Below are 72,089 nucleotides of genomic sequence, written 5' to 3' on the forward strand. Positions count from 1 at the left end.
TTATCTATAAATCAACGTTAAGGGGAATATTTCTCACTACGGTGTGTCAACTCTTCAATAAATATGACAGTGTAGAAAGAAAACGAGATAAAAAGTTCATGCTAAGTTTTATCTCCACCCTTAAATCATCTGATGAAAAAACACAAAGTGAGCAACAAACGGAGAGTTAATCAACCGCTGATCAGCCAGGTGCAGAAACGTCAGATAAAGAAATGTACTTCTCTGCTTTGGAAGAAAAACTCCAGACAAACTGACACTAAGGCCCCGTCCACACGGAGACGATATCAGTTGAATCCGCTAACGTTCTCTATCGTATAGACGGTTCGTCAACACGAGGCCGACACGGAAACGCGGATTTGGAGCCCGAATCCGATACACGTTGATAACGGCTCCCAAAGTGGGTAGGTCTGAGGACGAAACGCTTGCGGCTCCATGTGTACGCCCTATACGATCATTCCCTGAAAGCGATGACGCCATAGCCCTGCCTCTCCCCACCTCTCCTGCTCAACCACCAGTCATTGCTGATGCGTTTCGCCAACAACAATGGCAGATCACAGGGTTGCGTTCGTGCTCCAGACGCTACTGACCATGATACAGATTTTAGTGCAATAATAATATAATATAATAATAATAATCGTCATCGGTCTTATTCGCTGCTTTTGGTGTATTTTGGCGCCACTTACAGGCCCGGCATATGTACTACAACGTATCGAGCGGGTCGAGCGGTCTCGTGTGGACGGAATACTTTTTTGTTATCGAATTCGGTTCGTTTTCGTCTCCGTGTGGACGGGGCCTAAATCTCACCCTCAACACATTCCCAGAAATCTGCACTGTCAGCGGAACATTAATAACAGCAGGAACCATCCTCCGACAAAGGTTTGTATATTTTTGTATATTCATTACCTGCAGGTAATGAATCATCCAGCAGAAGTCACACAGTCTTTAACATTTCACCTGCCTTTTATCCCTAGAGAACATCCTGGATCATGAGTGCATGTTCCCGGGTTGAACGAGTCCTTGCGCTGCTTCATTAGAGCAGTGCAGGGATGACGTGTGTTTGTAGGGAGACCCGAATGTTAGCCTCTTTCTGGTTACCCCAAAACAAGATCCTTTGGGGTTTTTCCATTGGATTATTGCAGGAAATTGGCTCTGCAAACACATGTGTATGACACTAAAACATTTTGTACAGCTAGATAATCTCCACATATTAAACTCAATCACTCAAAAAAACTAATGTTAGACTATTAAGAAACTACATCATGCTCACTGCTAAGCTAAAAGGGGACTAATGTTCAGCAGGATGACATCTAGAGGTATCAATTTGTTTCTTGTTAGCAACCGTTTTTAAAACACATATAAGCTTCAGATGTTATGCAGTGGGGTATTTATTGATTTTATGTCGTAAAACAAAACTTTAAAATCTTGTGTTAACCACAGACCTTATTTCAGATCATTCCTGCACCACTTTTTTAGCTTCTATTTCAATAGCAAACCCACTCTGACAGGCACCAATCTCCTGCAGTATTGAATGGTTCCTCTCCTGTGTGCTGCAGAGGAGTCAAACACAGATTGTTAGTTTGCTGCAGCGACAGGGAACTGCAATCTTTGCATTTTAATATCCTTTTATTCCCCGAGCCAGGGTGATGATATCCTCTGCTAGGACTCTCCAGAGACCCTCCTCACTTTCCCTCTCACCTCCTCCTCCTCCCTGTATTCCTCTTTTGCCTCCCCAGCCTTCCTTTCTCTATCATTTCTTCTTCTGTTTCCTCCCTTTTCATTCCCTTCCCTCATCATGTCTCTTCCCCCCCCCCCCCCCAAAGGATGCAGAGAATTAGAGCACAACTTCCTCCCCGTGAGACAGCTTGTAAACTATATGATCATTAAAGCCAGGAGCCGGATCATCCATCATAACTCCCTCCTCTCCAGGACACTGTTTCTACACCGTGGTTTCAGTAAATGACTCTTCTTCTGTCCCTCCTGTCAGCAGAAAGTGTTGATGTTCATGTTGAGTAAACACAGCTTAGTCTCAAGGGTTTGCGATTACGCCGGATCGTTATTTTTACTACTAGAATCAGTGTTTCTTGAGCAAAGTGTTATTTCATTACAAATATGTTTTAATTGAGAGAAAACAGTTTCAACAATATACATCTCAGATTTACTCATTTTTAAGCTGTTCTGTGGGGTAGGTAATTTTGGAGAAACCAGCTCGAGTGCGCTAGAATTTGAAAATACACAGCCGGAAAAAATCTGCCACTTCCTTCCAGAGCCCCTCCTCCAACACACACCAACGCGCATATGACCAATGAGGGCACGAGATAAGTTTGTGCACAGATGGAAGGCTGACAGGCAGGTAGGCCATCCAATCATTTTAGCCGGCTCAAATGATTGGTCGTGCTTTTTACAGTACTACGGCTTCCACAGATGAATTTTAATGGATTTTTTGTCAAAGCACTTAAGATATTCATTGCTATCGGGATGTTAAGAGCATTCCATGGAATATAACAAAAAGTGTATCTCGAGCCGGTTTCTCAAACTTACCTACCCCACCTTTAATGTAATCATGTTAACATTTGTGGCTTTAAGTGGCCACTCTTTCAGAAATGCTGCAGAAAAGGATCAACTTTATTTATAATTAATTATAAAATATATATTTCCGGGTTTGTATCTCCTTCCAACAGCTGTATCGCTTTTACATAATAGAGGCGAAGTCCCGCCCATCTACTTCCGACCCATGGGACCTTATTTCGGAAAAAGTATGTATTGAAGTCAAAGATTATCTTTCGATCCCGTTTGAATTGTGCCACGAATTACACATATGATGTTTGTCAATCTTAAAAAATCATTTCCATGTAAAAAAGTCACAGTTTGTCGTAAAACTGTTGAAATATAAGACTATGAAAAATACGCAACTAGAAAGACTACAAATCCCAGAATCCCGGTCCCGCATGATGGCTCTTATGAACCGACTAACTCCCCTTGTGTGTGTGTACAGCTCTCAACATGCCCAGACTTGGAGTGATTTTCACCTCTTTTAATACTTTCCGCCTCATTCTGAAAGAAAGAAGTGAAATGTGCCAACGTGACGGCCGTCTTGGTGTGTGGTGCGAGACGGGAGATGTAGTTCATTGAGCGGTTTCACACAAAAAAAAGTGTTACTTCACAGTTTTACGACACATTTTTATTTTTTTGACTTGTAAAATTATCTTTTAAATTGACAAACATATGTGTAATTCGTGGCTCAATTCAAACGGGATCGAAAGATAATCTTTCTCTCCCCATTGACTTCAATACATCATTTTTCCGAAATAAGGTCCCATGGAGCTCCCCCGGAAAGGGAGGGACTTCGCCTCTCTATAGTAAATCGGACAATAACGCATACTTTTTGCAGCAATTAGCCAGGTGTCTTTCGTCATCACAAGTGCAACAGAATTTCCAATCCAAATGATCACAGTTTTGGTAAAAAATATATTTTTTCAACTATTTTCTCAACTTAGCCCAAAGCATTCACTCTTACTTATGAAATATATTTGAACTTTTTAACCCATTTTACACATGAACAGTGAATTAACAGTGATACAACGCACACCAGCATAGATTTAACAAGGCCTAGCTTAAATGCCTAGCTTAAATGCTAAACAAAATAAGTTAACCAAGCAGTCTATATTACTTTAAAAAAGATAATTACCTTAAACAGAGGGGCATGAATACCAACACACATCAGCACGAGACACCTGCAGGAGTGCCAAGGCATTACTAGCAGATCATCGCACAATTAACCCCACACAGAGGAGCAAAACCCCTTTTGTTTCAGGTTAATTAGCAGTTTTCAGCCAGCTATTTCATGCATTAACGCCACCTACTGGCCTGGAGTGAGGAGCTGTTGAAAATGTTCACTATTATTTCTGTTGATTTTAAGGCATTAATTAGAATATTGCATGCTTTTTCTGATGTCTTTTCTGGCAAATGTCCCCATGTAATACTCTGTTTCTCGATCTGTGTCACATGTACTCTGTTTAAATCAATGCATTAGCTGCATTGTCTCTAAATTGACCAAACTGAGCATATAAAACAACTTAAAATCAAATAACATGTTACTGAGAAGTGACAGAAATGAACCTTTCTGAAGAAAAATACATCTTAAAATTGGATTAGGCTTGTTGGTCACACAAAGCCTATGTGTGCAGTTTGTAAAAACAAAACAGCATTACATTTGGATTCCTTGTCACTTCTGTTTACACGGTTTAGTTTGCTACTAACCAGACAGATTGTTTATATAACCAGACATAATATTGGAAGTCAACTTTTCCAGTATGAACAAAATGTATATTTGTTCGGTCAAAAGCTTCTAACAGTGAGGCCTTTGGATAATCCAGAAGAACAAGGAAACACAAGTTATGGAAACACGTTACGCTATTTTTCATTTCCATTGACACTTATATTGGTCAGAAGAACATCTCAGAAACAATCTCAAACACTGTATTTCTTGGCTGAAAAACCACTACCTGTCATATTGTAGCATTTCAACATGAACAGACATTTCCTGCATTTGGGTGAATAAGCTGGAAAGTGGATATTTGGATCCGAGTGACTCACTCTCTCCACCTCACATCCTCCAGCAGGCAGACGTCCACCTCACTGAGAACCACTGTTTCCTCCACCTCACTGAGAACCACTGTTTCCTCCTCGCTGTTCCAGTTCGGAAAAAGAAGGAAAAACTTTCCAGCGTTTTTGTTTGCAGGAATGAGACGCTGTTTGTCATTAGGGGAACGTTTCTTCAACCCAAAATGTCAAACGTTGGCTTAAAAGCATTTTGACTTTTGAGTAAACGTGACAAACAGTACAAGATAAATCAGATAAGATAATCCTTTATAAATCCCACTACAGGAAATTTTACTTCTATCTAATTTACTTATTTCTACATTTTACTTTTTTCACTTGCACCATTCTCTTTCACCATTTTTGGAATGTATTGTATTTCTTGAGTATATTGTACTGTTAAAACTACTCTTTAATCTATAAAGCATCTGACAACAAAGCTTTTGAATCTTGAGTCTATAGTTCAGTTACTTTGAGTATGAAATTGTGCACTGGTAATATCATTTCACACTTATTTTGGTTTCACAAAGCCATACCAAATGTCCCTTTTTGTTCTCCTTTTATTTCTGTTTGGTGACACAGGATTTATTTAGGACATTTACTAATTCTTTCCTTTCAGCCTGAATAACTGCTTTTCTTCATTTGATCTGCAGTTGATGCCAGAGGCTTTCCAACAGCCTCGAAAAGCTTTAAACAATGAATACGCTGTGTTTGAACGTGTGTTTTAGATGTGTGTGAGGTCGGCAATAAGATGCTGCTTCTATAGTCAGATAGAGATTGCATCCATTCAGATGACAGACGAGGAAGTGAAACCTCCTGAGACCCTGACATACAGGTGTGTGTGTGTGTGTGTGTGTGTGTGTGTGTGTGTGTGTGTGTAGGTGTATGTATGTGTGCGTGCGTGTCTGCGTGCATGTCTGCGTGCGTGTGTGTGTGTGTGTCTTGTCAATTTCCGAGAACTGAAGCTCGGTTTATCATCCTGTCTTCCTGGCAGCGGTGAGTCAGGAGTGATGATCACCTGCAGCACTCAAATTATAGGAGATAGGCCTACTTTCCGAAATGAAATAGAAAATAAAGATACACTGGTTCAGAAAGGGCTATTTTGATTTCTAATTTCCACTTACACTACTAAACACAATATACTGTATTTGCAATATATACATAATCAGTACATGTGGAGTCTCTGTAGTCTGTTCTAAAGCACACTGCTGCCCTCTGCTGTTTAAATGTGTTCACTGCATGAGAGAAAACAACATTTAGAGATTTGAATGCAGTTCTTTTTATGAGAAACTACTTATCTTCTTTCTTTATAACATATGTAACTCTTTATATGGGTCAGTAACAATACAATTCCTCCAAAACAAGTAATCACTAGTTTTATACATTGCCAGAAAAAATCGCGTTAGCATCTTTTTGTTTTCATGTAAAACAGAGCATGTTCACCTATCTCAAAATCTTCAAAATAAATCAATCAGAGAAGAAAAAAATCCTCCTATGCTTAAACTATTTACATGTAGGGTGTGATAGTCTTTCAAAAGTAGAAATTGCTTTGTTGTAAGGCATCACATGCCAAAATAAAGATATTTTTAGTTGGTTTCAAAATTAGTATATGAAAACCAGGGTTCATACACTTTTTCACCAATGATTTTCAATGACTTCTCCATGACCTTTACCTAATTTTCCATGACCAAAAAAAGTACTCTCTCAGCGGTACCACTGAAAATGGTTTATTTTAACATGGAACAGGAAAATAAGGTCTGCATATGAAACATGTTGGTCCTATCTAAAACAAATCAAATAGTAGGCTTACTAGCTTCTACAGGCTAAAGCCACTAAAATCTCTCACCAGCAAAATACCTCGACAGTTAAATGCCATTTTAAGTTTCATTACTATACGGTACAGTATTTATTATCATTATAGTATTACTATTTTGGCGATTAGCTAAAATATAAATTATATTTGATGCAACTTTAGTTACATTTCCATGACTTTTCCAAAACTTTGGGAAAAATATTGTTTTCCATAACTTTTCCAGGGCCTGGAATTAGCATTTTGAATTTCCATGACTTTTCCAGGTTTTTAATGACCGTAAGAACCCTGGAAAGTAAAATAATACTGACGGTTTACAGAAAAATATGACTATTATAAAATATACATACAACAAAATGGATGAACAAACTGTCTTAACGCTTACTTCACATAATTTATTTGGTTCACAATAAAAATGCATAGAACAGTATATACAGAAACAGCAAATATAACTTTATTGAAATAATCAAGTCATTCTAGGTATAAAAAAAAAAAAAGCGATCACACTGAACGTGGATGAATCTTACACTTACAGTACAAACAAACATCAGGCACAGATTTGGTATTCACCTCGGACTAGTGCAGGTGTAACACGGAAACGCTTTATTCAATTACAAGTCCTCTGAACACTTGTAAATATGCGTTAATGGTTTTTAAAGAAAGGATTTAGCCAAAGTTCTTCAAAAGGATGGACTTGAGATAAATCCTGACTAATTAAAAACACTTTATAGCATGATAATAACTTCTTCTTTTGATGGATATTTCCCCTAATTTGCAATTTTGTCGATTTACAATTCCCTGTCGTGTCGAGTAACACATCACCCTCCACAATCCTGGAGCTTCAGTTACATTTGTATGCACATAGATGGTAATATGTCGTTTTATTATACACTTCGCTTACTGAAACAACAGCTACAGAAGCTCAACAAAATGACATCCTGGTTGCTGAGCCCAGAGAAACACTGAGTGTGTATAAACAGGAAGAAGGTCCTTCAAATGAAACTGTGGGAAGCTAAATTCCAAACGAAAAGCGCAGTGACTGATAAATGTTGAATATCAACATTCAAAAAAAAAAAAAAAGTGTCAGACTGTGAAACATACACAACACGTTTCTAGGAATGACCTCTACAGCCAATCATCAGACAGAAGCAACATTTATGAAGTGATGATGACTTTTAAAAGCATGTAAACATTTCAAGTAGCCACAAACTGTGTGCAGCAGAATGTCATCTATTACTGTGTGTGTGTGTGAAGAGTCATTTAAGCCTTCAGTCTGTTCTTAGCCCCCGTTTGCACTCGTTACCTTTTTGTGTTTCTTTAATCCTACATTGTGTAAGGACTGGAGTACCAGTTATGAAACACAACCCAAATTACAAAAATAACCTTTAATAACCTCACCTGTGATTGTCTTAACTTCTTGTAAAGCCAAACCCAAATGTCTGACAACGACATAGGAAAAAAATAACACAGAAATGGAGACATACGTTGCTCTAAATGATCATTTGGAGATACAGAAGAGTCGAAAATAGACATAATGAATGTGTTTCTTGAACATGATATGCATGAAATAGGTCTAGCACTCCAGTTTTGGGTCATGGAGTTGATCAGTGTGTGTAAAGCTAATAGTCTTACATGTTCACCCTCCTGACCAGCAGGGGGCGCTCTAACAGAGGCCGAGGATCTAAAGTGTTTCCACCAGATTCACACTGAAGGTCATAGGTCAGGTCTAGGGACGTTTGGAGAAGAAATACTGAAGAAAATCCACTTTTTTTAACTGAAATAAATCAGAGGATTGGCTTTAAATATGTGTACAGACATACATTCATGTGACAGATCTCTCTGACGTGTTTGAGAACGGAAAGAAGCATCTCCTTCACTGAGATATCTAAAAATGTGCATCTGAAACCTCTCACTGACTCTGTTTCACATACAGCTGAAAATACGTAACAGATGCCGCTAAATATGTGCAGCACTTCTCTTATTAAAGACTGTACAGTAGTGAGCCTTAATATAATATCCACCATTTTGAACATTCACCAACAACACGAAGACAACAAGACATCATGACAGATGACATGACAGATATGTAACATTTTAAAATGAAGCCTTTAAATGATCAGTGAACATTGCAGAGACTTGGACATGATGTTAAGCCTCTGATTCTCTGACATTAAAGCAACATTTACCAGCACTCAACACTTCCCTCGCAGACACTCAGGAGTTAAAGCGAGTATTTCAGACAGACGCTCAGCCGTGTGAAGAAAAAAGCACTTAGGGGTGCATATGAGCGCTTTGTCCTTTTGTGTAAAATGAGAACCTGAAGCAGAATTAATCAGCATTTGGATTTCAAAACCAAGCCCAGACCTGCTGAGCTGCACAGAGCCGGACTCACATTCCTGTTTCCTGAAAGCAAAGCGTGTATCCACTCCTCAAAACACACCGTTTTTTAAGCTCTATGGACTCATTGTTGCAACAGAAATGAGACACGGCTCAACATAATGGTTACAGGTATATCAAATACAGACTGAATCGTTTGGAGTTTACCGAAACGGAGAGTGGAGTTAAGGTAAATCAAACTAGTTTATGTAAATGAACAGTTTAGTTTGAGTTGAAGCGATCCACATGTAAATACTTTAGGGAGTGTGGATGGGAATAGCAGCACAAACTAATCCTCCAGCAACAGTTACTAGGACGTGTTCACCTCACACTCTTCTCCAGCAATAAACATGACAAAAGTAACTTAAGCTTCAGTCTTATTTACCTTTTGAAATGTTTATACAGTCGAGAGTGCTGAAAACAGGCCAGTGTGTTTTCCACTCGGGTGGACACATCCTAGCTCTTCGTCTCCTTATTCATATAATACAGCATCGAGACGGCCCGTCACGGAGCAGACGCACAGTGTTAAAGCTTTACAAAGGCCATATAAATAGTTGCGATATAAATATGTGCACGCAGAGAAAGACGCGGTCACTTTTGGTGAAGCTCGTTTCGACAGTGAAGCAGGGTTAGGGTCTACGTAAGCCTGACATCGAGTCAAAATACTTTGGTGGCATCACATCCTTCCTCTTCACTAGAGGCATCGACTTTTAACCATGTGACCATTTTAATAACATCTGAACTTAAAGCTGCCAACTCTTAAGTCGTGACCCTGTTCAAAATTAAATAATTGTCTTTGAACCATCCTCAAAATGTCTTTTTAATATCATCACTGGCAGTTGAGGTCGGGGCTGCTGAGCCAGGCCCAGATCTGGATCATCTCCTGCGGGGTCCGGGGGTGAACCAGCATTAAGCTCTTGTAGGCGCAAGGGTTCGAGCGGTACTTCTCCTCTATGTTAAAGGTCCTGAAGCCTTTGTGCTTCTCGGGGGCCAGCCCTAGTTTCCTCAGACACATCCCCGTGTAGACGTCGTCTATCGGGTACAGCGCCACGTGCTGCGAGGCGTTGTGTAAGCGAGCAGCGATGTCCCCGGAGTACAGGTACCCCCCCCCTCCTGCGTACGGAGGATACATCCCCACATACATGCTCTCCGGGATAAAGTATTTCACCTTCTTGTCCCGGTGCGGCCCAGCGTTTGTGATCACGTCGCCCACAAACAGGTCCCTGGCTTTGGGCTCCGAGAGGCCCTTGAGGAAGTCCAGGATGCGGAAAGTGTTGACGAAGACGTCGTCGTCTCCTTTGAAGATGAACTTGGCCCCGGGGCAGCGCGCCTGGATCCACTCCAGGAACAGCACCTCTTTGACGGTCAGGTTGAAGAAGGAGTCCCTGTAATCCCACTGGATGATGTCTTTGTGGTGGGTGCTCTCGTAGCGCAGCATCTCGGAGAGGTCCGGGTGGTGGTCCCCCGCCGTGGCGTTGCCCAGGAGGAAGATGGTCACCACCGTCTGATTGGCTATCAGCCCGGCCCGGCCCCAGGACTGACGGATGGCCTGTCGGCGGTCGAAGTGCGGCGCTAAGGACTTGACGGCCAGCAGCAGGAAGGGCGGCTGCTTACAGACGGCGGGCTGGTCCACCATCAGAGGGTAGGAGCGGCAGTGCATGTAGAGCAGGAAGTCCTTGAAGCGCCCCGGCAGGGAGTTGTAGTCCTTCACCTGCGTGGTCACCCTGATGTTAGGCTGGCAGGGGTCCGAGGTCAACCCGGTCTCATTTAACCACTCAGGTGTGTCGGCGAAGCTGTAGTTGGCCACCAGGACCGGGTTGTTCTGGAGGTCCAAGACCTGCTGCTGCCGGTTCCAGTACGCAGCGCTGGGAGCCAGTTTGCTCCAGAAGGGTTTGGAGGGGATTTTGACTTTGTTGCGGTCGTTTTTGTCCTGGTTGCTCTGTCGGGAGATGATGATGAAGATGAAGAGGTTGACCATCATCACCGTCACCAGAAGCTTCAACCTCCTCCACAGCAGCGCCATGACAGAGTCCTGCACCCGTCACCACCTGAGACACAGAAAGATAAAGAAGATACTTTGGGTTAGGGCTGTGCAATTAATCGTATTTGAATCGCAATTACGATTTTGGCCTGCCACAATTACGAAAACAACATAATCGAACAAAAACAATTCTTTTGCTTTGCTAGGTTGCGACAGTGCACGGCAACATATTTGATCTAATTCATTTTGGTCTCATTTATTTGTATTTATCATATTTATATATGTTTAGTAGCTTGTTGAAGTGCGCTCCAAAATATTTGTTGATCTTGTTTATTGGTATTTATTATTTTGATATTATTTATTTAAATGTATGATTTATTTTTGTATTGGTTTTTCAGTTGAATTATACGTTCAGGGTAATCAACAGTTAAAAAGATACTGTTCAAATTATTATTTGTATTTGTTTTAAAGTTCAATAAATGGATTTTTTCAAAGTCAATGAATAATCGTATTTAATAATCGTGATATCAATTATTGACCCAAATAATCGTGATTATGATTTTTGCCATAATCGCACAGCCCTACTTTGGGTCACTAGCTCGCTGCATTAAACCATATCAAGGTGGCTTCATAACCTGGGAGGACTTTTGTCTGGTCTCTCGTGGACAAAATGGACTCTTTACTGCGTAGAAGTAGTATTTAAAGTTTGTGTGGTTATACATACAAGTTTCAAATGCTTTTTTATTACATGCCATACGGGGAGCTGCTTTCTGTCTGTCTGTGTTGGTCCTTAAATTAAACAGTTTGGTTACTGGTTGTATTGCGCTTCTTAGAAATAACATATGCACCAGATTAGATTTTTGAAAAATAAGATCAATAAAAAAAGACTAACACTTCAGAATACACAAGGTATTAACGTAACACAAACACAACAGCAGGTTGACGGTGCAAATGCATGGAAAGCAGCTGCTGACCTGAACAAGCAAACAAATCAAATCAAATCATTTGAATAATATAAGTCATGGCAAGGAGAGGACGACTGTTTTACAAGAGGTAACAATGACCTGTCTCTCCTAAGATTTACAATGCAAAGAGTTTGCATGAATAACTTTCTTTACAGCATCAACAATAAGTCCATTTGATGACTTCCTTTTAACCAACGGGAGTACAGTCACAGCGCTGTGTCACATTAACTATCAGTGAAGACCTGTTTGTAGAAGATATTTCATGCATCCACGCCTTTTAGGAGCTTGGTCAGTCTTGACAGGAATCTCTGATGGGAAAATCGATGTTCAGGGTAATGATCATGTGCTTTCCATTTCAGGGAAAGTCTCCTCTGTTTGTATGGCCACTCAGTCATGGCTGGAGCGATGTGGAAGTGTGCAGTTTCACCACTTATCTCTTGGAGAACGGAAGTAGGGAAAATGTGTTTTAACCACAAGACCACTGTGACACAGAGTCATGAGGATGCACTGACACATCGATTAAAAATGCTGGGGGGAAACTAAGGAAGAGACTAAATATCTGGAAATCAACTTCATATTTTCTCTAACAGGAGCGAGTTCGTCTCAAATACACGTCAGACAGGTGATGGTTGGGGTTAAACCTGCTAACCACGAGTTAGATCACAAATATTCTGTCCAGTATTTCTGCAATACAATCCCACTAACTTGTTGTTTTTGGTCAAGTTAACCAATTAAAACACACTGTGTAACAATTTGTGCTCCCAAGTGAAATTTAGATTTCCATTTTGTGGAAGTTTTCCCCTAACCCTAACCCTTTGCCAAACACGCACCATACAAATATATACAAATAACAATAAATCCGTTAAATCGTCTGGTAGAAAAGGGGACTTTTCCTCATTATACTATATCTAGTTGTTGGACACGCATGACTTCCGTTTGCAATATATTTAATAGCATTTCAGAAAGAACACCCATGCTCCCAAAGACTAAATATAGCGTGATAAGAAAATGGCTGCATCTCAGAAACTACAAGAAGCCCCATGAAGTGTTGCAAAAATATGTAATATGGAAGACATTCAATAAACACAATATAAGCTTTTATTTATCACTTTCAAAAGTACGTCTGTTCAAGATTTCAAGACTTTAGACCAATCGGAATAAACGTCTTTATTTATTGTAAATATAGTATTGAGGCACAAATGGGTTATTCCTTAAACTCCCATCTAAACCAACAATAGTCCAGTTATCCAGTAGGACATGTGCACCGACAGACAGTTATCACAACCATTACAGATGAACTGGGAGGTCAAGCTACAGTCTAAACTAACTACACTAAAACAATTAGTATAATTATCTACCATAATAAAAGTTATACTGTAACCTATACTGATGTCAAGTCATTTGCATTACAACTGCAGCATACTGCCATGTATCTTTTGTTTTAGGCATGCACCATGTTTACTTAATAAAATGGTTGATAGACAGTTTCAATATCATTTGAGGATGTATTGTCACCTTTGTTTCCCCTTTTTGGCAGATTCAAGTGGTCAAAAAAAAGGAAATGAGGACAGCATGCGAGCAGAGAGTCCGGACAAACAATACAGCCTTTCAGGAGGTGGGGGTCTGCCTCAGGTTTCTGTTTGGCAGGCGCACACATCCACCGACTACATTCTTTTCTCCTCTTACTAAAAATGTCTGTATTCTGCCTCATTTCCTTTATTTTCTGAGCCTCCCATTCCACGTTTCTTTCCTCTTGTTCATGCTTCCACCGAGACTACATTTGCAGAAGCCACTCGTAGGGATATCATTCAGTCATTGATAGACAACATCATTGAAATTATTTCGGTAATAACCTTTCTAGGCCAGCAATCAGACGTTAAACGAGACACGATTATTAAAACAAACTGATAGCCGTCAGAAGGCAGGAAACAAATCGGAGTGTGAGAAAACAGAAAACAATGGCTGTGGCAGGTAAAAAAGGTGTGTGTGTGTGTGTGTGTGCATCTGAGTTTCAGCAGAGGTTTCAGGGTTCTGACACATTTCAAAGATGAAGTGAAATTTGTGATGTTTTCTTGAACACAAAAACAACCATCTTCACACATATTTAATCTAGTTATATACTTTCTTGTCTTTTAATTGTTATTGTACAATGCCATGTCTTTTTATGCTGCTGCAACACAAAAATGTCCCAGATTGGGATCAATAAAGTTCTATCTTATGATCACTATGACCACAACGCCCTACTTTCACTTTCACATTTTAATTGTGAGGATATCATGTATAAACAACATCTTGAAACCAGAGAAAACTAAAAAACGACATCCGACTGGTGATAGAAATATATGATGGATGGTGGTAAGGTGCAGCTTTTGCTCTGACTGTCAGCCAACATGCCAGAGGGCGAGTTATGAAAGACAAAAATGTCTCAGCATCTGGGAGATATTATAGTCATACATATCGCATTTTCTGTTATTTATTTTGTTACTTCTTGACCCTTCCCAAGTCAAATCCTTGTTAGCAAAAAAGAAAAAGATTGCAGTCATGATAGCAACCCTGTGATACGTGCAGAATGATGCTAAATGCTAACATGCTCACAATGACAATGCTAACATACTGATGTTGCCATGTTACTAAAGCATGTTATCTTGCTGATATTTGCAAATTGGTACAAAGTACAGCTGATGCTCGGAAATTAATGTGTCAAGCTAATTGCTATCAATCCATCCGAAACTTGTTCAAACTATTCACTTAAAATCACAAACCATATGGTGGCGCTACAGGAAAAGTCAGGATCATTAAAAACCTCATTGTTCTGCAATCCATCCAATACTGGGATATTTCAGTCTGATGTAAGGTTACAACATGACGATTAGTAGTTAGACGAGTATGTATTAAAAAGTATTGAATAAAGAACAGTATTTAAAACTTCCAGGAGCCTTAAAGTTAGGGTAGGTACATTTGAGAAACCGACTCGAGATCGCTAGAATTTGAAAATACACAACCGGAAAAAATCTGCCACTTCCTTATAGAGCCCCTCCTCCAACACACACGAACGTGCACATGACCAATGAGGGCACGAGATAGGTTTGTGCCCCGATGGAAGGCTGACAGGCAGGTAGGCCATCCAGTTATTTTAGCCGGGCCGGCTCAGATGATTGGTCGTGCTTTTTACAGTACTACGGCTTCCACAGATGACATTTTTTTATGGATTTTTTGTCAAAGCACTTAAGATATTCATTGCTATCGGGATGTTAAGAGCATTCCATGGAATATAACACAAAGTGTATCTCGAGCCGGTTTCTCAAACTTACCTACCTTACCTTTAAGGGAGCCATATAGAAATATATACTATCATGAATATATAAAAACAACAAGCAGGGAATCATATTGCAGAGAAAATTGGTAGTTTTTGCTTGAAAATGACTGAAATGATTAATCCATGAAACAAAAAGATGTTGATTCATTATTGTTCCTTCTACAAATGGATAAATTGGCAAAACACTTTTGGCGGACCAACTCATTGACATTGGAAATCTCTGATTGTGACTACTATTAAAAGTCTAAAAAAGGAAAACAAGTTACATGAAACACAACAGCTTACAGAGCTTCATATGCTGTGCCTATATGCTAACATTTCTACTGAAAATGTTGCTTAGATTTTGGTATACACATGTATAATTGACTCATGCTTCAGAGTGTTTATCTTCCTCTGCACCGCTGCACGTTCACATCCTGCCTCTGTATCATGTATCTCTCTCTCTCTCCTAGCAACAGGTCTGCACTGCTGAGCCTGTTTGCTCTCTTTCCTCCCTATCATCCCCCTCTCCTCCTCTTCTCTTAAATGTTGCTCACATTTACATGCAAACAGAGAGGTCCCCACAGCACCCAGAAGGTATATCATATACGGTTATATGTATGACAAAAAGGAAAAAGGAACAGCACAGACAGCCTCCTTTCTTTTCCTAATGGATGGTTACTCTTCCCTCTCCTCTGCATCCCCGTACAAACAAGGAGACTTCTGGGAAATGAGTGGGTAGGGGGGGTAATTGTGAAGAAGGAACAACATGTTGACAAGACCACAGCTTCCCGACGTCTAATTAAGCATCAGTCGAGCAGCGCTAAACATACACCTACCTGCATCAGCCAGGACATCTGCTGTCTCAGTGCTGACAATACATCTAACACTGATTCAGGTACGTTTACTTTGTTTGAGAAGACGGTAAACATCTGTGTTTGGATCAAGATGTTGGAAACTATTGCAGACTCGTTTTAGTTTTAATTCCATAAAACAGAGCAGATATAAAACTGTTAAACCCCTGAAGTGTCATCATTCAAATATGATACACTGTTCATGTGTTTATCTGTTTATAGTCCCTATTTCCTTATATGTATACTACACTTACAGTATACTGAGTGTTAAAGTACTGCGATAACATATTAGATTAGATATTCTTTATTGATCCCATATTAGGTTTTTATTTGAGCAGCACGAAACAGAGCTTGCACATACATAAATAAATAAATACGTTTATTGTATTTTGCATTGTTGGAGGATCCTGACTAGCCATTGTGCGCATACGACAAATAAAGCCTTTTAATCTTTGACTGAATCAACCCCCCTCACACAAAGTCAACGTGTTTTCCCGCCATTATTCAAATGCAAACTGTTTCGATGCTGCTGTAGTTTCTGTGGTTTTCTAGTTGCAACTTTTGCCAAAAACAAAAACTATGCATCAGTAGTAACCACATTAACCTTAGTACTGTAGTTACGTGAAGTACCTCATGATTCTACTCAAGCACTCCCATTTCCTGCCAGGATTCAATTTGTCTAATATATAAATGACTAGTAAACAATTTAATCAAGAATGATCATCCAGTATCATTAGTTGAATTATGAATATAGCAGTCTAATGCGTCATGCAGGCCTTGTGTGATGCTTAACAATATATTCCTGGCTTATACCAACCTTCACAATGGACTGAACTTAATGTAAAATACTTAATACAAAAGGAAATATGCCACTTCATTCTACCAGACAAAGTTCATGTTTTCAATTCATTTTCTAGCATGTTGTTCTCCTGACTATTCCACGACAATTGATCACAATAGATTAACGCGTGGAACTGAAAAGCTGTTATGGTGTAAAGTACGTTTCTCTAGTGTTTCAAAGTGAATATTCTTCTTGTTTTGGTTGAGGCAGGGGAAAATACGCTTAAACTCAGAGAGCAACAAACACAATTTGCACTGTGATGGTGTTTTTTCTTACAAATGCTAAACTAATCTTTAAAGAAAATCTGCTTGTATATATTATCAAGATCAGACAATTTGTAGAATTCATTGACAGTGCAGGTTAGACCCTGGCAGCAGCAAGAGAGCCAGGTGGACTTTGATGCAGATTTTCTGTTTCATTAATCATCAGAGACTGCAGCTCTGTGATTATATCTGGCAGTCATTGACCAGACAATGCCAGCCAGTGTTTGAACATTACTGTGTTCACCTGATAAAAGGTCCACTGAAGGGAGGCGTCTCACCCCATGGGGGATGGGTGTGAGAAAACAGAAAACAATGGCTGTGGCAGGTAAAAAAGGTATGTGTGTGTGCGTGTGCGTCGGAGTTTCAGCAGAGGTTTCATGGTTCTGACACATTTCAAAGATGGTAGAAGTGAAATGTGTGATGTTTTCTTGAACACAAAATCAACCATCTTCACACATATTGAATCTAATTATATGTACTTTATTTTACATTTAAATGTTTTGTCCCTAACCCTTTGTAAATGTTATTATAGTTTTTATACTGCTTCTACTGTTAAACAACATCACCATTACACACCAAAGCGAATTCCTTGCATGTGTAAACCTACTTGCCAAACATTGTTGAAATGTAATGTGACGTCTATGCATGTGTGAGAGTGTCACATTGTGTTTCTGAAGGTGTGAGTGAGGGTCTTACCTGTGCAGGTTCGGGGGTTTCCTCCGCTTGTGTCGTCTTGGCTCCTCTCAGCTCTTACCCCATTCTTTGTCCCGCCCTCTTGAGAACAGCAGCCAATGGGGAGGGAGGATCAGGGAGGGAGGCAGGTGAGAAGGGAGGGAGGGGGAGGTTCAAACCTGAAACCAGATATAAAAAAAAAAAACTGTGTGTCAACAGCTGAGAGGAGCATGGCTAAAGGAGAATACTAACAGCTAGCCTATGCAACATATTCACTTTTGGCTGGCAGAGAAGTCAAAGCTTCATATGTTTTGTTAACAGGTCTCCAGTCTGTTTTTCTCTTTCAGTAACAGAGCGGATGGTTAAGTAACCGATCACAATCTAGTTCCACTCTCCATTACAACTTAACTAGCCTAACCCAGGAGATGTCTCATGCTGATTAACTGTTTTGCAGTCCTGGTTAGACATCCACCTCCCAAATACTGACCTGGTTTCACAGGTTTGTTGTTCTGAGTTAAAGCAGTTTCACATCATATTATCTGGCCCTGAAAAGCAGGTTTTTCTAAACCCCCAGAGCGACTGCATGACACTGGGTTTCTCATTTACATAACGGTAAAGAAATCAGGTTAATACAGAAACTTCAATGGAGTTGGGCTGATAATAACATTTAAAACAAAAATGAATTTCCAGAGGTGGAATCAAGACAACAATACCTCAAGTTTTGCACAAAGGTATCATTCATCACACAAAGCCGTTTTTAGTGCACAGACATTTGAGCTCTCCCATGTCAGTTTCCCGCCCCAGGCTCAGGCGCCGTTTACACGAGGGCAAAACTGCTTGTATCTGCATAGTTTCTCTTGCGTATAGCCCTATTATTTACACGAGGCCGATAGAAACGGACCCCACAAACGATAACGGGTCCCGTTAAGCGGCAAAAAGAGAAATGTTTGTAGGCAGAGGACCGGCGTGTCCCAGAGGAGTGTTTGTAGAGAATATCTCTCTTTCTGAGCGCGTCCTCTCCACGGAGATGTGCTTCTTGGTCGGTCGATGCAATATCCATAGATTCGGTTTCTTTCAGTTAACTTCCCCGTTGCATTTATCCATATATTTACATGCTGAGGAAATTACTATATCCCGCTGAATACCAGCAATCGCCACACACACTGCTCCGGAGTCTTCTTCGCGGCTTTTGGTGTATTTTGTGGCGGAAGTTACAGCGCCACTTACAGTCCTGGCATATGTACTACAGCGTTTCCAGCGGTCTCGTTTGAACAGACACGTTAAATGAAACGAATGCATGTGATCGGAAGACTTTTTTGAATATGCATACTGTGCATAAACGCAAACGTTCCCGTGTGCACAACGCCTCAGACTCATGCAGACAAGCCGCTGCATGCTGCTCCGTCCTGCTGTCTGTCCAAAACAACGCCCATATCCCTGGAGAGCGTGACGATGACAAATGATAACTCCGATATTCCCGTTTGAAGACAAGAAAGTTATGAATGTCCTGTTCAGATTGTGTGTACTTGGCATGCATTTAAATGTTTTGTACATTTCCAATTTCTTGTAAATGTTTTTTTATAATTTATCTATATTCGTCTTTTTCTACACATCTTTTCTCTTTCTTTGTTTATGCACCATTACACACCGAAGCAAATTCCTCCTATGTATAAACCTACTTGGTAATAAACCTGATTGTAATATGCAGGTAGGAGTTGATTACAATTCAATAATGCGTCTTAAAAGTTCAAGTGCACCTATCGTGCTATTTTTAGCATAGGTCTCAGATATATAAAAATATATAAAAAACATGTCTATGAAGTGTTTTGCTCAAAATACCAGACAGATCACCCATTCTAGCCATGCCTCATATCCCTCTATTTCACTTCCTGTTTCAAAAGTGCTCATGCGGGACCCGGCAGCTACTGTCTAAACTAAATACTGCCGTGATGAAACGCCATATCATGGATTATCAAGGATTATTTCTAAAACAGTATGGAGCTCAAAGGCTTTCTCTCTTGCCGGTTATACCACAAGGTGAGTTCCTTTTTATTTCCTGCTTCTTCACACACATGCTCTCCAGTACAGGTTAGCTCTGAGTGTTAGCGATGCTAATGTAAACACCGACCATATTACGTCCAAAACAGTCGGGCATTGTTTCTGATAGCAACGTTTCTGATAGTGCCGTGGGTCCACATTTCAGATATTGCTAGTTACATCACTGAGTGGCCAAACACTGGGAACACATCGGTACATAGATAGGTAAAGAAATATATTCTATGATTTGTAGCGTTTGGTAAAGTCACTGAGGTGTAACGCTCCCTTTAAAACACACCGCTGGGGTAGTAAAACATTAAACCATTGTTTCCCCTGGTTAGATATGAGAGGTCAGCAGATAATGAGAACATATCACCTTTCACTCTGTGGCATTATTAACAAACAGTCGGAAATATTCACTTATGATTATCCAACAAAGTTAGAGCAAATATGAGCAGAGGAGTTCATAAACAATGGAATGTCTCTATAGTTTCTAAAGGGATTCACTGATACTCATCTTAATACGCTTTACTCTTCACTAGAGTTCATGCTTCTTTCCTTTATATAAGAAAAGTGCTTCCAACAGTCTGTTTGACCTGTTCAGAAACGTGGCTTTTACTTCTTAATTTCAAAGCACTATCTTTCTCATCTAATTGTTGTAGCATTTATTTTAAAGGATTGTATTTGTTTAAAAAGACCAAACATTTCTGCACACTGTCAATCAATTCATTCACAACAATTACATTACTCATATATCTGTCTCTATTCAGACTAAAGACTGGTCAATCCGGCAGAATGCCTTATTAGTTTATACTATGTCAAATAGTAGGATTGCTAGGATTGATGTGATTTAGAAACAGCATCACAATTACAGAGTTTCCATATCAATATCATTGTTTAGGTTTCAAAAAGTGACTAACCATATATCTATCAGAAATGTGAAATATACCAATTCAAAAAAATGCACTCAATAATTCACCAGCTCCTTTACATGCAACTGCCACAAAGAATGACAAATAAACCCTAAAAGGTGTGTGAGCTTTCCTGACTTTCTGAATTTATTTCTGGGTTGCCACAAGGCCCTTATAACCTATGGGAGAAAAACATATTAGGTAAACACAGCGGCTCCCAACTGGTAATAACGTTCAGGTTCAACATCATGTTAACTGCCATTTTATGTTTGCAGCTAAAAAAACAATGAATGAAGCAGATCTTAAAAGCTAAACCTGCTTAGTGTTAATTATTAGCCAAACTTCAATGGCAGCAGGACTCAGTCTTTTCCAAGGCTCCAGGTATAAAGGCATTTATATTATTATCAGTTAATATCATTATAATAGACTATTCCCTTTACTAATAAGTACACACACCCACTTCAGCTATACATCTGCCAACAGTAAGCAAAGAAGAAGAGGTCAACAGGGCATATGGAGCTAAAACAGGAACAGTGCTGTGTGTGTGTGTGCATGCGTGTGTGTGTGTGTGCGTGCGTGTGTGAGAGAGAGATATCAGATAGAAAGCCAGTCAACAAGCAAGTGTCCACCATAGAGGCCCCATTTAGGTTAAAGTTCAACCCTTAACCTCTTAAGCCCTGAGCCTGTTTTTCAGGTCTCAGGCTCGAAAATGACATTCCCAGAACAAATGACCATATCTTCCCTTCTAAAAGGGTTAAATTAATAATCTTTATTCTCAAAGTAATGATAAACCTGTGAGTTGGATGTAGAAAAGTCAGAATCAATATAGATGTTTTTTATTTTAAAGAAAATTCAGATTTTACATAGTAAAAAACTGTAAATTATAGTGTTTGTCCAAAAATTATTTTTTACTTATAGTGAAAACTACCCTTGGATGATGGGTTAGTAGACTAAAAGCTTTAGGAATCCAAAGTACAACATATAATAAGTACCCTGTATCAAGATTGATGCAAAACAAGTGAAATTTGACCTTTTAAGAGAGATTTAGCAAAAACCCCCACTTCTGGGGTCATTTGGGTGGATTTGACCTATCTCTGGCCCCCCTTGCTCGATTTTGATGAATGAAATCTCTTTATAACCGCTAGAGCCAATGGAATCGAGGGAAAGTTATATACACACCAAAACGTTAACAAATAAGGAGTGAGAGTGACGCGTTACCAAAACCGGAAGCTGCATACACTCTGGTGGCTACCATTAGCAGCTAACTTTTCCGCTCCGATTTTTACATAAAAAAATGGAATTATGGATTATAAATAATTTTTTTAAAAAGGCACAGGTACATTATCAACCTATGGATCAACAGTTGTAGATTTTTTTTTTTTCGTTTTAATGCCATTGAACACGTCTTTTGACCTAATTGACAGCTACGGTGAGACGATCTGCCGTAAAAGCTCCGTAAAGGTACGTGTTGTGATGTCTGTGTTTGCTTCCCCTGTCGCAAGTTCGGATCGCTCAGTGATGATACTATACCTAAATAATCAGTGGAGTCTCAGCTTTAATCGGCTATATTGTATGTGCAGCTACGATAAGTAATAAGGGTATCTTTATCTTGAATTGTGTGCCGCAGTGCGTTAGAATTTTTTCGCTCAGGGGTCATTTAGACGCTTCTTTTGAGACTTGTGTTTTGGTAAAAATGGTTCATATCTTCAGTTAGCTGAGATTCTTCCCGTTAATCTGGTGCTACACATTAATAGTTTCATAAATGTTAAGAAGCCCTGAGACATTATCTCGAAAACAAAACGGTGGGAGGGGTCCAATGGGGGGACCGCCGTGCTTAAGAGGTTAACTGGCAGAGGGGAATCAATCAATCAATCAATCATTGAGGAAAAGCATTGGTGGCGTTTGGATCTTGGTCTTAACTCGTGTTGGATAACAAGTCTTGGCTCTGAATTGTAACATATCTTGCCATGTTTTGATCCACTTCTCACATGTTCTACTTCTTGAATTCCACAGAGGAGTTGGATGTGACGTCCTCGGGGAGAAACAGAAATAAAAGGCACAAGCAGACGGTCACCCCATGCTAAAAATGCAACAGCTTGAAACACTGCCAGCTTTAATGTGTCCTAAAAATGGACCATGAATATCTACTGAGGAATCTTTGTTTACACACCCAGAGACATTAGAGTTTGAAGCTATGGCCAAAACGTTAAATGGATATTTGAATGCACTTCTTGACCCGTGCAGGTCTGAGGAATATAAGAGGATGTGCCCACATGAGAGAAAGTGGGCCTAACAGCAACATGTTGTGAATAGAGAGCGCCATTAATAGCCTGAGTGCTGAAACCCAGAGAGGTGGAGTCTGCCCACCACATATCGACAGTCTGCACCAGGATGCAGAGGCCAAAGGTCCCACTGCAGCTTTCACAGTGACACGGACATCTTGACTGATGATGACTGGACTTTCTTTTAAAGGTCACCTATTATGCAAAATCCGCTTCTACATCAACATGTGTCCCCTCTGTGGAAAGAGATTCTGAAAGTTTCAGGAAAAAAGATTCTCTCTCTTTCTGTCCTGATCCATTAAATAAAAACCTGTCTGAAAATGAGCTGATCAGATTTTGGCCACTTTATGATGTCATAACGATTTTGTGGCTTGTGTAACCATTAGCCGATCACCAACCAAGGTAACCCCCCCCCCCACCTTATCACCTGAATCTCCTCCTATACCCCTTTCACACCAAGGCTTTTCCCCTTCTAGCTCCGTGCTAGAGCTTTTCTGGTTCAGAACCGGTTCTTCGGTTTAGCGCCGGCTCTTTTCACACCGCTCAGAGCCCGACTGGTGCTGCCGCTGCTGCGTCATGACGTCACAGTTTACGTCGCTGAGTTTCTCCCCAACGGAGCTCACCTCACAACAACAACGGGCCGGGGACTGTGTTGCTTTTAATCATACGAAGCCAGATTAAATTAAATAACGACTTCTCCAACCTTATACTTTTCTCCAGAGTGCCGTGGTTCATTGTTTATTAATGTGTTTCAGCAGCATGTACCGACCGCTGCAGTGCTGACTGCTCTTCAACGGGAGTATATTCTCCCGTTAGCTCCGGGTTAGCTCACACGGCTCTAAAGTATTCACTGTCTGACTGTCACACAAGCAGCTGTTACATATCCCCAGTTCCCCTTAAGTGAATGTGTGTCAGTCTGAATTGACGCTGTTTGGCATCACAACGCTGTTATGAAAGTTTCTCTGGTATAACATGGGTGATGTTAGCATAGCAACCGAAGCTAAACTGACTACTTGCTAAGCCGTTTTATACAGGCACTTTTTACCGGCGTATTTTTCATTATGATTCTACTTGTGATAGTCGGACATGACAACCTGTGCAGCCCATGTATTGATTCCATCCGATAGCTGCTATAATAACAAACGTCTGCCTGCTCTCCACAATGATCAATAACAGCGAACGGATGGTCAAAGTAAGGTACAAATAAACAGAATCACACGAAGCCTGGTTAGTGTTGCCTGACTTTATAAAGCGTGTTTTTTTTTTACAAGTGTGTGGTTGCGTTCTAGTCACTTTGCTCAGCACTACTGCTGGTTACAACTTTTATTTGCCGTACTCGCCTTAACTGTTAGCTCAGGTTAATCTCGCCCCCCTCCGACGTAAGCGGTTCTTGCTTCTACACGGACAACTTTTTGGTGCTCGAAACGAACCGGATTCCGGAGCTTAGAGGCTGCTCCGCTGCGGTGTGAACAGGAAAACCCGGTGCTTTTCAAGCACCAGCACCGAACCGGCCCCGAAACACCGTTGGTGTGAATGGGGTACTAGAGCACCATTGTGTTCTTTTTAACCAAATCTCTCTCAGAGGGGCGTCGGGAGGGGCTCCTTATTTTCATCTAAAGTAAGAGACAGAGAATCAGCAATTTTGAAACAGGGCTGAAACAGAGGGGATTATGGGTAATGCTGCAATGATCTGTTTGGTGTTTCAGACAAACACTTCAGAGACATGTTTTGTATATATCTGAGACCTATAATATATTGATGAAAAACAGTATAATAGGAGACCTTTAAGTCAGGTACAACAGCGTATAGTCTTTCCTTTAACGTTTCATTTGATTTGGATTATCAACAGATTGTTCTCCTCGATTTATAGTTTGGTCAACTCGATATCAGAACATGTTCATCCCAATTTCTCAAAGTCTGATGTGAATTCTTAAAATGTTTTAGCAGTCAAAATGTCAAAAATATTCTGCTACAAAACTTTAAAGAATCGGAATATTTTATTTATCCCGGGAGAAAATGTAGTTCAGGGACAGTTGCTTCATTTTAGAATGAAAAAAATAAATACATTTAAAACAAAAAAACAAGTAAAGGTCTGTGCAATAAAACATAACAAATAAAGATATAAATATAGGAAGTTAAAGTAAAGTGTAAAGATTAAATAGTATTAAATAGTGCCAATTTTACTCAAATAAATCAAATAAGCAGGAAATCCACATATTTAAAGAAACTTTACTAGCCATTTTTGCCCGACAAATTATTAAAATGTTGACTTATCTATAAAAATAATTGCCAAGCTGATAAGTTGCAGCTGTATATTTAACGTGTGAAAAAAGGTGTGTCCCCTCAAGATGATATATACTGCCGATGCATTGAAAGCATTCGGTTGCTTGATAGTGGAGGTCAGGTTTTAGCGATGACTCACTGTGTCTACAGCTCATGGCGTCTTGTTCAGTGACACCTGAGCAACACTGAGAGATATGTTACAGACTGATGCTTTGATTCTGGGTCCTCTGTAGCCAAAACAAACAGAGCCAACAAGTCTGCTGGATTCTTCTGTCTTTCTATATCTTGTTAGACTGAGCGCAAAACACTATGTTATACAGAATTGTGGCGGTATGAAGAGAAACTTACATCAGTGGGCAATAATCGTACAACACACACACACTTCAAATAGAACGGCATATCTAATTATCAACAAATACTTGCGACTGTGACTGTGCATGCTAAAGGTCATCTCTCTGTGGCTCGACATGTTCGCTCACACTCAACATAATCTAAACTTAAAGACGTGTCAGTGTGTCTGAGAGTGTGTGTGTGATTGTGTAACTAGAGTGTGACGAACACAGTTGCAGTCCATGTCAAGGCATTATATAAAATATGCCAAGTGTAATACCGACAGTGATGATTCACAGTGTGACGGGAAAGACATGGTGTATATTTCTCAGGCTGCAGTCATGTACGGATGTCACAAGGACGGATACAAAGTGGACGCTGAAATTCCTAAAAAGTGACGTATCACTATCTTAAAAACAAGAACTGTAACGGTATGTCCACACAGCAGCGTTAAATTTTTTTTCCAACGCTTCTGCCCATTCACTTTGAATGGGGTGACGTCACTTTGCCTCACTTTTCGCCGAACTGCATTGTGGGAAGCAGAGCGGAGCTTTCCAGGCATCTCAGGCTTCAAAAGTTGAGCAATGTTCAACTTTTGAAGCTTCTGAAGCTTTCGGTGGAAGCGTCAGCCAATCAAATCATATGCCAGTACAAGCTCTAGCCAATCAAACCGCTGCTTGTGTCTCAGGGGCGGGAGATTCATGTGATTTGTTGTTGGTCGAGCTTCAGACATGCCCGCCGGCAAGCTTTTTCCAAAGCCGCTGTGTGGACGGGCCGTAAGAGTAGTGATATACAAAGAAATGTATATATGAAGCAGCGCTACCACCATGAATACAATGTTGTTAGATTCAAAACCTACACATTTTGATAGTCTAAAGCAGGGGTGTCCAAACTAAAAAGTATAATGTGTATGGCCCACAAATGAAACTTGTGCTTTTCTTGTATTGTACTTCTTAAATATAGATGAAAACAGATATTACACAGTAGTATTCATGTGTTAAGAAGCCCACTTTTCAAATAAATTCAGTAAATTCAAATTGAAAACATTTTCTATCAAATCTAAATTGATAAGAAAAAAGCCCAATTACTTATTTTCATAACACGCTTGAAATAAACCCTTCCTATTTCCTCTCATGATAAGCTATCTGAGGCTCCTGTTTTAAGGAATGAGCTGCTAACACAATAAATGAAACCCTACGGAGAGCTTCGATGTAGGCCGTGTTGTTTTTCTTAAAGCATATTCAAGTGTTAAAGGTAGGGTAGGTAAGAATGGAGAAACCAGCTCGAGTGCGCTAGAATTTGAAAGTACACAGCCAAAAAAAATCTGCCCCTTCCTTCAGACTTCCTTACGGAGCCCCTCCTCCAACACACATGAACGCGCACATGACCAATGAGGGCACGAGATAAGTTTGTGCACGAGATGGAAGGCTGACGGGCAGGTAGGCCATCCAGTTATTTTAGCCGGGCCGGCTCAGATGATTGGTCGTGCTTTTTACAGCGCCACGGTTTCCACAGATGACATTTTTTTAATGTATTTATTGTCAAAGCATTTAATATATTCATTGCTATCGGGATGTTAAGAGCATTCCATGGAATATAACAAAAAGTGTTTCTGAAGAGAATTACCTACCCCACCTTTAAGCATAATTTACCTACATTTGATTAATTTAGCTTCTGGTCTAAAGTAACCTCAATGCAATCCCATCAGTTTATCATCAACCACCAATTTCTACGGGTCATGGTATAGGATTTCACTGGAAGTCCAAATGCAGCTGCTTGGAATAATCTACAGCCCTCACTCTCATCAGGGACCGCATTATTATTAGAAACCATTTTCTAAACTTGTTAGCAAACACTTTCCCACATACACATTTATCAAATATGGAGTAATATTAACATCCATTTGGTGTGGTGTTTCTGTGAGCAGCCAAATGGAGGTCAGACATTCAGGCTTCTTCTCACTTATTCAGCTAACTTGCTGCTATCATTTTCACCAGTTAGTCACTAAATGTGTCTTTATATCCAAGCTTTTCTACCCCCGAGAACAGACGATTAATGCAGCTCGAGATGAGGCTAAGGAAAGCCGTGAAGAAAAGGGAACAAAACAATGAAGTTGCAGGTCTTAAACACCTTTTTTGGCCACTTTATGATGTATTAACGACCAAGGTTTGGCTTTATGAAGCAGGCACGCAAACGGTTACGTCATGACGCAAACGATGACGCAGCACCAGTCGGACTCTGGGCGGTGTGAAAAGAGCCGGAGCTAAACCGAAGAACCGGTTCTGAACCTGAAAAGCTCTAGCACGGAGCTTGAACCGGAGTTGCGTTGGTGTGAATGAGGTAAGAGGGGCGTGGGGAGTGGCTCCTTATTTTCATCTAAAGTAACAGACAGAGAATCAGCAATTTTGAAACAGGGCTGAAACAGAGGGGATTATGGGTAATGATGCAATGATCTGTTTGGTGTTTGGAGCCAAACACTTCAGAGACATGTTTTGTATATATCTGAGACCTATAATATATTGATGAAAAACAGTATGATAGGGGACCTTTAAGTCAGGTACAACAGCGTATAGTCCTTCCTTTAACGTTTCATTTGATTTGGATTATCAACAGATTGTTCTCCTCGATTTATAGTTTGGTCAACTCGATATCAGAACATGTTCATCCCAATTTCTCAAAGTCTGATGTGAATTCTTAAAATGTTTTAGCAGTCAAAATGTCAAAGATATTCACTTTTATCTGCTACAAAACTTTAAAGAATCGGAATACTTTATTTATCACAGGGACAGTTGCTTCATTTTAGAATGAACAAAATAAATACATTTAAAACAACCCCCGAGAACAGACGATTAATGCAGCTCGAGATGAGGCTAAGGAAAGCCGTGAAAAAAAGGGAACAAAACAATGAAGTTGCAGGTCTTAAACACCCCAACAAATATCAAAAATGCTATAATAAAAGTCCAAAGAGCTAAGTGGAAGTGCAAATGCAGGTGTTAGTGTTTCCACTGTAAACCACCAGTTGTGATATACACTGTCATTGATTTGACCTACTGATATTACAACAAAAACAATTAATGCTGGTTAAAGAAATGTACAGGTGAACCTTAGGAGGTTATTTACTACAAAATATAGCAAAGAAAAAGCTTAAAAAAAATAACCCTTCCTTTTTTTGGGATGAGAAAGCAACTACCAATAATAAAAATAAATACTTCTGGCTCTACTGTTGTTCTACAGCGCTTCATTTCTGCAATTTCATACATTTAATTGGACTGACCAGAAACCTCTGTGCAGCTGTGGGTGATTCAGCCTTCCAGCGGAAAACAGCAGATTGCAACTAATGACAGCCGTTATTACAGGAAGGCATATCAATTACCAGAGAAACTCAAAGGGTATTACTGAGTGCATCTTAAAAGAAAAAAAGGCAGACCACAGGAAAACATAAACAGATTTGTTTTGAGATAAGGCCAGGCCATTTAGGAAGTGTGAGTCAATAAGTGAGAGACAGAGAGGCTGTGTTTACGGTAATAATGCAAATAATGCTGATACAGTGAGGAAGTCTCATTGAGTGATGATTTTAAAGTTCCCTCGAAGAATGGGGGACCTACTTACTAACATAGAGCAAGAACATCAAAGACTCCTAAAACTTTGTCAGCTATTGTTCAAAACCCACCGTTCCTTGGCTGATAACAATCTAATAATGTCTACCTTACATCATAACATTGAAGAACTGCTGACTCAGCCACACCCGCCTCACTCACTAAAACCAGGGCTAGACATTATAAATGGCCCGCTGGCCCAGAAGCACTATTTAGACACCCCGGGCCAGCATAACGTACTTTCCACTTGCCCACTCGGGCCATTACAAATATTGCTTTAAAAAAAAAAAAAAAAAAAAAAAAACAGTAAGACATAAAATCACATTGTCCTGTGGTACTGGTATTTTGACAAGCAATTTTGTTAAATAGTTTCGTTCATTAACGCTACAACATAGCGTTTCGTGAGGCGGTTGTCGTTGTTGGGTGAAAAGCAAACGGCTGTTTTTGCTGCGGACTCGGAGTGCAGCGCGAACAGGCTCCCGTGAGCGAGAGCGTGTTCCTTCAGTACAGACTTTCTCGCCACCTAACCATTCGCCAAAATGTTTTTAAAAACACCGGTAACCAGCCAAGCGCTGCACTGGGCAAAAAACAATCTTCAAATAAAAGAATGTCACCGGAGGAGTTAAAGGAGAGTGACAGGGAGTAGGAGAAGAAGAGGGAGAGAAAGTTTCAGCCACACTGGCTTGATCGATGGAGCTGGCTTCAATATGATGATATAAACAAGGTCTTTTGTCGGCTCTGTACATCAATGCCGACCTATGCTGACAAGTACGTGAAGAGTAGAAAATATAAAAGGTATTCGCTATAGGGAAATGTCCCAGCAGTTTAGGAAAATGAAGGTGCTAATCTAATCTATTACATAGCCATTACATGTCTAACTCCTAATGACAGGAAGGCAGAAAGCGCATTATACTAATAATAATACTCATAGCAGAAATGTCACCTCCTTTTTTTCTTTAACAATGACCACAATATAATAATTTTAATAAAACAAATATGAACAATTGAGGAAAATGAGGAAGAACTGATGATTCAAATGTTGTAGTAATGTAGTTTGTGCATAAATTACTATTGCAACAAATGTGTTAATTTTCTTCATTATGAGTCGATTTTTGGGCGAATGCTCTTGGGCCCGTGGTTACAATGGTGGGGCCGGGCCAGTAGATTAATGTCTACCCCTGATAAAGCTGACACTTCCTTTATTCTAACGTGACTCAATGAGTTGCACAAAGAACCACATTTCAAAACAGGATATCCCTGTCTCTTTTTTTTGTGAAGCATCCATTATTGTCTTTCTGCAACTGCACTCGATCTCAACTAAATCACATTAAAATAATCAGATTATAATTTTCCATGTGCATTACATTTGAACGTTTTAATGAGATTAAATAGAGTTTGATCATAACTTACATTTGATTAAGCTGGAGCCTTGGATACTCGTGACCTTAAACAACCGGCAAAGACTACAAAGGAAAAAGCCTTTGGGAACAAGTGAAAGACGACGGATTGGCTCCCGTGCAACACCAGACTGCACCAGGTCTGGATTATGGACTATAAACGGCGAAATAAGTATGTTACCGATCCTCTGGGACTGAGGGCAGGAAGAGAGGAAGAATCAAACAATGGTGCAAACAAGGTTAAAGAAAACTGACTACATTTCCGGGGTTAGCTTAGCAACTTATTTCTGTTTGTGTCTAACAGTTTGACCTTGATTTTGTAAGAAATAAAATCAATATACGTGCCGGAATGAAAAATGAATACACTGTTTTATTTTGAAACTGTTTTATTCTGAAACCGGATGTTCACACACTCGACTTCCGGTTTCTCGAGTATTGTCTCCAACTTCCGGCTCCACAGAGTTTCTTTGTTTATAGCCGTTAGCATGTATCAAACAGTATGTTATGAATGAGAATATGAGGACAGTGACTTGTGGCGTTACATAATCAAACACACAAAGTCTAATGCTCCTTATTGACGTTATTAATCTCTCGCGGGAGACGATCTATGCCACATCACCATAGAGAGGCGAAGTCCCTCCCCTTCCGGTGGACCTCCATGGGACCTTATTTCGGAAAAAGTATGTATTGAAGTCAATGGAGAGAGAAAGATTATCTTTCGATCCCGTTTGAATTGTGCCACGAATTACACATATGATGTTTGTCAATTTAAAAGATAATTTTGCAAGTAAAAAAAAAAAAAAATGTGTCGTAAAACTGTGAAGTAACACTTTTTTTGTGTGAAACCGCTCAATGAACTACATCTCTGGTCTCGCACACGTCACCAACACCAAGATGGCCGTCACGTTGGCACATTTCACCTCTTTCTTTCAGAATAAGGCGAAAAGTATTAAAAGAGGTGAAAATCACTACAAGTCTGGGCATGTTGAGAGCTGTACATACTCCCCATTGACTTCAATACTTACTTTTTCCCAAAATAAGGTCCTATGGGGCGGAAGTAGAAGGGCGGGACTTCGCCTCTCTATTAAGACCCACCCCCGTCAACGCTAAGCCAATGGGAGAAGACTATAGATGATAATATGGGAAGCCAACAGGAAGTCTGTCTTTTTTCCAGCCGCCCATCACGGAGACGGAGAGAGAGCACACTCGGGCGCGAGTCACTTACTGCAAATTCATTGTATCATTGTACTATTGTTTTATTAAACACTGTTAACTTGTAAATAAGCTTCCTGGACTCTTACACAATTGTTTCTTAGTTGCGTGATTTCCTTGAGGGATTGTGCTTGTGAAACTTTACATGGTTCCTCTTGAATGTGTAGTAAGCCCTTTTGTGTTATGAGTCAGCTCATCACATGTCGCCAAACTGCAGGTCCTATCCTGTTTCACAAGCACCTTGTCTTATAAACAAATATCATTGTCATCTCTGCCAGACGGTTATCAGGAACAAAATCACCGGCCTTCTCTGCCAAACAAAAGAGTCTAAATGTGCTTCTAATAGTTTGAAGCTTCAGTTTGCTTAGGCGTTGTGCACACGGGAACGTTTGCGTTTATGCACAGTATGCGTATTCAAAAAAAGTCTTCCGTTCACATGCATTCGTTTCATTTAACGTGTCTGTTCAAACGAGACCGCTGAAAACGCTGTAGTACATATGCCGGGACTGTAAGTGGCGCTGTAACTTCCGCCACAAAATACACCAAAAGCAGCGAAGAAGACTCCGGAGCAGCCCCGCAGCAATGTTGCCATGGCTACCCTTCTGTTTATGCCCCGCGGTGGATTTAGCAACATGTAGTTCATGTAATTCTCCATGTCCACTTGTTGCTGATGGTTGTGGTAGAGGAGCTGTAGATTTTGCACTAATATCTGTAGCATGGTCAGTAGCAGTAGCACTAGCAGTAGCTACTGACAGGAGGAAGTGTGTGTGGCAATTGCTGGTATTCAGCGGGATATAGTAATTTCCTCAGCATGTAAATATATGGATAAATGCAACGGGGAAGTTAACTGAAAGAAACCGAATCTGTGGATATTGCATCGACCGACCAAGAAGCACGTCTCCGTGGAGAGGACGCGCTCAGAAAGAGAGATATTCTCTACAAACACCGGGTGAGATCGCTCCTCTGGGACACGCCGGTCCTCTGCCTACAAACATTTATCTTTTTGCCGCCGACGGGCGCAGGAGCAATGAACAATAATGGCCTGGATTAGGCAGTAAAGACAAGTTTGGTGTATCGCAGAGCGGACTGTTTAATTTTGTTTGTGTTGTTTGGCTGGAAAATTGTCAATATAATGGATCAATGCATGAAATCTGACTGTTTATTTTGTTTAAGGAGTATATTGGGCGTTAACAATTCTGGTTTGCCTTTTATAATATTATTTCATTCAAGAACCCCTTGTGCGTTTAATTAACACAGCTATTTTTGATAGTTGATCGTTACAGATGGCTACTGGCCATGCTACAGCAGTGAGCAGGGGAGAGGTGGGGAGAGGCGGGGCTATCGTTATTTTTTCAGGAAATATTCGTATAGAGGTGATTACACGGACTCGGTTGACCCCCCAGAGCGTTTCGTTTGCAAATCTATCCACCTTGGGACCCGTTATCGTTTGTGGGGTCCGTTTCTATCGGCCTCGTGTAAATAATAGGGCTATACACACGCGAAACTATGCAGATACAAGCAGTTTTCTCCTCGTGTAAACGGCGCCTCAGTGTGTCGAGTACATGAAAGGTACCATTTACATAAAGGCTCTCTGTGTGCTTTGGCCATTATAGGCAATACTGGTGTCAGTTTATATCTTCCCCTTAATGCCTGTAAAGAGTTTAAACTCACTGCCATAGTCCGAAGCTATACTGCTGTTGGAAAAATGACTAACATTATGGATTAGCTGTGTCCATGCAGCATTATATCCGGGTAAGCTGCCGTTAATGGATGTTGGAAAACAGCAGCAGCAAAGCACTTTAATGGCAGCAGCTGCATCTGTCTTTGGAAAACACCAATTTTGCATTACTTAGGCATAACTGGTGTCAGAGAAAGGAAATAAAGCCGGCCGTTTGAACCCTTCGGCTCTCTTTCAAAGGCTTTGATGAAATCTGGTTGAACAAGCCGTTAATATATTTGTTTTGTGTGGTCTGACTTTAAGAACACGAAGCAGGTAAACAGTGCTTTCTGAAGTATTGCTACAGGCCTTTGTCAACTACATCTGCTGCCATGGATACTTAATACTGTATCATGTATTAACCTCTGCAAACAAAGGTTTTTTTTAATGGTATTTTAGGTCAATTTCGTCATGCATTGACGCTTGAAAAGTGATTATTAGGGACATGTGATATATAACCTCAAACCTTTGTATTTTGCGGGTATATTTCTGCATTGTATTATTCACGATGTAAGCTATAATCTTTCCTTTTTTCTAATTAAAAAACATCAACTCCTGTGGATGTTTTAACTTCTAAAATGCTCTGATGTCCATATAAGGGAAAACGGTATCACAGAAATGCTGATATTTTGGGACTGTTAGCTTGTTTATCTCGTACACATTTTCAGAAGACAATAGATGAATGTAAGTTTCATTTCTGTTTACCAGGTCTGCGTAGGATGTATTTAGCCTGGCTCAGCACAAAGCATGCTTGGTTGCAAGTAGCTAACACATGTGGAAACAGAAAATGAGTCATTGTGGCTTACCTCACTACTTTTTGACCAGATGCATTCAGTTACTACATCTCAGTAATGCTGTCCTTAAGTAGCACTCTTCAAGCTGAGGAAGGTGTTATTTTGGGCAGGCGGGTATCATTGTAAAAGGTAGAGCACATGGCGACTTAAATAGTGAATTCTTCATTATTTTCAACTAATCTTATATGTATATATATAAAGTCAAGGTAGTAGAAAAACAAAGTTAGTTGAAGTGGGATGGCACATGTATATCAAGATGGCAATTTAACAATGTGATTCATATTAAAGTCAACGGTTTTCATAAAGGGAATGTTATATATATCTCACTGTACTGTTGTTTTAAACATGTATACTTGGGTATGATTTGTTGTATTTTGAGTATTTAGTGAGGAGAATCCATATCCTGTATCAGACATTTTCAATCATTTCAAAACAAATTGAAACTGTTAGAGATAGTGTGACGGTCCCTCTAAGGACAGAACAGATATCTGTGTCGACATGAATGGCGACAGAGTGGTTATATTACAGATCTGATGAGATGCCCCCATTATTAGCAGAATCCATTTGTAGCTCTAGATTTCCCATCTGGGATGTACTGAATTGACTGACCTTGAAATGTGAGGAAGGCTGAGAGATCTTTAAAATCACCTGCAGCCTTCAAGACAAAACGCAGGACTTAATTCATCACATTTCTTCAGCTACTCTGCAACTAAAGCAGCTGCTTTTAAACATAGTTGTAGGGTTGCACAATAATCTGAAATGTTACCGAAATCACGAAAATGGACTAATGCAATATCTTAAATCACTGTAAGCGCAGTATTCAGTAAAGGCAAAACAGGTGAACATATCTGAATGAAGTAAAAAATCTTGTTTGGTAGGACCCTCAATAAAATCACACCAAGGTCATATTATTATATTTCCCAATGATAATGTGAATGATGTCTTAAACATTATCATTCCCTTTAATATCGCTATTTGCATCATCAGTCAAAATTACTGCAACTGGGTGCTTTTTCCAAATTGTGTATCCCTTCACACACTTCAGTTGTGTACATCCATCAAATAAAAAAATAAACCTGACTTAACTATTTGTTTCTTGATCACATGGGGATAACACTCTGGGTATGGATGGATGTTATTACTCATCCCTCTTCCTCTCCAGTGCTCTAGAAACAGTTAGTCAGCCACTGTCTGGAACAGTATTGACTAGAGGGTTCAGTAGAGGATAAGGTTGGATAAATACATGAGAATGGGCGGAGAAAACGTCCTGTATGCAGAAAGCTCACAGGTTTGATTTAATCAACAGGTGAGTGCACATCATGTGACCATCAAACTGAGCCAGAAACGTACTCACTAAGCTGGAGGAGATGTCTAAATACAAGCAATCTGCATGAAGCTGGGAGAAATGATTGTCTGTGTCCTAATGGCAAAATGACTCCGAGAGGACCGAATAGATGATAATTTTGTCAATAAATACTTTGAATTGCTGTATTCAAATTGGACCGTATTTGTAAATGCAACAGATAAGATGTGTTTACAATCAAACAGGCTTTACCTTTAATCAAATGCAGAGAACTGAGTCATTGTAACGTCCCTTATCTTTATCTGAGACAATCAGAAGAGATGCTCTGTACGTACACACTGTTCTGTATAAGGATATTAGTATCACAAGCTACTAACCGTGCAGGGCAGGGACTAGATCCAGTAACACATAGATAAGCAGCCTTGGTGAGTCAATAGGAAAATAACGCAGTCGTTATCATGACTACAACCTTGTAGGCTGGACTGAAAGATATAAATGCCAAAAAACATATTAATCCAAGATCATTTATTGGATTCAGGTGGTTTGTGAAGGAAAAACTGAGTCAAACTACCAAAACAAGCCAATCATTTCCATATTTTCCATATCAAATCTTATTAAAGTTAGGCTGTAATCAAAAAGGCCACTCATCCAAAGTGTGGTCTGGACTTTTTTCCTTATAAATATAGCAGTGCTGACACATCTGTGCAGCTGGAAAATGTTGCTCATGTGAGTAAAAACTTGTATCTTGGATAGCACATTAGGCATCAGAAATAGAAAGAGAGGACAGGCTGAGAAAGAGCTGCATTAGATGAGTTATCAGAAATAAAAAGGCAGTAAACATGAACACTAAAACACCATTCAGAAGATATTCTCTCAGTTATCTCCTACAAATATTGGATTAACATCTTCCGGTGTTTGTGTTGGTTTCTAAGGTTTCATTGACACTTTGTGTAGTAAACTCTGTGTGTTTACACTCACCAGGGCAACCTAACTAATGATTAGTTTCATCGCTGATTCATTTGTTGGTACCATAAATGGATCTATTGTTTAGTCTGAAAACAAAAACATCTAATTTTAAGTAATGCAAACCACAACTTACACCAACTCAATATGACTTCAATTTAACTTTAAAAACAGATTAAAAGGACACAAAAATGTAGTAAAAAGATCATTTGAGAAGCCGAAACTATTGGGTATTTTGGCTTGATGAAAGGCTTTAAACAAATAATGTAATGTAATTGTACTTTACTTAAGTATTTACATTTGTTGCTACGTTGTACTTCTCCTCCACTACAATTCATTTATTTAATACCTTTAGTTACTTTACAGATTTGGATTAATAATGTAAAATAAACACTTAATATCATACTTTAGTTACACCTAGAGTAATTTATCATCAAACTATAAACATATCATATATTTTATTCTGAAATGGACCAATCTGCATATGTACTTTTACTTGAAAAAAAGTAATAGCATCAATATATAGTCAAAGTACCAAATGTAAAAGTAGTCATTGTGCAGATTGGTCCATTTCAGAATAATATATATGATATGTTTTATAATGATTGATCATTAAAGTGTTCTCAAAGCTGGTAAAGGTGCAGCTAGTTTGAATGACTTTGTATACTGCAGGGTAGCTTGTGAATTTACTCCAGGTGGAACTAAAGTCTGATTTAACACTTGATTATATTTCACATCATTAATCCACATCTGTAAAGTAACTAAAGGTACTAAGACAATGTAGTGGAGTAAAATTAAACGATTCACCTCTGAATTGTAGTGAGGTAGAAGCACAAAGTAGTAGCATAACAAGGAAATACTCAAGTTAAAGTATCAACATTGTACTCAAGCACAGTACTTTGAGTAAATGTACTTAGTTAAATCACACTTTGATGTACAAAGTTACTCACTCGGTTTGCTTTGATGGTCGCCAGTTTCTCCTTAAAAGTCCTGCCAGAAACTCTGCTGCTTTCAGCCGTCCTTCGTCACCCAAACAATGGCGGAAAAGTTGAATACATCCATACGACGTCTCATGTTTTTCCTGCGGCTGGAAATAAAGAACCGTCGTGGTGTTTTTGTATGTTTTATTGTTTTGTTGCTGCTCCGTTTTTCACTCCGCCGCCGACTGGAGAAACTCCTTAAAGAGAACCGTGCTCTTCGCTTAACGGTTTCAACGGTTATGAGTATGACGTTGCGTGGGAGGGGCGAGACACACACACACACACACACACACACACACACACACACACACACACACACACACACACACACACACACACACACACACACACACACACACACACACACACCACACACACACACACACACACCCTCCATCATGAAGTTGAGTGAGTTTGAACACCTATGTGAACTACAGGTGTAGAGGGTAATAAAAACCTACATTAAACTCATAGATGTTTGCGAATTGTAATGTATGTTTATATATGTATATACTTTATATACAGTATATTCACCGGATCAGAATTTAATTGTTGTCGTTTCTATTCATACTGTTGATACATGTCAATTCTTATTTTATTGTATTTTATTTGTATTCTTTACTATCACTGTGTATATTCTTATGTGTACTATCTGTGTTTCTTTCTTCTGTTGCTGCCATTAAACCTGCATTTCCTGTAGGGATCAAGGTCAATCTTATCTTGTCTTATCTTATATTATGAATGTTTATATTAACCAATGTCTTTATATATCTGTTGCGTCTGAAATGGTTCAATTGGTCAAATGTATTCTTCAGTATTTTCTCTATATTGTGTTTGATTTAGATACTCCAGTGTTAAATGTCTTTTCTACTGTGAATATTTTACATTTGTATCTTATTTGATGTTTAATGCTTGACTACAGTGCTGCTGTGACTATGAAACTCCTCAAGTTGTTTACTTAAGATAAGATAAGATGGAACTTTATTTATCCCCTTGGGGAAATTCAGGCATTTATTTAGATAAAGATACTTGTTTTAAAAAAAAAAAAGTCTATAGGGACCAGTTATACCTGTTGCTGCTCAGTGAGAGTGTAAGAAAGATGGCAAATTATTGAGACAGAGTGGTGCAACTGGACAGGGAAGGAGGTCTTGTTTAACTGGTTTTAATGCAAACGGCAAAAATCGCTTTACATGTCGCTGCAGATCATACTTGTGCTCCACTCCCATTGTGTGTGTGTTGTGTGTGAGTGTATGGTGATGGATGTGGGGTCTCCGAACAGCAGGGGGCCAGTCCCCAGGCTGGGCTCTTTTAATGACCAAGGCCAAGACAAAAGGGGGTCCTCAGTGTGCAGGACTGGCGGCCCCACATCCCCCTGAGGAACAGACACACAGCTGGTCTACCCGCCGAAACAATGGACACCAGCCTGTGCTCATAAATAATAATCCCTAGTATCACTCACGATGAACTGTGCATGCACACACTCTGAAGTCTCACTGGAAGTTGGGTTTACACTGTTGGACAAAGCAGAAAGATCACACTGGTGTTCAGTTGATTGTACAAATATGACGTGGTATGAGTGCAACAATCTCTATGAAAGAAAGAAAACACTAGTTGCATAACAAAATATTAAAGCAGTGAAAACGTCTCCTATAGTAACCAAACAGCGGCAAAAAATGCATTATTTCCTTCAGTTTTTCAAAATCTACAGTGCCCAACACCATCAAGACAATATTGAACCTTTAGACATATAAATTATATATTTGTGAATTTATTTTATTTAGTCATTACAACCGCTGGTCTTCGGCTGCGTGCCACAAGATACGAAAGTCAGAAAATGAAATGAAACAAGCATTACTTTTTGGTTTAATGACATGCATGCCAAATGCTAATTCTGTACTGAAAGTGGTAAAAGAAAACCACACACAGAAGCAGGCTGATGCATTTGTCCCTCTTAGGTTGCCATACATTTACAACATTTCCGTGATCATCTGCTGGCAGAATTAATCAATACATACTGTTTAATATTTCAAAGATTATTAATGATATGATGAATCACCATCACAACCTAATGACCATCTCCTCAATAAAACATGATTCCAGTTACCCTCATTAGCTCATAGTACTCCTGAATGTATGGAGTGGTGAAGTGGTGACATGGTTTTGAATATTGCGGAATATAAGATCTGTGGCAAACACATGTTAATGATCCTTACATGCTATGTTCAGCAGGATAACCTTAACACATTAACTCCACTTTATGATTTTTGAAGTAAAAAGCTAACGTTAAACTATGGCACGGTCACATGACTTCAAGTCACCAGTGCTAAGCTAAAGGGGGGCTAATGTTTGGCATGATGACGTTCAGTATTGGCGTTTTTACGACTAAGCTTCAGACAGTTACCAGTCGGAAATGTACTGATGTAACATCTTGTATAAACCACATGTCAGGCATCTAATGATAAACACGTTGAAAAAGGCGTGGACTTTAAGACAAGGGAAGTGAAGGCTAAATAATTTTGAGGTATTAGGACTCCTGCAACACCCTATTACCTCCAGGCGCTAACTGCCTAATTCATCTCACAGATTAATGTCAAACACATGAACACACACATGCATATGGTCCACACCCTGCTGTGTGTTACAGGGTTAATGGCTCCTTGTACATGAGAGCCCTCCACCAATCACTATGTCATCAGATCAGAGAGCAGGGTGCTAATCTTGGCGGTAAAACAGGACGGGATAGGATGACCGGCGGGTGTGAGGGAGTCCGCAGACAGCCAGGACTCAGGTGTCTCCCCCCCTCCACCTCATAGTCTCAGGTGCTCAGTGAGGCGTTGTTTGCTGTGCGTGTGTATGTATGTGTGTGTGTGTGTGTGTGTGTGTGTGTGTGTGTGTGTGTGTGTGTGTGTGTGTGTGTGTGTGTGTGTGTGTGTGTGTGTGTGTGTGTGTGTGTGATCACCCAAGGGTGTCTGCAGAGCACAGGCTGCCACCCAGCTGCTCCTGTATCAGGTGTAATCCAAGTGGGACTAACACACACTGCTGTTAATGAGGGGCAGGATGAGAGGGGAATAAAAGAGGCGCTGCACACCAGAAGCTTCGATCAAGAACTGATGAGACAAGTAATGGCGGGGATTTTAAAGAGTATCGAGATTACTCACTTTAAGATGGCTCCCATTGACTTTGCTTAAAACTACAGTGTTGTACTGAGAACTAAATATTGGATTCAACATGGAACAAATGATGTGAGCAGGGCTGATGATTAGCATAATAAAGACTGGACTGCAGGAGACATAATAAGGATGTTTTTAGCTACTCAGACTTCCCAAATTAAAACTTTATTTACTGCCACAGCTCGATAAAAATGCATTCAGAAAAGTGCCTTTTCATATATGCATTTTGGCTGAAACGCTACAAACAATCAATAAAGAATATTTGAAAACAGCAGGCAGAAATGTTTAAAATATTTAACTCTAGACATGTTTAACTTCCAGGGTCAATCTGGGAAAGGATGCTTCATTTTTTTTCATTTTAGGTATAAGCATATTATTTGTATTTCACGTTATGGACAACTGTTCTTTAAATGTTGTCATTTCTACAAGACCTTTGCAGCTTTGGTTCTTGTTCATCTGCTCGGAAGCCTCCTCGATGGTGTGTGTGATTACAGCCTGCAGGGTAACTGAGCCAAGACCCAAAACACAATGCATGTTTCCACTGCCAGGAACACACACACACACACACACACACACACACCACACACACACACACACACACACACACACACACACACCACACCACACACACACACACACACACACACACACACACACACACACACACACACACACACACACACACACACACACACACACACACACACACACACAACACACACACACACACATTTATCCTATATCCTATCATAGAGTAAACTGACTCATTTTCAAATATTTAAACCATGAAGTATGAACACTATGTATGAAATATGATGAGTTAAACTTTATTAACTGACAGTTACATTACCACAATGTTGAACTGTCTTTAAATAATAATAACTACATGAATACAATACATTACAATTGAGAAAACATTTGCTCACTATTTGCAGTTTGAGATCCTTAAAAAAAACGTGTTGACCGGTGTGTAAAGCAGAGGTGTGTCCAGCTACAGATGCTGTGTAGAACACTCTTTGTTTACAAAATAAAAGCTTATTGTGACAACATGAGATAAGAAAAGTTAAACCTCAGCACGGCGACATATCCCAGAGCTGACGTGCAGGTACAGTACAGATGACAGACGGGTGGTTTCCTGTCTTTATAAAACAATGTTGAGAATGACAGCTGTCAGCATGAAGGATTGTGTGCCGCCCCCCCCCCCTCTCAGGAGGAAACTAAGATGTAACAGCTTAGAAATGACTCTCGCTATTTATACGCTGCATGTACACATTCTGAACATACTAATCTTTGTGAAGCGTGTCCTGACCTAAAGTAGCACACAGTGACACAACGCCATGGCATTACATTTCCTATGTTGGTTAAATACATGTTTTGGTACCACTTTACAATAAGACTGCCCTTATAAAGGGTTTACGAATAGTTTGTAATTCACTTATTAATTAGGTTGTGAACACTTTATAAATCCTTAATAAGCTTTTATAAGACATGAGATAAACAGGGCAACTGTGACCGGTTGCTTGCCAAATAGTGAGCCCACATTTATCTGAACTGCTAAGTCTTATTAGAAACGGTAGTAACTCATTAATAAATGGGAATGTGTTTTACACTTTACAATAAGGCTCCCTTTTGGCTGTTACAAATGTTAGTAACTCATAAATAAATGGTCATAAAGAGATGCCAAGAAACATCAAGATGGATGGGGGGGGGAATCAACTCAGTGAACAACAGATACCAAGGATGCTGACTGATGAAGAAGATGAAGTAAGCTAGGTAGCCAATATAAAGCTTCGTCATCTTGCCAAATAGTGAGCCTGTGTTGATGTATGTTATAACTGGTTTATAAATGGTTCTTAATGATTGATAAAGTGTTTACAACCTAATTAATAACCTAATTATAAAACCTTTATGAATCCTTTATGAGTCTTATTGTGAAGTGGTACCCATTTTTTAAACGTTTAGATGAGGTATATGAAGCACAAGGTGTTTAATATGAAAGAAACAAGTGATTACTCAGCTCTACGATACTGTCCTCTGTCTTTCTTTACTGCTTTGTGTCCAGATGCATGAACCTGTCGTAGTGTTTCGTTTCATAGTGTCGTCCTAGTTGTATTCTTTCCTTACAGCCACACATTCTCCGCACACAGGACAAACAGGTTTGCCCTTTATATCCCCGAACATATATTCTGCTTCCCTCCTGCCTTGGAAATCGCTGTTTTCAAAGTCCACCTTTCGTTTAGCCATTTTTCGGAGAGAGGGATAGATGCATTTTTTACCATAGGTGACTAGCTCACTAAGGCTGCTAATGAGCGAGTGGATCAAAAGCTTGCGCTCGCGGGCCCTCAATTGACATGCCAACGCACTGGCATTGCATTGTGGGATTTGTAGTATTAGTAGTGCGTGCAATATACCGGCAGGCCAGATCTAATAGTAATTAGAAATGATCCTGCGGGCCAAAGATAGTTCCACCGCGGGCCGGATTTGGCCCCCGGGCCTTGAGTTTGACATGTATGTTCTAAAGGAAGTTTTAATAATGTGAATTGTAAACACAGGAAACAAAGCGTCACAACGAGCGATTCAGGTCACATTAAACCCCAACAAACCGCTGTTGTGAGGACATCCAAGTTTATGATGGGACATTCCTGAGTGTTCTAAGCAGCAGGAACAATGTTATTCTAGGTCAGCCTGCAGAGAGTCCTCTATATCAACCAGGACATCTTTATGGTCAAAGAAACACACACACACCCCCCTCCCCCCCCCCCCCCCCCCCCACACACACACACACACACACACACACACACACACACACACACACACACACACACACACACACACACACACACACACACACACACACACCTTTACACACATTTGATCATGCATGCAGCCGTGCAATAGGAGCTTGTGCTGATGCAAGTTATACGTATTTTTAAGTAAAAAAAAGGCAATAACTTCGAAATATTTTCACTTTAGTTAAATCAGAGGAACATATCTTGATGACAAAGCTCAGTCAGAATTGTGTTTTGAAACCATTTCACATTTTTAATAGCAGCACATAATGACACCAGATGCTATACATTTAAATAAAACACACATAATTCAAATTAAATAGTGTTCATTCACTTTTCTTGTGAAGAACATATGTGTGAAACCACCCATGTTATTTTTGTGCAATGAAAAAAAAACCTTTACTCCAACGTTAATGCTGTACATCTTGATTATTGGAAACAATACACTATAATGGAGGATTTAACTATAAAATAAAGAAGACAAATGTTCCTGGTTATAATCTTCTGGGTGTGGGGATTTGGAAACCTCAGTATTTCTAAATAATTAACTCATGGCTTCAATGAAATACAGGTTCAATGTCAAACAGATAAACACACAAACACATTGTGAAGTGTAACCAAGCCAACTTATATATTAAAAAAGATATTCAGATCTCAAGTGCTTATTGCAGGGTTGTTGTTTTGGATTACATTAAAATAAATGCACATTCGTCCTCTGCATCGAAACCCTACGAATAGTGCATGTGGGAGAAAAAGAGACACATGCAAAATTCAATGAACCCTGTGAGGAAAGTTATGGTTTCAAGACAAACCCCAAAAGTCCTTGTTTGCTTTTCTTCTGCAGAAACTCCAGTTGGATGTAAGAGGAGAGGGGGGGGGCTTGAAATTCTTTGTCATTTGTCCCTCTCTGGGCAACAATAAAAGCTTTGTAGCTCTTTGCCCAGATCCTGGCAGCGATGTCCTGTGTCCTGTGACTTTGGGTCCCGTCTGTTCGCTCCTCAAACACAATCCCAGCCCTCTTGCGCTGCGAGCGGCGCGGGAACATCAGAGGAATGTGTGACCAAAGCGGCTGATAAAACATATCACTGATCAGAGCGGACGGTTGGAAAGTAAACACAAACTTGACCTGCATCTACTGGCCCATGAACCATACACTCTCTGTTATTCATTAAGTGCAGGTACCTGTAAACGCTCTGCACAAACACACAGGTGTCTTTCAATTATTAAGAGACCTCTAATCAGGTTATAAAGTGGTGACATATTTGTGTAGATATCGCAAGGGCTCCCTTTACAAGAAGCAGTGGGATTTTCACAAAGGTTGCCAAAAATAAGATTTTTTTTTATGTCAATTTATTGAACATGTCAGAAACAAAACATACATCAATACTAATAATAATATATATTGCTTCTTCCTTTTCTTCCTTCTCACTCATAATAATAATAATTATACCAAAGTACAATAAAATAAATAATAATGATAATGCAAAAAAAAATAAAAAATAAAAAGAAACAACAACAATAAATCTTAAATTAGTCTCTGTCGTGTTCAACAGGGGCAAGAAGAAGCTTAAAAAACTTTTCTGGTCCTACCCCTTCTAGCGTACATTTTCCTTGCAGTATAAATGAAGTAATTAGGTCATCGTCATCATTTTTATTTATTTTTTTTTTACAAAAACAATCAGGAAGTAATTACTTTTATAATTACAGGAAATGACAAAAGGAATTTTTACAGGTACTGTTCATAACCACTAATGGTTTGGCTCTTGAATAATACTTTCATTTTATATAAAGTTGTACAATTTTTCAGTGCATCACTACATTTATTCCACAGACTAACACCTTTTGATGAGATGCAATGAAGTTTGGCATTTGTACATACGGGTGGTTTTTTGAAAATGCAGTTTCCTCTCAACATGTGCATGCCTTCTCTCCGTGTAAAAAGTCCCTGGACACCATGAGGCAAATGATGATTTGCGGCCTTGTACATAATTTGAATGGTTTTATAGTCAACCAGGTCTTGTAGTTTTAGTGTTTTTAGTTTGATAAATAATTTATTTGTTGGTTCTCTGTACGAAGTTTTGTGTATAACTCGTATTGCTCTTTTTTGCAGGATGAAGATAGGATGTGTATTTGTTTTGTATGTGTTCCCCCAAACCTCCACACAATACATCATGTATGGAAGTATGAAGGAGCAGTACAGCATAAACAAGGAAGCTTGATTAACTAGGTATTTGGCTTTATTTAGAATTGCTATTGATTTGGATATTTTGGCTTTGATATAGCTTATATGTGGTTTCCAACTTAATTTATTGTCTATGATTATTCCAAGGAATTTTATTTCCGTTACTCTTTCTAGTTGGACGCCATTTATAGTGAGTTTCTTCTCTGTATTGGTCGACCGATTCCCAAATATTATGAGTTTGGTTTTGCTTGCGTTCAATGTTAATTTATTTTGGTCAAACCAGATCTTCATCCTGCTCAGTTCCTTTTCCATTGTGACCAATAGCTGTTCTAGATTGTCCCCACAGCAGAGTAGACTTGTGTCATCTGCAAAAAGAATGGTTTTAACAGTTTTTGATACTTCACATATGTTGTTAATATACAGAATAAATAATAATGGCCCCAAGACAGAGCCTTGAGGCACCCCGCATGTAACCTGTAGTAGTTGTGATGTATGCCTTTGTATTTCAACGTACTGATTCCTGTTATGTAGGTAGCTGGATAGCTATGATAGTGCAACACCTCTAATTCCATATCTCTGTAGTTTTTTTAATAATAGTTCATGGTCAACCGTGTCAAATGCTTTTTTAAGGTCCAGAAATATCCCTATTGCATATTCTTTCTTTTCTATTGCCTTAGTAATGTGTTCCATAAATTCTATAACTGCAAATGATGTGGTTCTGTTTGCTCTGAAACCATATTGTTGTTCATAGAGTATGTTATGTTTGGTGAAGAAGTCATTTAGTCTTACATAGTAGATTTTTTTCCAGTATTTTAGAAAACTGTGGGAGCAATGAAATTGGTCTATAGTTTGACAGTACATGTTTATCTCCAGATTTATGTATCGGTATGACTTTAGCAGTTTTCATCTTATTTGGAAATACACCGGTTTGTATTGACTGATTACAGATGTGAGTTAGTGGTTTGGCTATACATTCAATAATGTTTTTAACTGTATACATGTCAATATCATGACAGTCTGTAGACCTTTTACTCTTTAGTTTTTTAACTGTGTCAATAATTTCATTTTCATCAGTCCCTCTTAAGAATATAGTTTCCTTCACATTTATATCTTTACTTTCTACACCTTCACTACTACCAGTATTTGGAATTTCCCCAGCTAGACAGGGACCAACATTAACAAAATACTCATTAAACTGTTCAGCAACTAAGGTCATGTCATAAATGACTGTATTGTCTTTTGACAGAAAACTGTTTGGGTATTGTGCTTTTCCATTTCCTTTTTTAATAATGGTATTTAATACATTCCATGTGTTTTTAATATTATTTTTGTTATCTTCCAATAATTTGTTGTAATGATCCATTTTGCTACATCGTATTATCTTTGTTAATTTGTTTTTGTATGTCTTGTATTTTTGTTCAGCCTCTACTGTTCTATTCTTTAACAAGTCTTTATATAATTCATTTTTCTTTTTACAAGCATTTTCTATTCCCTTAGTGATCCATGGTTTTTCAGCATATTTTTGTTTCACAATTTTCTTTACACGAGGACAATGTTTTTCATACAGCCCTGATAGAATATCTAGAAATGATTCATAAGCTTCATTTACATCTGGTACATACACTTTGTTCCAGTCTTGTTTACGTAATTCTTCTTTAAAAGAATTAACAGACTCTGGTGTTTTGTGTCTTGTAATTACGACTGTTCTGGTGTCTTTTTTGATCCTAGTACAGTTCTGTATTGTTGCAAAGACTGGCAAGTGATCACTTGTGTCATTTATTAATATTCCACTTATTACTTTCCTATCCATAACATTTGTGAATATGTTGTCAATGAGTGTAGCACTGTGTGATGTTATTCTGGTCGGTCGTGTGATTGTAGGATATAAACTGTTGCTATACATAGAATTAATAAATTCTGTAGTTGCATTGTGTTCTTGTGGGTTCAGCAAATCAATATTAAAATCTCCACATACAAAAAGCATTTTCTTGCTGCTTGTGTAGTTATAAAGTTCAGCTAGCTTTTTCTCAAATGTGTCAACACATGATCCTGGTTTTCTATACACGCAGCTTATCAGAAGGTTTTTAGATTTTTTGATTTCAATTTCTACTGTTATGCATTCCATGATGTTGTCTAAAGCAAAAGACATATTACTGACAGATCTACTTTTATAACTTTTGTTAATATAAAGTGCAGTCCCCCCAGCTTTAGAATGAGTCCTATTAGTAAAAAACATGATACATCTGTAGAAAACAAAACAGGTGTTTGCTACAGATCTTTGCCAATTCACCACTTTGAAGCGTAAGTGCTATTGCCAGAGGTACAAAAGCTAAAATTAGGGTAAAACTAACTACAGCATAGTCACATTACTTCATAATAGTAAGTTCAGTCAGACACAACTCACGTGTTTCTTAATATGTTTATTAGAAGCAGCATATAGTTTGAGTTTGGCGTCTAGGCTCGGGCCTCATCACTCCACAGATTTACAAAGAACATTGAGTGATGATTAGATAACTATCCCCCGAGCCTACAGGTGGAAGCTGGGGTGGAAGCTGGGGTGGAAGCTGGGGTGGAAGCTAGGGTGGAAGCTGGGGTGGAAGCTGGGGTGAAAGCTGGGGTGGAAGCTGGGGTGGAAGCTGGGGTGGAAGCTGGGGTGGAAGCTGGGGTGGAAGCTGGGGTGGAAGCTGGGGTGGAAGCTGGGGTGGAAGCTGGGGTGGAAGCTGGGGTGGAAGCTGGGGTGGAAGCTGGGGTGGAAGCTGGGGTGGAAGCTGGGGTGGAAGCTGGGGTGAAAGTTGGGGTGGAAGTTGGGGTGGAAGCTGGGGTGAAAGCTGGGGTGGAAGCTGGGGTGGAAGCTGGGGTGGAAGCTGGGGTGAAAGCTGGGGTGAAAGCTGGGGTGGAAGCTGGGGTGGAAGCTGGGGTGGAAGCTGGGGTGGAAGCTGGGGTGGAAGCTGGGGTGGAAGCCGGGGTGGTGGTGGGGTGGTGGTGGGGTGGTGGTGGGGCAGGCGAGCAGCAGCAACATGAAACACAGCAGCAGCAACATGAACGTAGCAATAGCAAGTGAACACAGCAGTGGCAGCAGCAGCATGAGCGAGGCAGAGGCAGGAAGACCTGGCAGCTTCAATAGAGCGGCATGTTTAGGAGAATGTGTTTGGTTGGTTGTAAGAGGGACGAGGTGCGTCACGTGTTAATGTATCATTGGTGCTCGAGTTGACTGCCTGAACTAGCTCGCAGGCTTCACCCCATTTGCGCGGCTTTATATTTCTACTCATAGAAAATATAAATACACAAAGAATTAAACTATGGTATATTGTGAAAGGTTAAGATATCCAGCAGCAGTATACAGTGTATTTGTAATTAACTCCACCTTTACCAGCTATGATAGACACATCAATGCATCATCTGTAACCTCTTTCAAACGCTTTTGATTCTCTAAAATACAGCTTCACATTAACAGATTCTGGAAGTGGACGGTTTTGCAGAACTTGGTTTGAAACTGCATTCATTTAAATGTCAGCATCCATCAAGTGATTCTTTAATATAAGTGAGTAATGGATGTGATTGTTCAGTTATAGTGTTAAAGTATAAAAACTGTGAAGGAGAGGACTTTTCGCAGCCTGGGAAAGTGGAGATAGTTAAAGGTAGGATAGGTAAGTTTGAGAAACCGGCTCGAGATCGCTAGAATTTGAAAATACACAACCGGAGAAAATCTGCCACTTCCTTACAGAGCCCCTCCTCCAACACACACGAACGCGCACATGACCAATGAGGGCACGAGATAAGTTTGTGCACAGATGGAAGGCTGACAGGCAGGTAGGCCATCCAGTTATTTTAGCCGGGCCGGCTCAGATGATTGGTCGTGCTTTTTACAGTATTACGGCTTCCACAGATGATATTTTTTTATGGATTTTTTGTCAAAGCACTTAAGATATTCATTGCTATCGGGATGTTAAGAGCATTTCATGGAATATAACAAAAAGTGTATCTCGAGCCGGTTTCTCAAACTTACCTACCCCACCTTTAATAAACGAGGATTTGAAATGGAGAAGTTACTAGTAAAAGACTGAAAGGCACATGTGAGAGAAATTATCTTTATAATGAATTGCTAAAAAAAGGTCATTATTTAGGGGCTTTAAAATTGTGTCAATAATGTTAAGGTCGTATGTTTTATACATTCTTTTAAAGAGCAGATTGCCAGGTTGCTCTGATTGGCCGGCTCTGTTGTGATTGGTCAACTGCTTAGAGATGTCCTGCCCCTTAGCCTATCACATACAATGTGTTGGAGTACTAGCCAATAGAAGCGAGAGTGTTACATAAGGCACTTTCACACCGGAGTACTTTTCCCAGTATAGTTCCGATAGCTCTTGAAATGTTGCGTTCACACCAAAAAAATCCGGAACTATAACTTAGTTCAGGAGAACCTTTCCACCCCCTTTTTAGTCCCTGCTAGAGAGCAGGTACTTTCATGGGAGAAAAAGGTTCCCATTTCTGATTGGCTGGGCGGATTGCAAACCACGCCCCGTAAAAGTCTGAAAAGTTTTGTGAAGCCGCCATTGTATTTGCTGGCATTAGCATTATTAGCATTAGCATTAGCCCAGCGCACCAACGCAGAGAGACTAACTTATGGCAACACAAAATAAAACATGGGAGCGGTGGAGATGAGGAGGTGTCGGCGTTCTGGCGATTTGCTTCTGGCGATTTGCTTCAGTAGAAGCTGCTGGGAGTCCCAGCAGCTTCTACTGAAGCCAGTCCCCAACTCCGGGGACTTCGGGTGGCAGTATACGCCGTGAAGTTGTTTGCCGCCTGCCAGTAAACCCAAAGCAGAAGAAGAAGAAGTGACAGCGGCTTCATTTGCCTAATCCTCCCCCAGGGACTTATTCCGGTGTGAACGCGATCTGCTCTTTAGTTCATCAGAACTAAAGAGTTCATCATAAGTACTGGGAACTAAGTACGGCAAAGTACTTGGTGTGAAAGCGCCTATTGTGATGTCATTATGTTACAGAAATAAACGAAGGAGGAGTTTCATGCAGGGGGGGGAGTGTGACTGCACTTGTTTATTTAACTGATGAAAAAAGGGCTATTTTGCATGATTTCTTAACCAAATAAGATGAATAATGTGAGGCTAATAAGCTTGAACATGCATCACAGTAATAATGTATCAGAGTTTAGAGTGATAGAGCATCTAGTAGGAGTTCAGTATCTCTCAGTGGACATGCTCATGTGTGTGTATCAGTGTGGAGATTAATACAGAAGGCCAACATGTGAGGCAGAAGCGTGTTTACAGAGTTAGTGTTAATGATTAGCTCTGACAGCAGCTCCACTGTAGATGTGCACAGGATGTCCTTCCAGTGTAAATAATGTAGCAGCTATTATATCTTTTGATAGAGAAACTCATCTCACAGTGACGTTTGTTCTTCTAGCATCATGTGTTCAGCACAGAAAACAAAACTGTGTTTCCAGACAGTGTGTGATGTCAGTTTCATATCTCTTTAGGTCATGGGACATGATCAGATGCCTCGGGGTGTGTGTGACTTCCCGTGACTTTAGCATTGCTTGAGTAATAGTGTGTGTGTGTGTGTGTGTGTGTCTCATCACACTTTGTCACACGTATCCCTCTAGAGTGCTCGTCCAGAACAGAAAAGGCAGAAATGAAAGACAAAAAATAGTTAATAGATTTCTTTTATTTTCCATTCAGACACCTGACAGCAGATGTCTGTTTGAACAAATTAATAAACACACACTTTTTCCAAATGCAGCACACAAGCTCTCTGACTCGCCTGTTTCTATTTCTGTCTCTCCCTTATATTTGATACATGACGTCTTTCCATTAGAGGGACCCTATTATGTTTTTGTGGTTGTCTCTTTCCTGTAGAGTGCTGTAGAGGTTAAGTGCATGTCAATGGTCTGCAAAGGCTAAAATCCCAAAGGTCCCTCCAGACACAGTTTCTCCCCCCTGTCTGAAACACCTCCATTGGACTACTTTAAATAACCTGATTACTTTCCATTACTTTTGGACTTCAATATCAAATGTTAATGTTTATTAAGACAACAGAACAATGTTACATCAGAAAAGAAAAATACATATTGATAGGAAAACCTGCCTTTCATTAAACACATGAAGGCAGTATAGCCTATAAACCAACAATGAAACACATGAGCACATACTACTGAATTAAAAAGGCAAAAATTAACCAAAGAAAGTGAAAACCATAAAGCAGATTCAGGCAGTAGGCGTATAGATTCACACTTAAAGGTGGGGTGGGTAATTTTGGAGAAACCGACGGTGGCCCGGAAGTGCAAGACACCACAGCATTTCACAAAACACCACAGCATTTCAGAAAACAACATGTCCCAACACATCAACCGTTAGCTGTTAGCACTCAGAGCTCACAGCTCCTCATATCTGTTCAGAAACGGGACAAAAGTTAAACAAGTACAAACCACAGACTGTATATGTCATGGCGATACAGTCGCTGCTTTACTTATGTCTGTATGACGTTGTTGTGTGTGTGGACGGAGCAGCTACAGGTTAGTTTAGCCTGATGGATCCGATTCCATTCAGAAAACACGCATTTTAAAAGCTTTTCGCCTGCCGTCTTGTCTGCAGACTTGTCAAAGCATTAATTCATGGTTTTTACTAACCGGTATCAGTATGTAGTTACTTCGGCATCACTTTGAAACGTGTATTACAATTAAATCATGGTCAATATGTTCATTTTGTTGTCGAGTTTCACCGCAGCTGTCAGTGTTTACTCCTGTCATTCAAACAAGACGTGCTGGAGAGGGGGCGGATCGATCAGGCTAAACTAACCTGTAGCTGCTCCGTCCACACTCACAACAGCGTCATACAGACATAAATAAAGCAGCGACTGTATTCACCATGACATAGACAGTCTGTGGTTTGTACTTGTTTAACTTTTGTCCAGTTTTTGAACAGATATGAGGAGCTGTGAGCTCTGAGTGTGTGCTAACAGCTAACGGTTGATGTGTTTTGTTGGGACATGTTGCGCTCGGGTGCTGACCAATCACGAAGCGTCATTTCTTGACTGGCAGCAAAAACAACCAATCACAGCAGTGCTTCTCTGGCTGGCTCTGTCCAATCACAAACAAGAAGTGTTCTCCCTAAAGGAATACCCTTTCCGTCCAATGTGAAATGCTGCGGCGTTTTGTGAAATGCTGTGTGTTTTGAAATGCTGTTGTGTTTTCTGAAATGCTGTTGTGTTTTCTGAAATGCTGTTGTGTTTTGTGAAATGCTGCGGCGTTTTGTGAAATGCTGTTGTGTTTTCTGAAATGCTGTTGTGTTTTCTGAAATGCTGTTGTGTTTTCTGAAATGCTGTTGTGTTTTCTGAAATGCTGTTGTGTTTTCTGAAATGCTGTTGTGTTTTGTGAAATGCTGCGGCGTTTTGTGAAATGCTGTTGTGTTTTGTGAAATGCTGTTGTGTTTTGTGAAATGCTGTTGTGTTTTCTGAAATGCTGTTGTGTTTTCTGAAATGCTGTTGTGTTTTGCACTTCCGGGCCACCGTAGAAAACCAGCTCAAGTGCGCTAGAATTTGAAAATACTTTGGGTGTTTCTCAATCGCGAGTAAAGCTGCTTCAGAGCCACTATTTCAAGCATACTACGTCATTGAGTGCCGCCGAAGTACTGTTCCAATCTCCAGTATACTTGGAAATCTACCGAGCCCGGCGTACTCCGTTTGGAGAAATATCGAGTGTGCACATGAGTAGACTTCGCGGTCTTAAAATCCCCACAATGCTTTGCGCACGGACCAATTTCCCCAAATCTGTGGCGGAAGATGTAAGGCGGGGCCTCTCATATGACGCACACCTGCACACTTGCTAGCGTGTTCCTCTCTTTGTTTTCCGAATGTCAGGAAGTATTCTTGACTCGCTTCTGAAGCAAGATGCTCGGCAGACATGTGCTACCAAGCAAGCGTACTCGCGATTGAGAAACACCCACAGCCGGAACAAATCTGCCACTTCCTTACAGAGCCCCTCCTCCAACACACACGAACGCGCACATGACCAATGAGGGCACGAGATAAGTTTGTGCACAGATGGAAGGCTGACAGGCAGGCAGCCTCCCATCTGTGCACAAACTTATCTCCTCCAGTTATTTTAGCCGGGCCGGCTAAAATGATTGGTCGTGCTTTTTACAGTATTACGGCTTCCACAGATGAATTTTTTTTATGAATTTTTTGTCAAAGCACTTCTAAGATATTCATTGCTATCGGGATGTTAAGAGCATTCCATGGAATATAACAAAAAGTGTATCTCGAGCCGGTTTCTCAAACTTACCTACCCCACCTTTAAAGGGGACCTATCATGCAAAATGCACTTTTGTACGTCTTTTATACATGAATATGTGTCCCCGGTGTGTCAGGGAACTCACCAAGTGTCAGACAACACAACCCTCTCTCTTTTCCTCCATACCCAAATCTCTAAAAACGGGGCTGCAACGCAAGATCTCGCACGTGAAGTGGATGATCTCGCAGGCTTGTCCACCCCACCCCAAGGCCTGCCTTCCAAAGCTGGGATGTCTGCAGAGGAGCTACAGCTGACTCTGCGCATCAGGGAGGTAGAGCTGAGACACAAGGAGTTGGAGGTGGAAGCCATGCACATAAGGGTAAAAGCTCTGGAGATAGAGCGGGGAGCCGCTCTAACATCCAGTCCATCACCTACCCATAGACCACACACAACTCCCCATGACAGTTTTGGTGTAAGGGGGCACATTACATGAGTTTTTCGAGTCCATTAGAGTCCTTATGAGTCCGTTAGTCCGTTAGAGTCCTTATGAGTCCGTTAGTCCTTCAGAGTCCTTAAGAGTCCTTATGAGACCGTTAGTCCTTAAGAGTCCTTCGAGTCCGTTAGAGTCCTTAAGAGTCCTTAAGAGTCCTTAAGAGTCCTTATGAGTCCTTATGAGTCCTTATGAGTCCGTTAGTCCTTAAGAGTCCTTATGAGTCCGTTAGTCCTTTGTCCTTTAGAGTCCTTAAGAGTCCTTATGAGTCCATTAGTCCTTCAGAGTCCGTCTTTAGAATTCTTTGAAACCGTATATGAGTCAAACATTTCTTTAGGGGGAAATGTTTGATTTTTAGTTGGGGGGGTGTTACGACCCTGGGTCGTTAGGTCATTTGTGTGTATATTTTTCCCTCCTCCTGTGTCTGTGAGTGTGTGTGTGTGTGAGTGAGCAAGCAGGTGGTGCCCGTTAGCTGATTAGCTACCTTCTGCATGCTGATTGGTCCACCTGAGGAGACGGGAGCATATTAAGCTGCAGCCGTGCAGTTCCTCGGCCGCTCTCTCTGACTCGACTTCTCCTACTCCCAACACTGTTGCGCATTTGTGTCTGTCCTGTTGTGCTGTGTTCGCACTTTGACCATGTACCTGAGTGGGAAAAGTGGGGAGAGTGCAACCTTGTGCTGCGCCTAGGTTCCCATAGATCTGGGCGTAACATAATTGACGCCCAGATCTAATCAACGAGCTGATACAGATTTGAAATTGTTCTGAAGTCAGAAACGGGGAGCTCCGCCTATATGGGCAACTCTCCACCTATCAGGGGAATGGGGGGTTGGGCCACGGCTACGGCCATTGCCGCTCGAAAGCGCTGGAGACGCTGTAGTACATATGCCAGGCCTGTAAGTGGCGCTGTAGTCTGCCACAAAAGCAGCGAAGAAGACTTCTCACAGAATCAGCCCTTGCAAAAACAGGGCTGGAAAAGAGCAAATAGAGCAAAATGAGGCATGGCTAAAATGCATGATCTGTTTGGTATTTTGAAAAAAAAACGTCACAGACATGTTTTATATAGGTATGGCCCTACAATATATTATTCAAATATAGCATGATAGGTCCACTTTAAATTATTAGCCTACAGAACAGTAGAAAATAAATCAGATTATTTCACAACAAACACTATATGCTATTTTTTAAGGTTTTTAGTAACATCCGTCTGTAATCCTGCTAGTTATCCCCAATTTTGAATAAATCCCGTTACATGTAATCCGTTACTCCCCGAGCCTGCAGACAATATGAAGCATCATTAAACTGGCAGCTCTCAGTGACTCATCCTCTCAGATCCTGTATAATCCCACAGGAAAGGCGTTCAGTAAACAATGCTTCCTCTCATATTACACAGACACAAAGACTGAGATTAGAAGAGACAACACGATGCGTCACGCCTCGTTAAACACAGTGAGTCAGACGGTTATAGTTTACTTTAACCTGCTGTAATGATAACAGATTACCCTGCTGTAATGACAGATTCACAAACAGACAAGTGATATTTATTCATCATAAAGTGTCATCATAAAGTGAATTACAGAGGCTATCTGGAAATAAAAAAGGTCTTTGATACAACACCGATCTGGGACATCAATCAACTTAGTGAAATGTAATAAAGTACATTTACTCACTTTAATTTTCACATATTTGTACTTTACTTCAATATTCACATGTTATGATACATTAACTTCTACTTCACCTCAGTTTACGGGCAAATATTGTACTTTTTACTCCGTTACATTTATTTAACCTTTGTTACCTTCCCGAACACAGTGACATCACTATGTAACACTCAAGCTTCTATTGGCTAGCGCTCCAACACATTGTATGTGATAGGCTAAAGGGCGGGACATCTCTAAGTGGTTGAATGACCAATCACAACAGAGCCGGCCAGCTGACCAACTTTAAGTCTTTTTTAGATCGTGGCAAAAACCTTTCTGTTTACTGATGTTTGTTTTGTGTGTTAAAGGTCCCCTATTATACTGTTTTTCATCAATATATTAAAGGTCTCAGATATATACAAACATGTCTCTGAAGTGTTTGGCTCCAAACACCAAACAGATCATTGCAGCATCCCATAATCCCCTCTGTTTCAGCCCTGTTTCAAAAGTGCTGATTCTCTGTCTGTTACTTAGATGAAAATAAGGAGCCCCTCCCCACGCCAGAGTCCTGCACGGGTCTGATTTTCAAGACCCGCTCCCGCCCCGCACCCGCGACGTGCAATACCGAACCCGCCCCGCCATCCGCACATATTAATAATTAGTTCCGCAAACCGACCCGACCCGTCGGCACAAGATCCGCAAACCGACCCGAACCCGCATATCCTATGAGCAGTGAAAACATGCAATTATTAACAGTTGTGTATTTGGCTCAAAAAGCGTGGGATGTTAGTTATTTTCTCCATCTACGATGACACCAAAAGCCTCCCAGATGTTGGATTTCGCTCTTGAGGAAGAGTTATTGACAATGCTGTATCCTCCGCTAGAGAGCTTCACCTCAGCCATTTCGAATGTGGCGCGCTCAGCAGCAGATTGATGCGGTGCAGAGGTTATGATTATGCGCGGTCCCGCGGGAGAGAGGTCTGAGGATTTAAACATTCAATTAAATTATTATTATTTTAATATATTTATTATGCAACACCAGCGACCCGACCCGCATCTTCTTTGTTTTACCCAGAACCGAACCCGAAAAAAATACCACCCGCGAATCACTTTTTTACGGGTACCCGACCCGATGCAGGACTCTGCCCCACGCCCCTCTGAGAGATATTTGGTTAACAAGAACACAATGGTGCTCTAGGAGGAGATTCAGGTGATAAGGTAGGTGGGGGGGTTACCTTGGTTGGTGATTGGCTAATGGTTACACAAGCCAAGAAATCGTTATGACATCATAAAGTGGCCAAAATCTGATCAGCTCATTTTCATACAGGTTTTTATATAAATGGATCAGGACAAAAATAAACTTTCAGAATCTCTTTACACAGAGGGGACACATGTTGATGTATGAAAGACATGAAAAAGTGGATTTTGCATAATAGGTGACCTTTAATGCTTATGTAAATAACTTTGAATTGCCTTTAAAATGTGTTCTATTAAAAACGAACCCTAACTATTGTTAGCTTATCCTCTAACCGTGACCCTAACCCTTTCCAGGTACCGGTCCACCTGTCACCCTGCACCCTCCCTGACCTCCTGTCAGCAGAGGAAATGGATTTCAGTCAATGGTGTGTAGCAGGAAACATTAGCATTTCACTGCACAGCTTTAATGCAGTTGATAAAGAGGCCAGGCTCCTTTCTATCGAACCCATATTCCCCTGAGTCAGCACTTTGTTGAAAAGCATTGTATCCATGGGTCAGATTCATATTTCTAATGTGATATCAGGCAGATGCAAAAGGTCTTCAAAAGAGGTCATGTGGACCAGATAGAAAAAACATTTGGCTTTTTTGTTCTGCAGCGCTTTTACTTTACGTTACTCGTTCCTCTGTTCCCAAACGTTCCTCTCTCTTTTTCTTCTGTTGCTCTTTCAACAAGTGTCTCGGGTTGGCATCACGTGTCCACACAACGTTTTATAACCATCTCTGCCGTTGTGTGTGTTTCATAAGCGGTTGTATTTTTTTCTCACTGAAGCCAATGTTGCTCAGGGGCCTCATTTATAAAGCCTTGCGTAGGATAGACGTGGGAAGGTTGCTTACGTAGGACAAAGCAAATAAATACGCACAGACAATTTCCGATTCATAAAAGAGCGTACGGCACATCCTACGCGGGTTTCCCTTTTATAAATCACAATCAACTCGAAATGCGGCGCAACTTTTGCGGGCTTCACGTAACGCCCATATTTGCCTATAAATAGTAAAAGAAACGCCCATTCATTCATTCATTTTGACTGACTGCATGAAGAAGATCGCGGGAAATGACGACAGAACAGCTAAAAAAGACATCTCACACCGTGTCAGATTTTGGTTATTTTGGGGAGGTCGAGATAAATCATATTGTTTGGTGGATGCAGTTTGAACCAGAGTAGCAGCATGGAGGTCGGATCGTCACCAAAATAAATAAATAAGTGGTCCAAAAAAGGTTAATGACAAAAAAAATACACATAGCCTAACCTTCCTCAGGCAGTGTGTTTGTACCGGGGACAGGAGAGACCCCCTTGATGAGAAACTGTAAGAAATGATCGGGGAATCCCTCCGGAGTGGAGTCATGACGACTGGATCTGAATTATTTTTTTGTATAATTTGGTGGTTTGTGTTCCAGCTGTCGATCAGCAACTATAGATCCATAATCCACCAGTTAAAGGAAATACAACTAATGTGTTGTGTTATATTAGCTGTACAATTTACCACATATGGTGTTCTTAGTTTCCATACCTCCTGTGTTTTACGAGCGACTTATCAAGTAGTGTAACGACTGAATGAACACAAGTAGAGGACTCAATAGCACGACTCAGAGACAGAGGCTTAGGATGCAAAAAAGGTCTTTATAGCCAAGGTACGATACACGGGAGATCGGTCACAAGGAAAACACTGCTGGAACGCTAGGAAATAACGTAGACGAACTGGCACTGAAGGGAATGTGGATGCAGACTAAGTAGACAGAGGGAGAGAGATAATGAGGCACAGGTGAGGCTAATTAGGGATGGGAAGCAGGTGGAGTTCAATCAGGGCAGGAAAGCTGAAACTGAAATGAGAGAAACCAAAAATGAGAACAGGAACAATAACAAAACATCAACATGCTAGCTAGGGCTTTACAGTACCCCCCCCTCTAGGGACGGCACCTGACGTCCCAGGTAGTCCAGGATGTTGGCGTTGAAAGTCTTGGATGAGGTCCTTACTAATATTACTGGTGGAGACCCATGACCTCTCCTCAAGACCGTAGCCCTCCCAGTCAACCAGGTACTGACGTCCCCGGCCTCTAGGTCGAACTGCCAATAGGCGTTTCACTGTATACACAGGTCCACCATCAATAAACCGGGGGGGTGGAGGGGGTCTGGAGGTGGGAACCAGTGGACTCACTTTAACCGGTTTGATGCGTGACACATGAAATGTAGGATAGGCCCTCAAGGATCGAGGTAGTCGAAGCCGCACTGCCACAGGATTGATGACCTTGGATACTGGGAAGGGACCCACAAAACGAGGAGCCAGTTTGCGAGACTCCACTCGAAGGGGCAGGTCTCGAGTAGAGAGCCACACACTTTGTCCAGGTTGGTAGGCAGGAGCAGAGATACGTTGGCGATCGGCCATCCTCTTATAACGGGCTGAACTCCGTAGTAACACCTGGCGGGCCCGGCTCCAGGTGCGATGACATCGGCGAATGAGGGCATGGGCAGATGGAACACTGACCTCCCTCTCCAGGTCGGGGAACAGCGGCGGCTGGTATCCATAGGCACACTGAAAAGGTGAGAGACCAGTAGCAGAACTAGGCAAAGTGTTGTGTGCGTACTCCACCCAAATAAGATGCGTGCTCCACGTGGCAGGGTTCTGAGACACCAGGCAGCGTAGACAGGTCTCAAGCTCCTGATTCAGCCGCTCCGTCTGGCCGTTAGACTGCGGATGATATCCAGAAGAGAGGCTGACTGTGGCACCGATGAGCGAGCAGAAAGCCTTCCAAAACTGTGAGGTAAACTGTGGACCCCGGTCTGACACAACATCCCTAGGGAAACCATGGAGACGGAAAACATGGAACAACACTGCCTCTGCTGTCTCTCTGGCAGATGGCAACTTAGGCAGCGGGACAAAATGGACCATCTTCGAAAATCTATCCACAATTGTCAAAATAGTCGTGTTACCTTGGGACGGTGGCAACCCTGTGACAAAGTCCAACGAGATGTCAGACCAGGGGCGATGTGGCACTGGAAGCGGGCGTAGGAGACCAGAAGGGCGCTGGCGGGAAGTCTTGTTCCGGGCACAGACTGAACAGGCTGCCACGTACTCCTTGACCGACTTCTCCATGGAGGACCACCAGAACCGCTGCTTAATGAAGAACATGGTGCGGCGAACGCCAGGATGGCAGGAGAGGAGGGAAGTATGTGCCCAGTGGATGACCTGGGAGAGAAGGGGGTCAGGAACAAACAACCGGTTCCGTGGGCAACCGTCGGGAACCAAAACATTAGCACTCGCCTGCCTGACCCTCTCCTCAATGTCCCATGTGACTGCCCCCACTACACAAGAGGGAGGAATGATTAGCGAGGGGGTGCGAGGAGCTGGATCGGAATCAAACAGGCGGGATAGGGCATCAGCTTTAGCGTTCTTAGAACCGGGACGGTATGACAGAGTGAAGTTGAATCGGGTAAAGAATAGGGCCCATCTGGCTTGTCTGGAGTTGAGGCGCTTTGCAGACCTGATGTACTGAAGGTTCTTATGATCGGTCCAGACTAGGAAAGGGTGCTCGGCTCCCTCCAGCCAATGGCGCCACTCCTCCAAAGCCACCTTAATGGCCAACAGCTCCCTGTTACCCACATCATAGTTTCTCTCGGCTGGGGAGAGTTTCCGAGACAGGAAAGCACAGGGGTGGAGCTTGTTGTCTCTCTTCGACCTTTGAGAGATGACTGCCCCAACGCCCACATCAGAAGCGTCAACCTCAACCACAAACTGCTGAAGTGGGTCAGGAAGCGTGAGAATAGGGGCCGAAGTGAAGCTCCTCTTAAGCCTCCGGAAAGTCTGTTCAGCTAGGGGGGACCACTGGAACTTCACCTTGGGGGAGGTTAAAGCATGCAGTGGAGCAGCCACAGAACTATAGTTTCTGATGAAACGTCTGTAGAAATTGGCAAAGCCCAAAAATCGTTGCAAAAGTTTCTGATTGGAAGGTGTAGGCCACTCCGTGACTGCACTGACCTTAGATGGGTCCATCTGAATGCTGTTCTCCGAAATGACAAATCCCAGGAAAGAGACGGTGGAGACGTGGAACTCACACTTCTCTGCCTTCACAAAGAGTAGATTATCCAAGAGACGCTGCAACACCTGGCGGACATGTTGAATGTGGGTCGTCTCATCCGGAGAAAAGATGAGAATGTCGTCGAGGTAGACAAAAACAAACTGGTTGAGCATGTCACGGAGAACATCATTAACCAGAGCCTGGAAAACAGCTGGAGCATTGGTTAACCCAAATGGCATTACGAGGTATTCGTAATGGCCACTAGGGGTGTTGAAAGCAGTCTTCCATTCATCCCCCTCCCTTATCCTAACCAAATGATAAGCATTACGAAGATCAAGTTTAGAAAAGATCTTTGCATCCTGTAATAGTTCAAATGCTGAAGAGATAAGAGGAAGGGGGGTACCTGTTCTTTATGGTAATGTCATTTAGCCCTCTGTAGTCGACACATGGACGAAGAGTCTTATCCTTCTTGTCAACGAAGAAGAAGCCTGCTCCAGCCGGAGAGGAGGAAGGCCGAATTATCCCGGCAGCAAGGGAGGAGTCAATGTATCTCTTCATAGTCTCCCTCTCGGGGCCTGACAGGGAGTAGAGATGTCCCTTAGAGGGAGAGGTCCCGGGGAACAAGTCAATGGAGCAGTCATAGGGTCGATGGGGAGGCAGGGTGGAAGCACGAGTCTTATTGAAAACCTCTTTCAGGTCCCGGTAACAGGTGGGCACCCTGCTAAGATCCGGAAAATCAGAGTCCGCTGCAGCTTGGAGAGGGGTAGACACAGCAGTAGTCAGGGCAACAGTCACATGGGTGGAGGGCAGAGGTCTCTCAGGAGCAGGGGCAGAAGGAAAACATGTGGCCAAGCAATCCCTATGCCAATCCAAAACTCTCCCGGTGGACCAGTCCATGTGGGGATTGTGTTTTACCAGCCATGGGTAGCCCAAATAAGAGGGTGTGAAGGAGAGTTAAAAAGATGAAAACTCAGGGATTCAGTGTGGCCATTAGCAATGATTAGTTGAAGGAGCTGAGTACGGTGGGTGACTCGACACAATAAACGTCCATCCAGAGCCCTTGCTACAAGAGGCCTCAACAGGGGAACAAAATTAAGTCCAAGTCTCTTGGCTAATCTCCAATCAATGAAACTCTCATCTGCTCCGGAGTCAATTAGAGCAGCATGAGACAAAGTCTGAGTAGGAGTAATTAGCTGAGCAGAGGTGAGAGTACGAGAAGGACAAAAAGAAACAGTTCGGCTCACCAGAACCCTCCTACTTACTGATGAGCCTGGTCTTTTACTGGGCAACTGGCTACAAAGTGACCCTTCTGTGAGCAGTAAATGCACCTCCCCTCCCGTAGGCGGCGCTGGGCGCTCCTCAGGAGTCAGCTTTGCTCTACCCAACTGCATGGGTTCCTCCTGGGCAGTAGGCGGCGCTGGAGAGTCGGTTGTCTGGAAACGCTGCTTGGGGAAAAAGGGACTGGCCTGAGACTGCCCTCTCTGACCGGGCGGAGAAAACACAGCTCTCGACTTCTCCCTCTCTCTCTCGACGAGGCGAGTGTCAATTCTTATTGCCATAGCAATGAAACTATCCAGGTCAGAGGGAAGCTCTAGAGGAGCCAACTGGTCCTTGATGGGGCCAGACAGCCCATGGCGAAAAGCGTCGAAGAGGGATGAATCATTCCAGCCGCTGTCAGCAGCCAAAGTGCGGAACTCCACGGCGTAGTCGGAAACACGCCTCCCTCTCTGGTGTAAATCCATTAGAGCTCTCGCTGCCTCCCTGCCCGGAGTTGTGTGATCAAATATTTTACTTAAAGTCTCTGTAAAACCTCTCAGGGAATTACAGACTGGCGAATCTCGAGCCCACTCCGCCGTAGCCCACGCCTCCGCTCTGCCGGTGAGGTGGGAAATTATGTAGGCTACCTTAGCCCGTTCCGACTGGAAGGAAGATGCTTGCAGCTCGAAGTGCAACCCACACTGGACCAGGAACGCACGACAGTTATCCGAGTCTCCGGAAAAACGCTCTGGTCTGGAGAGGTGAGGAAACGAAGGCAGCGGTGTCGGCACGGTGGCAGGAACAGGACCGGGAGCTGTAGCCGGATCCGACGCAGGAAGCGAAGGAGCAGAGCGTGGTGGATCGAGATGTGTCACCAGCTGCTGGATCTGATTAGCCAGCTGGCAAACCTGATTGCCGATGGAGGACTGGAAACCCTCATGACGCTCACACAATTCTCTTACTCCCTGGCAGACAGCGGTAAGTTGTTCATCTTGCTGGTTAAGACGAGCCCCCTGGGATCGAATAGCGGTCCGCAAAGTCTCAGAGTCGGCTGAGTCCATGGTTCTGGCCAGTTCGTACTGTAACGACTGAATGAACACAAGTAGAGGACTCAATAGCACGACTCAGAGACAGAGGCTTAGGATGCAAAAAAGGTCTTTATAGCCAAGGTACGATACACGGGAGATCGGTCACAAGGAAAACACTGCTGGAACGCTAGGAAATAACGTAGACGAACTGGCACTGAAGGGAATGTGGATGCAGACTAAGTAGACAGAGGGAGAGAGATAATGAGGCACAGGTGAGGCTAATTAGGGATGGGAAGCAGGTGGAGTTCAATCAGGGCAGGAAAGCTGAAACTGAAATGAGAGAAACCAAAAATGAGAACAGGAACAATAACAAAACATCAACATGCTAGCTAGGGCTTTACAAGTAGGCTATTGGTGAACGGCATAAAACATGATTAGTGTGACATGATAGTATATAAAACCATGCTCGTATCTATACAACCTATGGAAATGCAAAACGGCGTCAGTGTTCTGTCCTCTGCTTACCGCATCATTTATGAGAATACATTTCGTAACAAGAGAACATAATCGAGGGGTGATCAATAACATTTCCGTATTTATTTATTTCTCCAAGTTATGTTTTTTTGTGCACTGAGGAGTCTCAAATAGGCATTTGTTAAATCATTTTAAGATTGGCTTTAATCAATTGAGAAAATATTCTTCATATATGATAAATGAGAGGTAACATTATATTTATGGTATTATTTCCACATATTTCTCTCCATTCTTCCTTCTGCCAACGGTGTCGCAGTTTCTCGTCTCTCCCGTTGTTGTGCTTAGTGCGTACGCATGGGTCAGAGTTTGCGTGGAGGACCGCACTATTTTCCCATCAAGTTTGTTTTTTATAAATCGCAAACATTGCGTAGAAACTGGCGTACGCCATCTTTTGAGCGTACGCACCGTTTATAAATGAGGCCCCTGAACTCTATTTTGGGCATCATGGCACTGGCACTTATTATGAGCACAGTCATATGACAGGAACATGCTGCCAGGAAATGAAGACAAGGAAACATTTGGGAATACTTTTGATTCCCGTTGCTGACAAAGTTTATTATCTACATTCGATGTATCTTCCTGCATCTGATGTCATGTCCTGTGTAACCAACATAACATTCCATAAGTGTGTGTGAACTCAGGACCAAAGAGTGTGAGACTACAATATTCAGTAAGTCTTCTGCAGGAGAAGAATAGTCTCAATTCAATCTCTGTTTAATGACTTGAGCCTTTCTGATTTCCTCCTTGCCAAACAAATTAGTTTCGAGGCAAAGGTCCATTTTGTGTACCAGTTCAGATCCTGACGTATTGTCGTTTTCACAAAGAGACATTTTTGTGGCGTTATAAGTGTCTTTCTGGATTTAAGATTTAAAAGCTTTATTGTCATAATTATGCACAATAGCTACAGTGTAGTTTTTCAATAAAAATCTTAAATCTCAGGCTCCTTCAACAATGCAACATGCAATATACTTAAGACATAAAGAAAGAATATAATGAATGAAAGAAGAAATATAAATAAAAAAGTTCAAGAGAGTGGTGCGAGTCACACAACGATGCAAGTAAAATGCAAAGACATCAAAAATAAAATAAGAAAAGATAAACACAGAATGTACAAATATTGAGTCTTCAATTTGGAGCTTTAAATGTAAACATGTCTGTTGTCTGTTTTAACCAATGCACTTTAGAATTAATGGGAAAGTGTGAAAAAAGCTTCATAAGATTAAGGCAAACAGGATGATGCCGCCATTATAAGTCGCACTTGTTTCCATTTCACTCGGTTCACACAGTACACCTGACCGTGACTATAGAGTCCGTTTCTCAGTATATGAAAAGAAAGATGGCATGTACTGAAAACAATGTCAGTCTGTGTATCACAGACAGGTTCATCTGGTTATCTCATGCACACTTCTCTTATCTAACCCGGATTTACAGACAGAGCTATGTGTCTCCGTGACAGCTCAGAGAACACACAGTCTGTTGTGTAAGATAATATGGACATTGCTCATTAGCTGTGTTTTTACTTTACCCCCACTGTGTGCTTTGAGCTGTCAGGCTAACATATAGTCATGCATTCACCTTTTGAAATGTTAAATGAACTCTGTGTGTGCACTTTCTGTACAGGTGTGTCCTTAATCCTTTTCTCTGGGTGTTACTCTAATGATCTTACTGCAGAGAACAGTACAAACGCTGAGATGTCTATGCTTTTGCTATGTTGAAAAAGTGAATATTTCAAAATGAATCATAATTAATATATTTGAGTCTTAAACAACATGTTTTCTCCCCCAAAGACAGAAAGGAAAGGCGCGTGCCGACATGTTAGTGTTTTTGTATTTCTGATTTGCTGGGCCTGCACTATGGGGACCAAATATCCTCCAAAGTAAAGATATATTTAAAGATTCAGAGTTAAAACTGGGGTTTTAAGACAAATTCTGCTCATTTTCAGGTTCCTGTTTGTATTTTGTGCCACTACTGTGACATGTTTACATGCTTTAATGTAAAAAAGGTGCTTTAATTGTGTCATGCCCACTGATTGTACTGCATGTTGTAGGTTTCTTTCACCCTGATAATGAAAACGGAATTGAATACACACAACATATTTTAATTGTAATTGAAGTGAAGTAGCTGGGATTGGAGCACAATGTCATTCATTCATGTCTCTGTCACGGTACTGTGTCTGTGATACACACACACACACACACACACACACACACACACACACACACACACACACACACACACACACACACACACACACACACACACACACAGGAATGACGGATTGGATCAGCTTTGCACACACACACACACACACACACACACACACAGGAATGACGGATTGGATCAGCTTTGCACACACACCTGGAGCTCAGGTTCAGCCACCTGAGACCCCGCCCTGCCAACACACAGCAACCAACTGCATCCCTGGTGTGTGTGTGTGTGTGTGTGTGTGTGTGTGTGTGTGTGTGTGTGTGTGTGTGTGTGTGTGTGTGTGTGTGTGTGTGTGTGTGTGTGCACATGTGTGTGTGTGTGTGTGTGTGTGTGCACATGTGTGTGTAAGAGAAAATGAGACAAGGAGGTGTTGTCTTTAGCATAACATCTCAAGGCGAGAGTGGATGGGTATCAGTGACACCAAACCTTAACACCCACACACTTTAGTTTCTTGATATAACCATGGGACTAATAATATGTCCCAATAATATGTCCTCTTTACGTCCCAGACTCCTCCCACAAAAGAAAGAAAAATAGAAACAGAAATGAAATAGTGCAAGTTAATACGGAAATAAGTCACCTCTATGCATGTGAAATACAGGAAATAGAGACAAAATAAAACAAGAAGAATAAAATACTGCGCATGGTAATAATATATAATTTAATATGTAGACTGTGAACAGAAGTATGTTTAAAGTTAAAATGGCTGAATGTGACAGAATCATACACACTTAAAACCGCACATTTCTTAGGTCAGCAGCAATGGATTTAAAGATATGGAAAACGTCTGTTTCCAATCAACTCCATCTTCTTCCCCAAATTACATTCCAACAACATGAGTGATAACATAGAGAAAGGCTCATGGTGGATAATTGCACCGCTTTGATGAGAGAGGGAACACCACAGATGCAAACAGTGATGTTCAGCCAGTCATTACAGTAGGTGGTTTGGTAGGTGGTGTCCCCCGGCATTTCCTCCATGTTGAGAATTTTAATGGCACAGTCCAGTGTCAATACCTTAAATATTGCGATAAACATTGCGATGGGAACACCTCAGGGGCAACGACAAATCAGGACAGGGGACATTTCCTACACCCATCTTCAGACTCAGCCTTCATTGTTTATCTGAACTACACAGTGTTGGAAAGTAACTAACATTTACTAAAGTTATCTACTTAAAGGTGGGGTAGGTAATTTTGGAGAAACCAGCTCGAGTGCGCTAGAATTTGAAAATACACAGCCGGAAAAAATCTGCCACTTCCTTACAGAGCCCCTCCTCCAACACACACGAACGCGCACATGACCAATGAGGGCACGAGATAAGTTTGTGCACAGATGGAAAGCTGACAGGCAGGTAGGCCATCCAGTTATTTTAGCCGGGCCGGCTAAAATGATTGGTCGTGCTTTTTACAGTATTACGGCTTCCACAGATGACATTTTTTTATGGATTTTTTGTCAAAGCACTTAAGATATTCATTGCTATCGGGATGTTAAGAGCATTCCATGGAATATAATAAAAAGTGTATCTCGAGCCGGTTTCTCAAACTTACCTACCCTACCTTTAAACACAGACAGTGGCAGAACTTCAGTGTTAGTATTATTAGATCTCAGTGCTGCGTTTGACACTGTTGACCACAACATATTACTAGACCGACTGGAAAACTGGGTGGGACTTTCGGCAACAGTTCTAAATTGGTTTGAATCCTACTTAAAGGACAGAAACAACTTTGTTTCTATAGGTAAATACACATCTGAGTTGACAAATATGACATGTGGGGTTCCTCAAGGCTCCATCTTGGGGCCTCTTCTCTTTAACATCTACATGCTACCACTGGCTCAGATAATGAAAAACAACAAAATAAGTTACCATAGTTATGCGGATGACACACAAATTTACATAACCATTTCACCAGGAGACTATGCTCCAATTCAAACACTGAGTAAGTGCATTGAACAAATCAATGACTGGATGTGTCAGAACTTTCTCCAATTAAACAAAGATAAAACTGAGGTAATGGTTTTTGGAGCCAAGGCAGAACGTATAAAAGTTAGCGCTGAGCTTCAGTCTGCAATGTTTAAAACAACAGATAGAGCCAGAAATCTAGGTGTAGTCATGGACTCTGACCTGAGTTTCAACAGTCACATTAAAACAGTTACTAAATCAGCCTACTATCACCTAAAGAACATATCTAGGATTAAAAGACTAATGTCACAGCAGGGTTTGGAAAAACGTGTCCATGCTTTTATCTTCAGTAGACTCGACTACTGTAATGGTGTCTTTACAGGTCTCACAAAAAAATCCATGAGAAAGCTGCAGCTAATTCAGAACGCCGCTGCTCGAGTCCTCACTAACACTAAGAAAGTGGATCACATCACTCCTGTTCTGAAGTCTTTACACTGGCTTCCTGTGTGTCAAAGAATATATTTCAAAATACTGCTGCTGGTTTATAAAGCTTTGAATGGTTTAGGCCCAAAATACATTTCTGACCTACTGCTAAATTATGAACCATCCAGATCTCTCAGGTCTTCAGGGACTGGTCAGCTTTCTGTCCCAGAGTCAGAACTAAACATGGAGAAGCAGCATTCAGTTATTATGCTCCAAATATCTGGAACAAACTCCCAGAAACCTGCAGGTCCGCTGCAACTGCGATATATATCAAATGCACCCTATAGGACTCATCATTGCAAACTGTATAGCCTAACTGGATGGTCCTCACTTACTATGCGTAGGATGCAACATTGGTTTTTATTAATGTATAAAGCCATTTTAGCCATCTCAGAACCAGTGCCTGGATACGGTTCCAGGTACCTGCCGTGCGGACTGAGGGTGGAAAAAGGAGTCTTTTCCATGATGGTCCTTGGTCTTGGAATGACCTTCAATCAAGCCTCAAACTGAGGGCACTTGTCCCAATAGCCTCTTTTAAATTGAAGTTGTCTGAGGTCCTTACCACCAGCTGCTCTTGCAGTAATAAGTAGTACCTTTCTTACTGTCCCAAATGTGCACAATGTAGTAACTGCTTTTTCGTCTTTTGTTTTCTTAGTTGTGTTCTCTGTATTTTATATGTCTGTGTTATGTGTAACATTGCTGCCTTCTTGGCCAGGTCAGCATTGTACATTTTATAATGTGTTTCTTAATGCTCTTAATGTCTTTCATTTTTGTAAAGCACTTTGAATTGCCTTGTGTTGAAAGGTGCTATATAAATAAACGTGCCTTGCCTTAAGACAACTGGGTACTAATGATGTTTCAAAACAAGTGAAGCAAGAAACCTGCACTGTTTTTTAGCTAATGCTTGACATACAGGTGTTATAACATCTGTGTTAGGCTCAACCTTTTTACATGCAGTCCTTAACTGTCTGTGTTCAAAGAAAGGGCATTTATTATTTTCTCTGTTTCTCAGGAAAAGAAAGCATATGTGTGGTTTCTCTGATTCATGTTGGGTCGTTTATGAAGCAACTCACTTTTTACTTTGTCTTTACTCAGAAACGCATGTTAGGTTTCAGTCTGACAGTTTGTTGATTTGAAGCTGCGTGTCGTTGCCCACTTCCTTTTCCGTCCGTGTAGTATCTGACGGTAAAACACACCACAGAGCCTCTACTCTACAGAGCACCTACTGCTTAATTATAGGGAAATATATTAATAGATCAATGATAAATGCTTTTAAAATGATGTTATTTAGGTGTTTAAGCACTAAAAATATAAAAAGTATAATATACAGCCATGTAAAAGTACAAAAAAGACTGTATAACAGAGCCTTTGATTGGACTATTTGAATCATCATTTTAAAGCAGATAGAAAAAAGTTTGATTTCTCATCTTGTCTCAAACATCTAACAACGCTATAATTCCTGGTGGCCAGTAGATAAAAAAGAGTACGCAAGCCAGACACCGTACACTTCTGTGTGTGACAGAGTAATATTCTAGTTGTGCGTCGGTGCAGACTCTGTGGCTCTTGGCGGTCGAATCACAGCATGAACAAAACGGTCAGATTGTGTTTTATTTAGAGATTAGAGGCAGAGATGAGAGGAGCTGGAAACAACATCAAGGTCGTTTTGTCAAGAGCCACACACACACACACACGCACACACACACACACACACACACAAACCCCCCCCACACACACCCACACACACACACACACCCCCCACACCCACCCCCACACACACACACCCACCCACACACACACACACACACACACCCACACACACACACACACAACACACACACACACACACACACACACACACACACCCCCCCACACACACACACACACCCCCCACACCCACCCCCACCCCCACACACCCACCCACACACACACACACACACACACCCACACACACACACACACACACACCCACACACACACACCCCCCCCACACACACACACACACACTCACACACACACACACACACACACACATTCCCCGAACTATTTTGTATCAAACCGCCACGCCTAATGGGTCACTTCCTGTGCAGCAGTCAGACCAAAGACTCCCCTCTCTCTCTCTCTTTCGTTTTATCACCATGTCTGTGGGTGTGTCTGTGGAGGAACATCACAAGAGGCTCTGCACTGTATAACTTCACATTCACAGTAACAGAGAACATCACACACAGACAAGACAAATTCACCAAGAAGAAGAAACATGTTCTTAATATTGTGTGTTTTCTTCCATTCTACGGTTTTATATTGAAAGCCTTATGGTCTTAAAGAGGACCTATTATGATCCCTTTCTCGGCTATACATTTATTTTGTTTCCCTTCATTTTTCTCATACTGCCTGTGCTGCAGCTCCTCTTTTCACCCTCTGCCTGAAACCAGAGCCCAGTCTTCCCTCATTGGTTAGCTGGCCGGCTCTGTTGTGATTGGTCAACCGCTTAGAGATGTATGTCCTGCGAAAGGGAATGACGCCTCCATTGTTTACTTCAGGAACCAAGTGACATCACTATGTAACACTTGCGATTCTATTGGCTAGTGCTTCAACACATTGTACGTGACAGGCTAAGGGGCGGGACATCTCTAAGCCGTTGACCAATCACAACAGAGCTGACCAGCTAACCAATCAGAGCAGACTGGGCTCTGGTTTCAGACAGAGGGTGAAAAGAGGTGCTGCAGCTCTGATGTGAGAAAAATAAAGGGCTTTTTGAACTTTAAAGCATGGAGACATGTCCCAGTAGAGGCAAAAAATATATACATGACCCTGAAAATGAGCATAATGTGTCCTCTTTAAGGATTCCTGAAAGACTCCATAGCTGTAAACAATTGCATCTGTCTGTGTGTGTTTGTTCAATTAGTGTTTTGGATCCAAAATAAGCATCACAATGATCCCTCGTGTTTATACCAAGCACTGAGTTGTGACTTTGCTTCTGTTCTGCTTATTTGCTTAACTTTTATGACTCATTTTCATAGACTTTACATACATAAAGTACTTGTTGTGTGAGGGGTTGTATGTCCTCCCAGATCATGTTCCTCATATTAATGTGTTTACAATCCATCATAATATTGTCTTGCTGAACTTTTATACCATAATCATTTGGTCTTTTCGTTGCACACACCATCCATCACATGCCTGTCCTGGAGAGAGTTCCCTCCTCTGTTGCTCTTTGGGCCATTAAAGGAGTTTGTATTGAGTCTGGGGATAGAGAGAGTCATTTGCTGCAAAGACAGTGAAGCCTTATGAGGAAAATGTGTGGTTGGTGATATTAGGTCACATAAATAAAAAAGTATAAACCTTTGTGTATTTAAAAAAACAGTTATATAACACAAGAACTGCACTTTAGCTATTTTGTGTGTTTTTTATTATTTCTTCATGTGTATTTTCTCAATGTTTT

General features: G+C 41.1%; 1 protein-coding gene across 1 annotated transcript; it reads right to left on the minus strand.

Annotated features, from left to right (window-relative positions):
• Window positions 1-6,780: 6,780 nt before the first annotated feature.
• On the minus strand, window positions 6,781-37,678 carry b3gnt2b (UDP-GlcNAc:betaGal beta-1,3-N-acetylglucosaminyltransferase 2b). The gene is made up of 3 exons (XM_034135951.1): window positions 37,429-37,678; window positions 17,678-17,832; window positions 6,781-10,830 (listed from the first exon to the last, which is right to left on the minus strand). Exon 3 carries the CDS (start codon window positions 10,803-10,805, stop codon window positions 9,612-9,614), a length of 1,194 nt encoding a protein of 397 aa, XP_033991842.1. The 5' UTR covers window positions 10,806-10,830; window positions 17,678-17,832; window positions 37,429-37,678; the 3' UTR covers window positions 6,781-9,611.
• Window positions 37,679-72,089: the final 34,411 nt, after the last annotated feature.

This window comes from Trematomus bernacchii, unplaced genomic scaffold (genome assembly GCF_902827165.1).
Source record: "Trematomus bernacchii unplaced genomic scaffold, fTreBer1.1, whole genome shotgun sequence".
NCBI lineage: Eukaryota > Metazoa > Chordata > Actinopteri > Perciformes > Nototheniidae > Trematomus > Trematomus bernacchii.

Coding starts and splice junctions, on each gene's coding strand:
- b3gnt2b (XM_034135951.1), bottom strand. CDS start 10,805: ATGGCGCTGCTGTGGAGGAGGTTGAAGCTTCTGGTGACGGTGATGATG.